The 72,089-nt window shown below is 44.8% G+C and overlaps 1 protein-coding gene across 1 annotated transcript; it reads right to left on the reverse strand.

The window, feature by feature from the left end:
* Positions 1-9,127: 9,127 nt before the first annotated feature.
* On the reverse strand, positions 9,128-44,450 carry CCND2 (cyclin D2). Its single transcript, XM_030478939.1, has 5 exons — positions 43,660-44,450; positions 41,941-42,156; positions 39,127-39,286; positions 27,916-28,046; positions 9,128-10,509 (listed from the first exon to the last, which is right to left on the reverse strand). Exons 1-5 carry the CDS (start codon positions 43,852-43,854, stop codon positions 10,354-10,356), a joined length of 858 nt encoding a protein of 285 aa, XP_030334799.1. The 5' UTR covers positions 43,855-44,450; the 3' UTR covers positions 9,128-10,353.
* Between the last annotated feature and the right edge of the window lie 27,639 nt (positions 44,451-72,089).

The following is a 72,089-nucleotide window of genomic DNA, read 5'->3' on the forward strand; positions in this document are numbered from 1 at the left end:
CATATTCACATTTTCCCCTGAGCATTTACATTGTCATTTTTCATTTCTTCTTCCTCAGTCATTTTTAAGATCTGTGGTAGCACATCAAGTCTGTGTGTATTCATGATTTAAAAACTGACCTGCTCAAAGTGTTTATAAAGCACAACTACGACCATGAGCACAGAAGCTCATCAGATGAGGAACAGTATTTTGAGGAAGTCATCTTAGGAAGAAAAAACTTCTGTAAAGCTGTTTTATTAAACATTTTTGAATTAGGATTTTTTTTTTTTCCTAATAAGCATCTCAAATTTGAGTAACGTTGACTATCTAGTAAACTCTCCATCATATGGATCACATGTCACAAACATTAGATGGTATCATCAAACCAGGGCAGTTATCCAGTCTCCATAAAACATCAGCTGGCAATTAGGAACACAAACCTGAAATCCACAGCTGGGCTGTATTCCCTGCTGCCCACTTGTCATTTGGGATCTGATCTTGCTTCCTGCTCTTATGAGTACACCAACCCAGCAGAAACCTGGGCCAAATTTCTTAATCTCTTTCCTCCCCTACTCCTCTCCCTGTGTAATATCCCTCTAAAGGATGTGCTCACATGAAGAAATCTGTAAATTGATCGAATCCTAGCACAGAGATTGTGCTGTGGACAGTTCCCAACTTGGGCAGGCTGCAGAACACGCTTGTGCAATACCTTTGCAGCAACTGCAGCAGTTGCTTTTATGGAAAAGCAACTTTAGGAAAGTGTTTAATTATTGTTAAGATGGTTTTCAGTGTGATAATACGGGCTGCAAGCAGGGAGCAGAGCCATCCTCTGGTGCCTGTGCCACTGAACAGAAAACATCTGGTGCTCCTGTAACCACACTTCAGACCGGTTTGCCCAGACCCCCCTGTGTAAAAGTGCAGGCTACCGCTGCAGGCTTTCTGGTTGATGCAGGCGTGCAGGTGAGCTGTCAGAGCAGGTGAACATCTTTCCTTCCCAGCAGTGTGGGAAACCCCGGCAGCTCCTGGAGGAGCGCCAGGAAGAGTTGCAGCGGTAGGAGAGGCGTTACCGTCATCTAGTGGTGCTCCTGCAGTCTGCACCCTCGGGTTTTACCTTCCCGTTCTGGCCAGATTTCCCACTCAACAAGCTTTTAATCTTGCTTAGATTACACATTTGATCTTTTGCCGCTAACCATCAAGAAGAATCACATCCAAATTTTATGCATTTCTGTTGCAAAGTTCTTTAACATCAGGCCGAGCGTTAATACCTATCCTTGGGAAACAAGAAACACTCCAGAAAGATCAATGGGCTTTGTCATGGGTAAGAAGCAAATCCAAAGAAATCAAAATAAAAAATTATTGGGGAAGCAAAGAGGTTGAGCTTGTGGAAGCTAGAAAATCTGAGAGGAATTGTTTGGGTAACAGTCATAGAATCACAGAATCACAGACTGGTTAGGGTTGGAAAGGACCTTAAGATCATCTAGTTCCAACCCCCTGCCATGGGCAAGGACACCTCACACTAGACCATGTCGCCCAAGGCTCTGTCCAACCTGGCCTTGAACACTGAGCATTCACCACTTCTTTGGGCAACCTGTTCCAGTGCCTCACCACCCTCACAGGGAAGAACTTCTTCCTTATATCTAACCTGAACTTCCCTTGTTCAAGTTTGAACCCGTTACCCCTTGTCCTATTGCTACAGCCCCTGATGAAGAGTCCCTCCCCAGCATCCTTGTAGGCCCCCTTCAGCTATTGGAAGGCTGCTATGAGGTCTCCACGGAGCTTCTCTTCTCCAGGCTGAACAGCCCCAACTTCCTCAGCCTGTCTTCGTATGGGAGGTGCTCCAGCCCTCTTATCATTCTCGTGGCCCTCCTCTGGACTTGCTCCAACAGCTCCATGTCCTTCTTAACATGGAGGACCACAACTGCACACAGTACTCCAAGTGGGGTCTCATGAGAGCAGAGTAGCGGGGCAGGATCACCTCCTTCAACCTGCTGGTCTCATTCCTTTTGATGCAGCCCAGTATATGGTTGGCTTTCTTTTCTAATCCTGAATTAATTCCTCATCCTCTAGCCCGTTATGTCCCACTCACAGTTCTGTTCAAGTTCTGAAAACCCTAGCCATCAGAAAGGTCAGTCTACGGCTCTTCACGATGCTTGCTAGACTCCTGCCAGGCAAACCAGAATTTTTGCTCTAAGCAGCATTAACAAGTAATCTGAGGAGCTGCAGCTCCAAACGTGGCCAGTCTGCTGACCTTTCTCTCTTGCGTTCACCGCTCTGTCCTAATTCTTCATGTAGCTTCTGCATGTTACATTTTGGAAGAGCTCAAATAACATCCCAGTTTATTTTTAGAGAAAACTCAATAGCAAGACAGAGCTATCATCACATCATTTCCACAGAAGGACAGACATTTAAGGAGACAGACATTTCCCCCCTTCCCCCTTTTTTTTTTGCCTCTTTGCATCAGCTCCTTTCTTTCTCTCTAGTAGGTTGCAGCAAAACTCAGAGCAGGCCCTCATGCCAGGCATATCGCATACAGACCTCACACCTAAGCATAAACACTTTACTCACGTTCATTTGTAAACCTAACAGGTCTTCATTTAATATATCCACTAGCAAGGGATGCCCTTCCCCACACTGCTGCTGTAGTCCAGCTGAGTGCTGGCCTGATGTTCTTCCTAACAAGTGCCTGTACTAAGACACCCCCCACCCCCCCGTTTTCACTGTTGTCTCCTGGCAGCATTAGCAGCAACATCAGCTGCCACACACTCTTTTTGGTGTAAAAATGTTGTGGTACCTGTGCCCCTGCAGCTCCACACAGCTGAAATGCAAGTCACCTTTGAGAACCTTTTTAAATATCATAGAATCATAGAATCACAGAATAGTTAGGGTTGGAAAGGACCTTAAGATCATCTAGTTCCAACCCCCCTGCCATGGGCAGGGACACCTCACACTAAACCATGTTGCCCAAGGTTCTGTCCAACCTGGCATGGAACACTGCCAGCGATGGAGCATTTACCACTTCTTTGGGCAACCAGTTCCAGTGCCTCACCACTCTCCCAATAAAGAACTTCTTCCTTATATCTAACCTAAATCTCCCCTGTTTAAGTTTGAACCCATTACCACTTGTCCTATCGCTCCAGTCCCTGACGAAGAGTCCCTCTCCAGCATCCTTGTAGGCCCCCTTCAGATACTGGAAGGCTGCTATGAGGTCTCCAGACATTGTACCATAATATACCATTATATTTAATATACCATTATATTAAGAAAAATGAGAGTGTGTGGGGATTTTTATATCTTTGAAGGAGGTATGAAGTAACTGTGATACAACTAGCTTTCTCCAAAGTCTGAAGGGATCCCCAAAGTCTTGTTGAAATAAACTTTCCCTTAATTGGGAGAAATGATTCAGTGTGCTGTGGGGGGCAAAGAAGTAGAGCATAGCCTGGTTCCCTTTGTGCCAGCTGGCTGGCTTCGATTTGCAAACAGCACAGAGAAGGCTCTAATACTGTTCTCTAAAGACTGAATTCAGCTACTCTATGCTTATGCCTGCAAGGGGCTACAGAAGGGTGTGAAAGTGTATGAGCAATAGTTGCCTGCATGAGCAAAGCCACATGCTTTCCTAGTCTGTTTCTTCCCTGTGAAATGTAAGATTAAAATACACCTTTGCTACCTTATTATCTCAATTACCATTAAGCAGGCTATGTGTTTATAGTGCATGCTTTTTTTCTCCCACTGTTTACCCATGGGACATTTGAGCTAGTTACAGTATGTTTGAAAATGCTCATCATTTATGCATTCTTCTGAGCATCCTTCCAGGCAGAGTATGGATGACTGATGAGCCGTGACTGGAGACAGTGAGCTTCAGTGACGTAGGGAGTTCAGTAAGTTGAAGCACCAATATACTGCTCAAGGGTTAACACCATACTGAGAAAGATGGACTCCACACCTCTCTTACCTCTTGGCAGCAAAATTCTGACTTTTCCTGCTGAAAAAAGGGAAATTACTTGGCCAGACTTAGCAGAAATTCTACCTGCCTTTACATCAGCTTTACATTTATTGATGTGACTGGTTATTCACAGCACGATGCAAGAATGAACTGGAGCTGTTCGGAAAGTTATTAAACCTATGAAAAGTCAACAGTGGAGCTCCCACTGTCTCCAGCAGGGATAGAATTTCATCCAGCTTGTGCTGGTTGCATGAGATTTGTAGGGAACTTGTCTTTTTTAGAGCAGCACAGAATGAAGAGTGGCTACATAGTTGATGGACAAATTAAAAAATACAGCAATTGCAATAGAAATGGTTGAAAAGACTCCTTAAAACAAGCATTAAGGATACCTTCTTTGAAACACACAGGAGAATTCCCTGCTTAGAAAGATAAACTAGGCCCTACAGAAAGATTTTGAGAAATATCAAATAAAACATAACCTAACTCATATACTGAGATTGGAAACCACCAAGCAACGTGGTGGTTGTTTTTTCTGGAATCTCAGTGCAAAAGCTCTTTCCTTTGCCTTGGAAATTTTCTTACACACAAAAGTCAGTCCAGGATGCGGTTGTTTTAAAGCATGATTCTGCTATGTTGTCCCTCCTTAAAATCCTCAAGCTGTCCTTATGTAAAGTGTAGGATCATGATGGGCAGAAATTGTTTGCAGATGGTCAAGACGACGACAATACAAAATGATTTCACAGGCCACATAATAATGGAACTTAACCCTATTGTATGTGGCTTCTCTGCATTCAGCCAGATTTCTTTAAATGAGGGTAACAGGCTGTTGTCCAATTTATTTGTTTTAGCTTCTGTGCCTTATATCCACATATATTTACTTAAACAACAACAGAAAATCTCTTTTCTGCTAAATCTACATTTAGTAAAACCTCTTAAAAGAGCACATCCATGCAGTTCCTGGGGGACTGTCGGTGATGCTATAGTGAGAAAGGAGTCAATCCCCTAAAACCTGAAATTAGGCCGAGAAGTACCTCTTTGAGCTTTAAATCACAAACTGGAACGCACACAAGTTCCAGTTCTTCAAAGGCTCAAAGTTATGCCTATGAAATGCTGCAGATTGCAGGTCATGTTGCTAAATGGTGGCAAGAGGAACATGTGGACTTCTTATGCTTTAAAATCCATACCTTTGGTGTAATAGCCTGTAAACTATGAGGCTCACAGGTCACTTCGCAGGGAAGTCTTAAGAGACTTTGCCTAAATCCACAGTCCTGAGGTTATGTGATTGTGGCTTGATCTTCCGACTCACAGCCTCATGATTTAGTTTGTATTTCCTATCCCATCCATGATGTTTCTGTTTGTTCATATCTATTGATTTTGCTTATATGTTTCTTCACGTTTGTAACAAACATGAAGTTTTCCCTTTTGAGTATTTCTCCTCCCTGTTGATTACATCTTTTTTATTTTAGTTTTTTTGTTTGGATGGTTTTTTTTCTTGTTTTGTTTTGTTTTTGTTTTTTTTTTTGTTTGGGTTTTCTTGTTTGCTTGTTTTTTGGTTGGTTTTGGTTTTGGTTTTTTTTTCTTTCATTTCTCTTCTCTGGTTTTGGCTGTATCATTCACTTTATGATGGTGTTACTTTTTCCCCAGTGTGTCTGCCCAAACACCTCTCCATCCCTTACTGCCTCTTTGCTCTCCCCAGAGGTGCCCAAAGACCTGAAATTCAGTAGAAGATGGCAGTGGAGAAGGACAGACACTGTGGTCAGCCACGCACATCACACAGGAGGTTGGTCACTTCACAACAACAAACATCCACAAGCAGAAGACATGGAAGCAGGAGAGGGAGAGGGCGAGCATCCTGCCTCCTGGCCGCAGGCTGAGAAAGGAGACCCTGTGCTTGGAGGCTCAGTTCTTCCTGCTGGCTTCATCACAAAGCCCTCTCCTTTTATTCACAGTTTGCCCAAAGCTTATAGAAAGAAAAACAGCATAATTTTTTTGCAGTAGCATTTAAATGCAACAAGTAACTGACTGGAGATTTCAATAGTATTTCAATTAGTGGCAAAAACGTGCGCTCTGTGTACTTACGAGGACTTTTCCACCAGCTCAGTTTTATTTCCACAAACTGTTTAAATCCAGCAACTTACCATTTTTAGCACTTTGTTCTCCTTAAACCTCATGGGGTTATTTCATAGAAGAAACATGCCAGAACTTGCCTATCCAGTAGGCAATGTGCTATGTTTTAGAGGAAAACTGTTTCTGTGACTGCAACATTCAATAGTTTTATGTGCCTGCTAACACCATCTATCCAGATCAGGTGCTTTAGAATGCCATCTTCTTTTGCACCATTTTCACACTGAATGAATAAAACCAAGACAGACAAACTTAGGTCAAGGTGAGTTTATTGTCCATACTGCATACCTAATCCCGCCAAAACACTTTTCTTAGAACCATCTTTAAACTAGTCAAAACAACAGGTTATTAATAAAAATGACAACACTGAACAAAGAAGACCTTTTAAAAGGTAATCAAGACTACACTGTATCAGAGTCTTATCCATCGAAAACAACCTCGCGTACTTTCTAAATACTTTTGTTTACACTGATCATGTCTACTACCGCACTTTCTAGCATCCCCTGACCATATAAACATCCACACCTCTTAAAGAGCACATTGTGAGAGAATAAGGTTGGCTTGATATGGCATCACACTCAATAAAGAAAAAAAAATAGAGAAAAAAAAAAAAACCAAAAAACAAAGTTTGAGAACAGAAACTGTGCAACCGAGAGTGATTTCTGAGGTACATGAGAACATGGTAAGGAACATAGTGGAAAAAATCCAGTGGCCAGGTGGTTTGGTGAGTAATTGAGGGCCCTCCGATTATTCCAGCACAAATTATCGACGTTGAACTGGGGTTAATAGTATTTTTCTCTTTCACAAGCACGTTGGGGATGTAAATAAATAGATTATGAGGTGCTCCTACACTACAGTAATGTGAGGGAGGGGAAAATCATCAAAGTACCATCAATAGGAAGCTGGGAGAGAAATGCTCTTAGGAATTGTGCCAATTCTTTTGGCACTTGTAAAGGTATAATCAGCATGGTTTGTTTTTGAATTAATCAGTAGGAAGGTTTATGATTTCTACAGTTCAGGGGGGAAAAAATCTCACACCTCATTTACAATAATAGTATATGTAAATTTTTTTACCACCTGCTAAGCAGGAGCACTACGCAGTGTTTTTACTTTGATCGCTACTGTGTAAATGGTCAAGTTGTAGGTTTTCCAGACTTCAAATACAGTCTGCTTCTGAGTGTAACCAGGCGGTTAGTATCTTCTGAGTGCACTCTCAGCCCCGGTGGTGACCTACACAGACCCACCAGGTCCTTGCAAGGGACTGGGGCTCTGTTCCAGCACAACTTGCACCTCCAACCACTGTGCAAGGAGCCAACCTCAGTAGTGGACCTCACCCCCCTTGCTGGCAGCACTACTGAGCCCCAGAGGGATGATGTTGCACGAGGAGATTCCTACATGGCGCTGGGGCACTGCAGGAGGTGGGACCAAGAGCACGGGCAGGCACCCTAAGTATTACTTGCACCTACACTCAACTTACAGCATGGAGTGGAACAAACCATGCAAACATGATGGACACGGTGCCTACGGTTGCTGCAGGCAGCCGCGCTACAGCCCCAGTGCATGGAGAAATCATCCCACTGTCTGGGGACCTTCTGGCACACCTCCCTCTGAAGCCCCTTTTGCTAATGCAGGAGCACTGTCAGGGAATGATCTGATGTGTCACACGCTGTGTGCACCTCCCGAGTCCTCCTTCCACAACATTAACTATTGTTTTGTTCTCCAGAAGAGACACTGTTGCAGAACTTCAGCAGCTCCCAAGGTGGAACACGAAGGTGGTAGGTGATGGCAGTGATAACAAGGCTGTCCCCACCCCCAGTGTTGGGAAGCACGGACCTGCTCTGGCAAAGCCATCAGTGGAGAGTCAAAGTCAATGCATTTTTTCCACTATGAAAAAGATACCAAAGAAGACCAAAAGGGAGCCAGTGCCCCGGCTGCCTGCAAACCCCTCCCTGGAGCGGCCGGAGCGCGGGCCCCGGGACAAAACCAAGCTGTTGTGTTGTGAGGTATTGTGAAAATGGGAACCATTTCTGTTTTGTCCAGTAAACCTGAGGTAAGTATACCGTCTTTGCAGGATGTGATCAGGAAGGAAGGGAAGAGATAAAAAAAAAAAAAAAGAGAAGGAAAAAATAAAATAAAAAAAAAAATCATGAACACGCTATTAGGAAAAAAAAACAAACTGTACAGGGCATTTCCAGTAAATCAAAGAACTCATCATATCTCCACTTAACCATCTACTTCAGGATTTGAAATTTAAGCAGTAAAATAATATATTATAAAAATGTTTATAAAATAGCAGCACACTCAGTGAAACAATACAGCTAAGTACTGTTAATGTGAATAAGAATGAAACAAATCATAGCTTCTTAGCAGCGCAAAAAAAAAAAAAACCCAAACCAAAATGAAACCAAAAAACCCCCCAAAAACAAAAAAAAAACCAAAAAAACAACCCAACAAGACCTTAGAATCTTACTCCATTTTCTACCCTCATCTAGCCAAATACGGCTGAGTCCATTCATATAATATTCTTCGAAGTAGCATGTTCTTTCTGGATTTTTGTCTTAAAAATGCAAACATTAACATTTCAACCAACAGCTTCATACTGGATATTTGCAAACTGTTAATACAATTGTGCAAAAAAAAAAAAAAAGAAAAAAAAAAAGAAAACCAAGTTGCTCCAACTCCTTTCCCATCTAAATGACTCTTCATTACAGATGGAGCAGAAAAATAAATTCAAGTACGCTGAATACACCTTTGTAATCAAACTCCAAGTCGCACACCTTGATGTTTACCACTCGTGTCTTTTGCACCAGCAATTTTCTTTCATTGTCCATAGATAAGCATGCAGGTGGTATTAAGATCCTTCTGTGACACTGAACAATACAAATCGTCAGGCTTTTATCCGGAATGTCATGACAGGAATGTCATCGGAAGCAGGTGTTGGCATTTCCAGCAACACCGCAACTAACAAAGTACACCAGATACTGGAAAATATTGACTATAAAAAGCTATATGCTTTGCTTTTGTGACTTCTCTTTTTTTCTTTAGTTTTTCTTTTCTTTTTTCTCTTTTTTTCTTTTTTTTTTTTTTCCTTGGCAAAATCGTCATAAACCATCTCATTTAATCCCTTAGGAACAATTTTCAAAGTGCTTTTCGAATGAAATGGTTTACAAAAACGCTCACTGTGGATCAATAAAGTTAATGAAATGCTGAAAACGTGTGTGGGGCAGTGGGGGAAGGTGGGTAGCTGGAAGAGGGACCAAACCGAATCTCATCTTCTTTAACACAATGAGGTTATGTTAAAAATGAAGATGGACAGAGCATCATTTAAATGTCTTTACGGCCAAGCTAAGGAGCTGCCACAAGTTAACACTGACGTGAAGCATTAGCACTGTAAAGGAATATAATGCTTTTCACAGATGATCCACTGCATCTTGCAATCCAAAGGTCAGAGGTGGTCTGATTTAATTGGTGCATTCCCCCATCTAATGTGAACACTTGGTAACTTTGGCTTGGCCCACAGTTGGGTAATCGGAACTGCCCTTATGCCAAAGATGCTGCTGTGTTTAGAATGAGCCATTTCTGAAGGAAAAGTAGAAAAAGTCGAGAGGGGAAAGGGGGAAGTTAAAAAAAAACCCAAGAAAAATAAACAAAACCCAACAACAACAACAACAAAAAACCACCTGCTCTTCCGGCTGGCAAAATAAAGCATCTTCTTTCTTAGGTAGCAGCTACCACAGACAGCAAGAGTAAACAAAACTAACATACAGAGATCCAACAAACACTTCTGACTAATAACAGAGGTGACAGATCAGCAAATCTCTTCTGCATCCAAAATGGTTCAATTGCTTCAGGGATCTTTTCCCACTTTGCCCTAAACCCCTTATTCTATTGCTTTGCAATCTAGTCAAGCCATAAAACCGCACACACGATTCCTTTCTTAAATCTAAAAAAGGGGTGTATGCACTAGGTCATAATACACAGACAAGTATACTCTACTTTGTTCCCACAAATGCAGGCTTACATTTATCTAGCTACTTCGTATGCTTTTATAAGCATTTAATATCACTGATACATAATCAAATAGCAATTACCAAATATATTGTGGGATTCCCTTCTGTAGAACATCACAGGCACCAAATGCTTTTTTTTAATTTTCATTATTCAGTTTTTGTATTTTTTTTTTTTTTTTTACCTAAAAGAGCTTTAAATACGTTCTATGTGGGAGCAGATTAAAAAAAAAAATCACTCTAAAAATAATAACAAAAATAGAAGGGCTGGGGGAGCAAGCGTGACTTTCTGTGCTGATGTCCTCACAGGTTGATGTCTCTCACATCTGTGGGAGTGCTGGCCTGGTCCAGTTCGTCCACCGTCTTAGAAGGATTGCTTTGCTGTTGCTGCTGCCGGACTTGACTAAGGCTGTTTACTAGCACCGCCTCGATCTGTTCTTGACAAGCTTTAAGGCAGTCCTAGAGAGCAGAAAGCAAACGGATCTGTTAGTGGAGAGCGCAGCCCTGCGGAAGAAGACTCAGAGGTGTTGGTTGATGAGAAATTGAACATGACCTGGCTTCAGTGTGCGCTTGCAGCCCAGAAACAAACTTTGTCCTGGGCTGCATTAGGAGTGTGACCAGCAGGTCAAGGGAGGTGATTCTCCTCCTCTGCTCTCGTGAGGCCCCACTTGGAGCACTGTGTGCAGTTCTGGTGTCCTCCATGTTAAGGACATGGAGCTGTTGGAGCAAGTCCAGAGAAGGACCATGAGGATGATCAGGGGTCTGGAGCACCTCCTGTATGAAGACAGGCTGAGAAAGTTGGGGCTGTTAAGCCTAGAGAAGAGAAGGCTGCGTGGAGGCCTCATAGCAGCCTTCCAGTATCTGAAGGGGGCCTACAAGGATACTGGGGAAGGACTCTTCATCAGGGACGGTAGTGACAGGACAAGGGCTAATGTGTTCAAACTTAGACAGGGGAAGTTTACATTAGATATAAGGAAGAAGTTCTTTACTGTGAGGGTGGTGAGGCACTGGAACAGGTTGCCCAAAGCAGTGGTAAATGCTCCATCTCTGGCAGTGTTCAAGGCCAGGTTGGACAGAGCCTTGGGCGACATGGTTTAGTGTGAGGTGCCCCTGCCCATGGCAGGGGGGTTGGAACTTGATGATCTTAAGGTCCTTTCCAACCTAAACCGTTCCATGATTCAATACTAGAAAAATACGTAAGTCAAAAACATGCAACCAAGTCTCCAAGACCACTACATTACAAATTATACTTCATAACACTTGGAGAAAGAGCAGCATACAGCATAGCAACACCGATTTTGGAACTCTGTAGGAATCCCGTTATAAAACATGAAGTAGAAACAAACAAATGCAAAGTATTCAATACATTTAAACCAGACACAGAGATGAAGAAGATGACTATTAAAATATTACGGGATGTTCCCCATTCTTGATAATACATTGGAAGACCAAATAATATGGTTATTTAAAAAAAAAACAAGTGTGAGAAAACATTGACAAAGACTTGGTTATAACAGAAACTGAAAAATAAAACTCAAGCAGTAACTGTATAAACACGACGCCAATCACCTGCAGTGTGTTGGGACTGTGAGAGTATCACTGTGTAAGGCACTGAGTAAGGTGTGCAGGTGGTGCTACAATAAACGTGGGTTTTCTCCTAAAGGCAGCCTTTCTACAACACTGGAAAAGGTACCAGTATTGTAAATCCACTGATGCCTCTGTCTCCCTAAGAGCTGGGTCTCTCCCAAAAGCTTCAGGCAGTGGGAAAACACAGGTTTTGGTAGCAGTTTTACAGCAGAGTATTTTAACCAGAGCCCTGGCAGCATCTGACAGGGGCGGTGAGAACCATTCCCACTTTCAGGCACGGAAGCTGAAGACAAGAGCTGGGCACTGACCTCCACGGGCTTCCATGGGCACTTGTGTCAGTCCAGGAACCCAGTATGGGGTATGACTACAAAGCTGCAGAGCTGAGCTGTGACCAACACTCCCCACTTTCTCTACACAATACCAGGTTATTGAGGCAAGTTTGAAATATTCATGTATGGAGGTTTGATTTATCATCCTAGCCACGCTCAGAGAACACATCAAATGCAGAGTATCTGGTAAATGCTGATGACATTTACGTTTGTGATGGGCACAATCAGCCATGGTGGGTCACAAACACTCATTTTTCTTGGCTACTACCCAGCTGCTGCTAGCTGCAAAATCATGTCCTCTCCTTGTCAAACTGCCCTACTTAATATAATGAAGCATCCCAACCTTTCTCTGAAGGTGCATCTGCCAACAGGAGGCTGTGAAGGATGGCTTTTCAAACTGTCCCAGGAAAAAGGACATGGATGAGATTAGAGCCAGCTGTATTAGAGACAAAAATATTCACAGTGATGTGGATGATACGAGCTAAAGCCAGAGTGAGTTGTCATCAAAATGTCTGGAGTGTCTGGGCTACTTGCGTACAATCTGACTCAGAAGTTTGTTCCCTCAGCTTGGTGAGTAACACCACAGTGAAACAGAGTACAACATGAAAAACCTCTGCTGCAATACTGTGGGCAGACTGAGCCTTCCCCATGTTCACCTTTTGTCCCAAAAGCCAGGGACTGTGGGACTATCCTTGAAAAAGGATCTGTGGTCAAGTTAACTGGCTTGCAGCTATACTGTACCTACCCCAACACAGCTCCACTGTAAGCAATGCTTTTCACTGCGAGCAGCTTTCCCAAGTCTCAGTCACTGGAGCTAAACTTTCCCACGCTTTGCCCTCTGCCTCAGGCTGGCGTTTTATGGAAGGGGAGAAACCACAACAAAAAAAGTGCTGCTGTGTCCAAGGAAAGGGTTAAGGAAAGCAGGTGATTTAACCAACATTAGCCATAGTTTCCAATGGCTGTATTTTTTGGAGAAGATTAGAATTTGGCATAGCACATGGTGGGGGGTCAGATACCTTTGGATATCCTCAAGAAATGCAGCCCAAGGTCAGTGAAGATACATGTCTCAGTAAACTACATACTGCATTCATTCAGAACCCTTGTGGTTGAGGGCCTGTGCTTTGGAGGAAGGCAACCACCATCCCTGTCTGCATCTAAGCCCAGCTGAGCACAGGAGGGTCCTTGCAGGGGAGGAGCTCCCTGCCAGCCCAGGCACTCACATTTCCCTCCTCTGGAAACCAGGTTAGAGGAAAAATGGTGCCATACTATGGGTGCAGAGTCAGAATATAAATGAAGTGTAATGTCAAAGGAAGCTGGGTCATGGAGGGTTTGCTTAAGATGGCCTGGGGAGCACTGAACACTGAATTCATGTGACTGGCTGTAGGCTCCTCATCTCATGGACCACTGCACTCTGCTGCTGAGCTCCCGCAGGCACCAGTATAACCCACAATACAGAAATGGAGTGCTGCAACCTGCTCTTGGTTGCACCAGTCCTTGCCTGTGCACTGGAATGACTCCTGCACCAGATGTAGTGCAGAGATCACCCCAAGCTCTTTGTAGCCACCTCCAGGTCATGCCCTGATTTCTGTCACTCCTGTAATTCATCCTGATGCTCTGTGAGCAAGGATGATGCTCTCAGAGGATCAGAGGTATCTCATGGCCACCACCACTGCATTGCCACAGCTGGTGCATAACCACAACCACGTGCAACCAGTGAATAACCCTGCAGCTCAGAACCTGAAATGTCAAGTCGGCTCAGTGGGATGCATACACTGTTGGCGTACTAAAGAAATTACGACCACCATTACCAAACACATGGTTCACACATTGGCTTCATCACAGCAGGAGTTTGATGGAGAAGGGTACACCTAAACCCAGGCCTCCCAGAACTGCCTGTCCCTGCCTGCACTCCCTGCTAGACTCCCACCCCTGGAGAGAAGGGAAGCTTTAGCATTTAACGTATTGGGAATGGAGTCAGAAGCCTCAGCAGTCAGACACTGAGGCAAATGCCTTTTGAAGACGCAACAAAATGTGAGCACAGTGGGTCTTCTGGTGATGAAATCAAGATAAGCAAAATTCCGCACCTCACAAGGTTCTTCCTTTCCTTTTAGCAAAAGGTAAGGAGAAGGGCTTCTTTGTCTGACACCACCTTCCTGCTGCTGCTGGCAAAGCTTTTTTTTTAAGGTAAGAACAGGTACTTTTGTTTAACTGGGTAAACATTGGGTTTGGGGATTTTTTTACTTTTTTTTTTTTTTTAATAGCTGAGGCTTGCTCTTACACTATTGGGAGCTTAGTGATTTCCTAATACTGGAATTGCTTGTTTAACGATGGGAACGGGACAAATTCCTCGGCCTTTCTCCCAGAGTACCTATCTGGCAAAAGCTCAGATCAAGAAAATCTCCCATTATTAGCTTGGGCGTGTTTTAGGTGCATTGTAAGCATTCACCTGTTTGTGAGAGGGCAATGGCAACAAGCCACTTCAAGGGTCAAGGCATTTTCAAATGGAAGAGCTGGGCACCAGTTTGGAAACTCTTGTAACAGACTACACTCATAAAGCACTTTTTTTTTTGGGGGGGGGGGGGAGGGAATGATAAGACTTCTTTTAAAGCACAGTGGTGCACAATTTCAAACTAGTATGTCCTTCTGAAAAGAGGCCAGATTTTTTACAGGCAGCTTCAGACTGTAGAGCTTAATGAGGCAATTTCCTTGCAGCCAGCTTTGGGGAAGGAAGGGTGGTGACACGTGGAACATAAGGCTTGAGCATTTGGAGCCAACTCTGTCTGTTTCTAAACACCCCTATATATGATCATCTACACTGTTATTATACAAACTTCTGATGGTCAATATGATGCTTCACTGAATGTATGATGAGGCTAAAATCTCTAGGTAATCCAACAGAGAAATGGGTCATTTCTGACATCTTCATTTTGTACATAAAACAAATGAAGGCGCCCAGACTGGAATTGTCACACTTTTCATGGATTTTATTTCATATGGGGATCCACAGGCTACTGATGTATTTTTTCTGTTATGTGTCAGCTCTGGTCCACACTTACATTTTGAACTTTAAATAATATACCACCGAATTCTTTAAAATAAAGATCACTGTGGTAAAATAACCAGCATATTGCATTCAGCATGAAAGAGCTTCCCAAAAAACTGCTGCTATTTGAATACTAAAACTCAGGGGTTTATTAGTCCAAGTAATACATTCTATTTAATTAGTCTTGTCTATGAACCATCTATCCAGGAGCTGAAATTGCCTGGCCAGCACAAACCAAAAATGGTGACACTTTTATTTTTCAGGTTGTCAAATTCTACTAACAAAATCTATTAAGGTAAAAAACCTAATGCCAGATTCACGAGTGAACCTCAGATGTGCAGCAAAAGGAGCTGGAACACACCAGCAGATGCAGCCTAAACTCTCCAGTACTGACGACAGAGATACAAAAAACTCATCCACCTGAGGCTGTGGCTGTGCAATAGTTAATTCTGGCTCTGCCATTATCCCATCAGCCAGCCAGCCTGGTTTGCTGGAGATCATGCACAGGCCCACACCACCATTTCTGCCGTGGTATTCAGGTCACACGGTGGGTTTTTACTCACCATGGTAGCTGCAGGACAACAGATGATCCCTGGCACAGCACAGTGCCAGAGTGCTGTGGACAGATTTCAGCAACGTGCTTTATGCCAGATGAGATGCCAACTAAACCTGTCAATGGCTTTTTTAATAAACTGGAATTGGCAGAAGGAGCTTATCTCTGGTCAACATGACACACGAGCAAAGTGCCTGTACTCTTCTATGAAAAATCATAAATCCACATTTGCTGTGCACTCGAACCACTGTCTCAGCCCGCAACTAGCTCTAAGACCCGTGAAGTACACCATCTGGATGGTCACCTCATGGGTGAAAGGAAAAAAAATGAGCTCATTTTGAGTATCTTATCAGCCCAACTGTCATTGTGTGATACAGCAAGTGGCTTATTTTGTAGATAGGGCTACCACTTCTGTTTCATAGAATCATTTGGGTTGGAAAAGACCTTTAAGATCATCGAGGCCAACAGTTAACCTTGCACTGCAAGGCCACCACTGAACCATGCCCCTAAGTGCCACATCTACACATCTTTTAAATACCTCCAGGGATGGGGAGTTCAGTTTGCTTCACAGGAACTTTCTCTCCATCCAAAGTTAAGTGACACAACACAAAAAGTACAAAAAACCAATCAGGACAAGCAGCCTGCCCTTCCATGACACAGTGTTTTTATCCTCTCCAAGCTTCATGGAGATTCTCTGCATGTGTACATAGTTTACTGGTGGACTTTCATTTTGCAAGCTGCAGATGGCACTGACAAGAGAAAATTAAAGCTCAAACAAAAATATAAAACTATGAATTGCACTATTTTCAGCAAATCTTCCTTGAAAGAACCCTATAACGCACTGAAGTAACAGCCCCAGATTTTGCAATATAGGGACTGAGCCATTCCTCCAGAATACTGTAGGGTTGTCTTTGTTGTTTTTATAAAGAAGGTTCTTAAGTGTGTGTCACATGGATCAACTTCCCCATTCTTCTATATGGTCTAGTAGTTTTAATGGTTAAAATAGTTCAGGTACTTTCCATTCCATAGTTTTATTTTTACTTCAGCATGTACAGAACTAAAAAGGCAGTAACTTTTAATTAACTTTTGGGTTTCTTTTTTGGTTTTTTTTTTTGGTGAAACTTTATCATCCCTTGGTGATTTTACTAGCACACTCAAAATGAATTTGAAGGAAAAGAAACGCTTTTCTGTGTCTAATGAGGAGTACCCTCATGGCTGTGATGGAAATGCTGGCAGTGAAAATGACTGGAAAGAGGAATCAGTAGGATCTACTTATTCAAGCCAATAATAACTGAGGATTTCAATACCCATTCATGACAATTTTGATACAATGCACAAGCACTAGGAAAGGTCCTGCAGAACATGATACATAATTCATTTTCTTGAACTTTTCAACACCTCTATAATATATATACCCTATAATGCCCCCCAGCTTCCAGTTTCAAACTAATGTTCACAATACTAGTAACTTGGCTTGAGTTTCTGCCATAGACTTATTTAGCCATTTTCAAGTTTTCCCTGACATCCCATCTAAACTGAAGCTGATAGATGGTATCTTTTGGATGACAATGGTCTCTGCATCAGATCCTGCAGTGAGTAGCGGTACACCACCTTCTCCACAAAGAAAAAGATCACTCCTCTGCAGTCCTGACAGTAGAGGACTGTCACAAGAAGGTAAATTATTTCAGCCATGCATCTTTTATCTCCTCCTCCATTTTGAATCAATCCGGTTTCTGTGACCACAAGGGGACTGCAGCACTGTATTTATTGCAACTATTCCCACCATGATGACTGCTCTAAACCAGATTTAAACCACCAGATTCATTTCACAGCCAAGCAGAGCCTCTAAATGATAGCACACCCCAGGATCCATATGGGTCATGTAACACCCAGGTTTGCCAGACCTTGTGCTCCTTGTGGCAGCAACCACCACAGCTTCAGCACTCACTGGCTCCAGCAGGCAGGGAGGCATGGCGTGCAGAAGCAACAAACTTAGCTTTAGCCTCTTCCACAGCACTTTTTGTGTTGTGATTTTTATATTCCCCTTTTGCATCTCAGTTTTGGTATGCTTGGGAGAAGAAACAATAAAGGTTACCCCAGCAAGCTTCCTAATCTTCGTTTATCAAAACTAAATTTAGGGAAACATTTGCATACTTGGAAACTGATCTGAGCCTTGCAGCCACCCAGCTTTTGCCCATCCAAGATGGCACTCATTTGGGAATACCAGTGTCCAGAGAAAATGCATTATGGCTGTATTTAAGGAAGAAACCAAAGACTGCAAAACTACTGTTTAACAAGGTTTCATTTTAGTTTTGTTTAATTTAAGTATCACTTAGCCCTTGACAAGATCTTAGCTTTATGGTGAGGTGTTGTGCATCAGCAACCACAAAATAATAAGGCCAAAATAATATAGGCCAGCATCAGCTAAAGCCTAGACAGCTAAACAGGTTTGATCAGACCAGTGAGAAACGCCTGAAGGTAGGCAACCTTCTCAGAGCCCTACCTGGGATGTACAGCTGCCAAGAGCTCAGCCTGGTAACTCAAAGGAAGTTGGCAGGGATCAGCATGAATGCTATTGCCACCCCAGTCCAAGCTGTGCTGAGCTCAAGCCAATGGCAATGCAGAATCATAGAACCATAGAATGGTTTAGGTTGCAAAGGACCTTAAGACCATCTAGTTCCAACCCCCTGCCATGGGCAGGGACACCTCACACTAGACCACGTCGCCCAAGGCTCTGTCCAACCTGGCCTTGAACACTGCCAAGGACGGAGCATTCACAACTTCCTTGGGCAGCCTGCTCCAGTGCCTCACCACCCTCACAGTAAAGAACTTCTTCCTTATATCTAACCTGAACTTCCCCTGTTTAGGTCTGAACCCATCAGCCCTTGTCCTATTGCTTGAGTCCTTGATGAAGAGTCCTTGTTCAGCATCCTTGTCATGAAACCCTTTGCAATTCCAAGGCTGAGGACAATCCTGCTCAGTGACCGAGTGGGTCATTTCTCAAGGGCTGTCAAAAGCCTAACTGCAACTCTACTCTCCTTTACAACCAGCAGCAGAAGAGTAACAGTAGGGCTGTTGTTATATATAACATATCCATACAAACAATACAAAATACTGAGCTATAAGTCTACCAGATACCTCTTGATGCTCCTGCATTTCCTGAGCTGATCAGATTTAGGAGCTTGGATCCAAACCTTGGGTTCTTTGCTGAGTGCTTAGGGTCCCAAAGCTGGCAAAGCTGCAAGAGCTTTTTGGCATTTTTGTATTAAAGGGTGGTTGATTTTCCACATATACATTTAATTACTTCACAAATAACTGTTAAAGCCACTGATCTCTTCCTCTTTCTTAAAAGTTAAAATTGCAAAATGGAAACCAGAAAAGGACTTTTTTTAGGTGCGGGACCTGGTATGATAAATGGAAAGGATGCTGGAGATATCTAAAGTGACAATACTGTTCACCAGTCATGTATGCATTGCTTGGATAATCTAAGAAAGCACCAATCAGACATGCATTAAAGAGTCAGGATTTACGTAAATTCGAGCATGGAATGTGTCATCTGTACTCCTAAATACAAAAGGCAGCAGGATTCCTTCGCTAGTTCACATTTAAGCCCCAATTCAAACCTCTCCAAAGCACATGCTTCACTGTTGACATAAACAGGGATTCCTTCCCAAAGCGGGGCCTTCGTGTGCCGAGTGCTGGCCTTTAGCTCGCCGGCATTCTCCAAAACAAGAGCCTGAAAAGCTGCTGTGGGAATATCATGCCCATTTACTACATTTACCGGATCTCAGTGATCTCACATCTAATGGACGCAGTTTAAAAACAGAAATATTTTCCCTCCTAAATGTCTATTTTTGCTACTGTAACAAAGAGCATCTATTACACATAAGTGTCTATGTCTCTGTTTTTCCATCTGCAAGTACAGAAAATAGTAACTTGCTGTTCCAGAGGGCATTTCATGAAGACTAGTGAGGACATCCCACTTTAAAAAGAACAATATAAAAAAAAATCTTATCTATGCCAGAATTTCTCCACTTGCTATTGCTACATTATTGTACTAATGCAATATGTACGATGACTAACACTAAGCATCTGAAAGATGGCACATTTTTCTCTGCATTTTTTTTTTTTTTTGTCTTTTAAGCACTTTCAACAGTGTACTTTTTAGATTCAGTTCCACTGTTTGCTTCCACAGTCAGTTTGTGTTTCCTGTTGGTCGTGTGGGTATTTCTCATAGCAACAGGAGAGAACAATGTTTTCAGAACTGGAAAAAGTGAGAGTAAAGCCAAAACACTGGCAGGGTGATCCAGGGGCAGATGCCATGCTTGAAATTATACTCCCTGCTTAATGTGACTCGGGATTTCATAGAATCAACTCAGTAGGAAAAGACCTTTAAAATCATCAAGTCCAACCATTACCCCAGGACTGCCAAGACCATCACTAAATCACATCACAAGTTGATTATCTCTAACAGGTATACTTAACAACTGTGAAAAGCTGTGAATTTACCCTGCTGTAAGAGATCCTGAGAATGTTCATTGAAAAGGGGGATTTGATAAAAGCTGTGACAACCCGGCTGCGTTGTAAAAAGCCCAATGAACGGAGCAAGGATTCCCTGTTGGACGTTGGGGGCAAGTCTCTGACCAGAGCAGTGCCGGGCCATGAGCGGCTCTGGCAGCAGCGCCTGGGCTGTGGAGCCGGTTCCTCTGGGGCCTGGCTTCCTCAGCGCGCCAGCCCAGGCTGTATTTATGAATGGATGTGACGGAACTCCACCATGAGCCCGCGGTGTAACTGCATCACCCCATTGTTGCTACACACGCACAGCACTCACTGGGGAACAAAAAGCTGAATGAAGTGGAGCAGCTGCCAACTCAGGCAAAGACAACTTAGGAAACTATCTCATTCTTCCTTTCTTTTGGAGGCTATTTTGTCTGTTGTTTCCTTGCATACAAAATACGGTCTGCAACAAATAAGGCAGGATAAGATACAGCGAGTCCTGTTACTTGGTTCCAAAACCACAGACCATAAATACTACAAAGGAGGGGATAAATGGTGTATGTGCTGTAGGGACAATGTTCAAATGGTATCCATTCAAGATAGATTTCCATGATTTTATCCTGCAGCTCAACAGAAACATAATTCTTGAGCACGGTGGTTCTGAACATCGTTTCCATGCAGAAATTTGCAGGGATCTTTATGAAGGGACTTTTCAGACCTTGGGGGGAAAAAAATAATCCCAGTGCTGACATACGTAGCATATTTAAGTGCAGATATTTTATACGCCATTTATTATGGATCCAGTCTTCAGGACAGCCTGACTCCACATTTGCAAGGGCTCAGAGCCAGCTGTTTTGATAAGACTTTAAGAAAAGTTTGGTTCCTTTTTTCTTTCTACCTCAGGCCCTTAAATATTCTTTGGATTTTCAAAACCACTCAATACACACCGATTTCCATCTGGAAACACATGTTCAAAAAGGACTTGTGCCTGAATACAAGCCTTCGTGTTAGGTCTGCCTGAAAACCTTGCTCCTGCTGCTCATACTGGGGAGGATAACTCCTTTTGTCATCAGGATGGAACTTTGAGAGCTGGGCTCTAGGAAGAAGATGCTCCTGACATGCACATACAACTCTCACTACCACACAGAGTGAAACTGGCCAGCCTTTCTGGCAGCTATGGTGACACAGAGTTTACTACACAAACAGCAACTATCCAGCTTAATCTGGGATCTAACCTTGCTGGCTTTTGTCAATGATGGAAGCCTGACCACATTTTTAAAATGAGATAATCGTTTCTATGTTTCAGTGCATTCAGCCTCACAGAAAGAGGTTGGAAGGGACTTCTGAACGTCACCTAACACAACCTTCTGCTTAAAATACGATTAAGTATATAAAACTTCGTTGCGTGCCTGATTTTTACTGACTTTAGCCTACAGAATTCTGGTCCAAGGTGCTTTGTAACAGGTAAAGACCTCATCTATTTACTCCACCAATAGTTTCTTGAGCTCCTCAGAAAACTGAAAGTACTTCTCCTCCATGAGGAGATCTGGGGTACCAGAGAATGGAAGGGAACAGGACAGACTCAAGGGAGATGCAAGCAGTAACCAGGCCAGGGCATGCTTACCCGGCACATGATTTACGAGAACACTCACAGGCATGGCTAGAGAGGGGATTTCCAGGCGCATGGCTAGCCATATACTGAACACTGGCTGCTCTTCCAGGAAGGGAGGAGGCAGATTTGCCCTAGAGAGGTCTGTGGCAAAGCAGAATATTGATTGCAAGGTCTTAAATTGTGCCCTACCCATTCAGTTATCCTTCCTTACATCCCGTAATTGTACACGGCAGGGATGCTTGTATCCTCCTGAAGCATCTGGCTCCATCAGGGACAGGATACTGAGCGCACTGGAGTGCTTGTCTGGGATGCTATGGAAATTCCTGACTTCCTGAGTTATTTATTTTCCCATTCAATGACCCACCAAGAGATTCACAGGGAGCTCAGCAGGTTCCTGTGAGTAGGTCTGTTAACTCTTTGCCCACCAGCCTCTACTCTCCTCTTCAAGCAACACAAAGGAAATGTTCCCACCCTCTGGCAGCAAAACAGATCAGAACACGCAATTCCCCATCCTGCAGAGCTGTGTGTAGCCATGTGAAACTAACTCTTAATGACTCTTTGGGACAATAATAATCAGAAAAAGCAATTCAGATATACCATGCAGGGCTACTTTCACTACCCATAAGGCTGCTGAGCTTCTCTGCTTCTCCAAGAGGAGCTCCCTGGTGTTTATTTTGGTAGATGGAAGGAATAATGAAACTGAGATGTGCATGGCCTTGTTCTCACTGTCTCTTAAGACTGTGATTCAACCTTCAGCAAATGGCCCAGGGCACTGTTTATCAGAAATACTGTTATCGCTAGAATGACACTGGGAGGATGCCATGTACTATCTCGTGTAAAGTCTGGAGCGCTGCTTTGGATTCACACAAGGATAGCTGATACCACTGTGTTTTTGAAAGAAATACTCGTGTGTTGGTTGTTTGCTTACCCAACAGCTGGGTTCTAAATTAAATGCTGTTTATTAGTAACATATTTTTGGTCTAATTCTTAATGAAACATCCATTAAAAACATTATAGCACTAAATGCCAAACTCCAGTCTCAGTTACACCAGTGTAAATCTTAAATAACTCCATTGATTTCAGACTCCTGGTTTCTGTGGCTATTTCCCAGCACACTCAAATTATCATTATCGAAAGTACAAGTTCAGAAAAGCTCACTGCAGTTATGTTGCATCAGGATTTCATTATCATTCTCTAGTTTCAAATGCTTGCAACTTTGACGCTGAAATTTTTCATGCTTCACCTCCAAGAGTGACGTTCTTCAGAAAGCCAATGAGAAAGTCCCATCAGCTGTTTCCATGCTAAGCAATCACACACACCAAAAGAAAAAGACGACTCTCCAGTTGGGAAGGTCTCTCCCTCAGCTCTCTGTCGCTTCCTGTGGGCTACCAGTGGCATGGCAGGGCATGTGTGGGCAGGGAGAAGTTCTTCCTCTGCAGAACTGTGATTTCTGTGAGTTCCCTTGCTTTTCCACCATGTGATGCCCCTGAAGCCCAGGAGCTCTCACTGCTTCCTCTTCCCTAACCTCCCCTTTGAAAACGAAACCATTCACAGAGTGATGTTGAATTAATTGTGTCGCTGCAGGAATAGCTCTCAGGCATCAGAAATTAGGAAGTGAGAGAACTAAAGCCGTTCATTCAACTTTCAGTCCCAGAGTAAAATATATTACAATAGTCCTTACTCTTCATTAACACAGCCTCGGGCTAACTCTTACACAACCTAACCAGTACTTTTGTTCCAAGAATACCTTTTACAGATGAGGCTGATATAGTACTACCTATTGCTAAGACTGCCCCATACGTCTCTGAGGCCCTGTTTTCAGTTGCTTACCTCTCTCTTAAGCTTTAATACGTGGAAGTTTCCAGTCCTGGGCCCTTTTGCATTTCTTCCAATGAAAAAGTCACAAAGTTTCTACCAAAATATTTCTCCCGTTTCCAAATAGCTGGCTAATGAAAAATACACTATTTTGCCCGAGTTTAAAATCCTGGCCACCTTTGGTTAGGCTGAGACCTCAAAGCTTGCAGGAGACAGACTCTGAGCTAAGGCCATCTCTGCCACAATAGAAACAGCTTGAAAAAATGACAGCACCTCTAACTGCCGCAAAGACCTGAAGTTTTTAGCAATTACATTGTCCAGAATCTTCTTTTGTCCTGAGTGTGCTCTGACTTGGGAGACTCTCCTCTGCAGTCTGTAGGCTGAGACCAGGAGCAAAGAGAAGGCGGCTTGTTTCTACCCAGTGCTGACAGACTCTTGGACAGGAGATGTGACCAGTAAAATGTGGAGTTCTTTGTTATTTGGAAAGAGTGATATTTTAGTTTAGTTTTTTCTAAAGGCTCAGTCAGATCTGGGAAGATTTACATCAGGGTGGCAAAAAGCACATTTCTGACAAAAACCCATCTGCTAAATTTCAAAGCAAAGGCATGAAGAAATTTTTCAATGCAAAAAACAGCATCTTTTTTTTTTTCTCCTTCTAATCACTTAAGAACTACTAAGCTGTTTTGGCAGGTATTTTCTTTCAGACTGAAACAATCAGGATAGAAAAAATCAGTGTAAGAGAGAAAGTCCGTCCAATCTGCAAGATGCTGTAAAATGGCCTTACATTAAAAGGCATGGGGATGCCTGCGAAAGCTTCAGTATCTCCTATAATAAAGAACACAAGCTTTAAGTGTATTTCAATAAGTATCAAATGAAGAGAATCCAGAAAAATTCCCAAGACAGCACAATTAGCCACGTATTCCCTCCTCAAATGTCGCCATGTGTAATATGCTCGCAACATGCTTGGAAAGTAGAAGTATGGCTCTACCATACCAAGGAGGAAGAAAATTCCTCCAGAAAGACACCCTACTGTGACTTTTCTTGTGTCCCTACAAGCCTTCACAAACATCCCCAGTACACAGACTCAACATGAGAATAGTCAGTTGGGATTCTGATTCAAGCAGGGCTTTTCAGGTGAGGCAGCAAGGCACCAGCCAGCTTCGGGAAAGAAACACATGGAGAAGCGCAGTAAGAAAACCCATGGGTGTAATTCCTATTATGACGAGTGGCTGTGCAAGCGAGCAGCTGTATCTGGCCTTGAGGGACCTTATGAACATGACCCCATGCAGTAGGAACTGCAATAACGCAAGCGAAAGGTACTTAAGGAATAGATTACTGCAGCAAGGGCTGCATCAGAAAGGGATGCTTAAAATCTCTTTGCTGGCAAAAATGACAGGGGAGGGACGAAAATGCTCTTCCCTCTGACCAGGGACTCAAGGCACAGCTAAGTATCACACAAGGTCTCACTGACATAGGCCTTGTGGCCCATGGGTTGAACTCACTTGCCCTCACCTAAGAGCTAAGTATCACCAGCACCATGCTGTCACTGCTACTCAAACTTTTTGTCTGTGCTGAGAACGAGCAAGAAGGGAAAGATTCTTGTGACTGCACAGGGAAACTCTTAGTGGAGATGAAGAACCACACTGAAAAACTCCCTGGCATCTCCAGAAAGACAGAACCCCGCTACTTAATGGTTGATCAAAACCCACCAAACACCCCAAATACAAACACACCAGCAAGGGTGTACCTTGGACTCTCCCTTCCGAGAACGGAATGCTGTGGGAACAGTATCAGAAGTTTATCTGGAGCTCACCCATATGGGAACACGGTCTGGTGATGGAAAGACTACACCATTAATCAGACAGCACAGGAACAGAGATAAGCTCTGCTGAAGGTAGGTGTTCTATGCCTGGGTTTTGGTGGTACCTGAGCACCACTTGCTTCTACCCTCATAAAGGACTTCCAAATGAGTACCCGGGGATTTCTGTGCGTAGCAATGTACTTAACAGCATCAGAAGCAGGTGCCGACCTTGTGAAAGCTCCCCCTAAACTTTGCAATTATTCTCTTCTCCTGCACTCTACAAGCCTCCCTGTCCATGCTCTGCCACCATAAGGGCTATTTGTGTTCCTGTTCCTCACCCCACGCTGTCACTCCCTTGCTCTCAGCTGACTACCAAGTTGGTCTGTCAGGCTGTAATTTCTATAGTTTAGTACAAGAAGCAAACAATCATGGTTACAGAAATTCTTCTTGTTCCCACCTGCCCTGTTCTACAGTGATCAGCTCTCCCAACCATTTATGAGGCTGTTCTTGGAAATCTATCAGTGAACTGATCCAGCTTAGAAACCAAGCAAGCCCTCTGACCCCTGGACTCCAAAACAAGTGGTCCTTCCCCTCTTCTTTAACCTAGATCAGCTCCATGATGGGTTTGAACACAAGGATATGAACAGCTGTGTGCGCATACATGAGCAAAAACAAGCATGAAAATAAGCAGTAGCCAAGCAGGAACAACTTAATCTGGCATCATCACATAACAAGTAAACTCACAGCGGTAGGGCACCAACCTTTCAGAGATTCCATGGAGCTAAGACGCGGAGTTCTACAAGAAGCTCTTAGTGCTAGCACCATTTTCCTTGTTCTGTGGATATTCACAACCTCAGCTGAAGACAGCACCTTTGCTAACAAGATGTTAGTCTCTCTAAACCCTTGTCTTCCTCTGCTTGGTTTCTGATCTTCTTCTTACACCTGCCCACTTGTCTTAAGAGTTCTCCTGGACATTTTCTTGATGCAGCATCCAAAACTTAGCATGTTACATCCAGTCAGACACACATCCAAGGAGAACACTTCATCCAGCCAATAACCGCCAATATCAGTACCAATAACAGAAAATTCTTATTATCCACCCATATGAAGTAAACTTAATGCATTTGCTTAGTCTAAATGTAACAACTGCACAAGTAAGCTTTGTGTAGTGCTCAGATGAGGCCATGCAGAGTTGTTACATAAGATTCTTCCTGCATGCTCCTGCTGATTACCATAATGTATCACCACTCTGTTTCTCAACACTTATGAAACAGACACAGAAGAGCAATTATCTGTGCAAAATCTTCATTTACATTGAAATAAATATATGTTAAATTTCTGCAGCTACTTAATTTACATTATAAGCATTCAGAATTGGAATGTTCCTTTTTCTGTGCAAAACCCAGTTCCAATCAAAAGAAATGGGAAGCCCCAGAACCGCACTTGAAAATTAGGATCAATTGGACTGAAATTAAAAAAGAAATCCTTCCCTTTTGGTTAAACTGGATGATTCCTTTTTAACCAAAACTTAAAATATTTGCTGGAAAAAACCCAAACCTTGACAATGTTATGATGGATTTAATAATTGTACAGTGTACTTATTCTGCACTGTAAAAGCAAGAAAAAGTTTTATAGTTGGGATGTATTAAAGACAACGCATTGGAAACTGATACTTCTATGGTTAAAAAAGCATTATCTTATTAGTGGCCTGCATTTCAGAAAGCCTCACTCATTTTCTTTCCTTTTGAATTTTATGATGGCAAAGCATGCCAGCTTCCCAAGAGATGAAACTCGTGTTCCTACACAGACCAAGCAGTTTAGATTTGCAGGAGCATAGGCTCCCTGCAGTGCCTCATCAATCCAGGGGTGCAGCAGGAGAGGCACCACCCCCAATGTGCTCCTTTCAGTCCTCCCAGCATTCTGCCGAGACTGCCATGCAGAGCTCTCAGATTGGGTTTTTCTCATGTCCCCACAAAAAGCTGAGCCCAGACCAGAAAACTCACTTTTGAGTGAGTTTGAGCACCACTGAAGTGCCATCAGATTCACATCTCCTACTGATGATGGGACCTTCTGACAAGCCACAAATGCCCTTCATGGGGCAAGCTTAGTGAAGTTACACACAAAATTCCGGACAGCCTCGGCTGCACCTGCCTCAAACTGTGCCAGTGCTGGAGGTTTAGCTTGTTATTCACCTCCTTCTATCAAGGATTTTTCTATGATAACTCAGTGAGGGCCAGAAGAGGGTTGCAAACACAGGACTAGCAAGCATACTGGTTTGCCTTATGCCCCAGGGCACACTGTCGTGGGGCTCGCCCCATTGCCTGGGGCAGAACCCAAGGCAGCTCCCTCAGTCAGCATGCCTGACCATCCGTCAGGGTGGGCAGAGCAGGCTCTCCCCACCAAGCTGCTAAACAAAGCATGAATGAAAACTGATCCCAGGAGGCCAAGGAGCTTTGGATGTTCAAAGCATTGCAAACAAAGTGCCAAGTCCACTCCTGCAAACTGCATGCTTCAGGAGCACCCCCCTCCTTCACTCTACTGGGCTTTCAGGATCAGGCTGGATTTGACTGCCTGGTTCTCCACCCCACCCTTAAAAGTAAAAGGAGAAGAGGAATGTGGGACACTCACCACATCTGTGTTTGTGATCTTGGCCAGGAGGTCCGTGAGGCTGTCCCCGTCATCAAGTTGAAGGCCACAGATGGCTGCCCCCACACTTCCAGTTGCTATCATTGACGGTGGGTACATGGCAAAGTTAAAATCTGCAAGAACAGATCTGGGAATTAGTCCAAGCCCAGACCAGAAAAGCTGCAAAACATCAGAGGCAAGCAACATAAAAAAACCACACCCAAGAATAAAACCCGGGGAAGTAGAAGAAAGGGAAAAGTGCCACTCTTTTAGGTCCGGCAGAGCTCATTAGTCACACTGCTCATCACAAGCAGTCAAAGGAGGGGTAACAGATCTGCAAATTAAAATGGAAATGCAGTTCAGTCTTTTATTCTCACTGATGCATAAAGTAAACCTGGACAATTTTTAATAGTCTTTCCTTCATTTTAAAGAAAGGAAAAAGAAGAAGGAGGCTTTCTGTTATTTATGTCAGAAATTTGGGTCTCGGTCATGTTAGAGCTCTCTGTATAACTGGAAAACTAACTGGAATAAGCTATTACAAAAGACCAAACTGAGATTTTTAGTCACGTCCATTTTTAAAGACTTAATTAACTTGAGCATTTAAAGACCTGTCCAGGAAAGAGGTTTTAATTAATGGTTCATCTTTGCCACCTTTGCAATTAGGAAGTGAGAACACTTACAGCCCGCAGCTATGCAATACAAGGAAAAACAAAGATCGCATTTATCATTAGTACTCTTTCTTAATAAACAAGTTGAAAATACATTTCAAAACTTCCTCTCACACATCTGTGATCTGTGGAGATCAGGAGAGAAATGAAAATAAAACTCAATGTTCTTGTGACCTTTAAGACAATTTTAAGACAATTTTAAGACAATTTTAAGACAATTTAATTTGTGACAAAATAAGACAATTTTATAGTTTATGATACTGCCATAGGCACTGGTTTATCGGCATGTCTTACTAAACAGCTTTTCCAGGAGATCTTCTAGATTACTGGGATCTTCTTAAAATGAAGCTTTATTATTTAATTTCTTTGGTTCAACAATAACTCATTAACAAACCTTCTCTACCAGTTTTCAGCTGGAGGGACTGGAGAAGAAGGAAGAGGAAACCCAAGTAATACTTCACATGAAATAAACCACAATCAATATTCAGTCTATTTATAGAAATAGATTGTTACAGAAAACTGCCCTTCTGTTAAGGGCAGGTCCCAAATCCTCTCTGTCCAGCTAGTACAAACTGTAACCCTGTTGATGTCTGCTCAAGTTTTAGACACATAGACAGTTGCTCTCGGCCTCCCAGACTCTGAGCTGGCAGATACTGCAATAGCTGTGGAGACAGCATGTTCTTCTCCAGACTGGAATGTGTCCCTGGGACCCACAAGGAATGAAGCACTCAAATAAGAATGGGACTCAGGTCATAACAATCGCCCAGAGGGACTGGAAGGTGGGGTGTCAGAAGCAGGGAGAGGAAACGAGGAGCTGAAACCCTGACATAGGTTTATCTGTCTCACAAAGCCACCAGGAGGTGATCACCTACAAGCCCACCACTGCATGCTGCTTCCTACCACGAGAGCTCCAGAGACATCATAGACGAACGCTTCTGAAGGAGCAAATTTCCATGGACTGAAGCAATGAATATGGACTGCCGTTATTATAAACATAGTAAATATGCACTACTGTAACAGTAAGAACCCACCGTATACAGGAAAGCTGATGATCTTGGAAATTAAGTTCTATTACCCCCACTAATGCGTGAGTCAACAGAAGACCCCTGACTCCTACTTATCGGTACACGACACAGCCCTGAGAATGATGATTGCAGCACACGCTGAGGTAACAGGAATTGCACTTTCATGATCAAAATCACTTTTACATTTACCTCATGTGGATTTACAGACATATATGGAAGGGCTAGCCCCATCCAGCCTGTAAAAGGATGACCAAGGAAAATAGGTAAGGTTACTGGACACACAGCACATGCACTTCCCACAGAGCCCACCCTATCCCCCGTGCCTCAGCCTGCAGTTGCACTTATCATCGGGCCGGACATTGAGCACAGGCCATAAATACAGAGGGATTTTAAGCCCTTGAAACAGCCCTATTTTTATGCCATTTTGCCTCTCTTCTTATTGATTTCTGCTCATGGGGCCCCAGGACTCAACACTGGGTGACTTGAAATAGCTCGTTCCTATGGGTTGATCTGGTAGCTAGTGGCTCCATGGAAGAAGTGACTGTTGGGCCACTGGTTTACTAAGTCCAATATGAAGAGCAGAAATGGCTGAAGGACTCCAATAAGGAGAGAATTTCATAAAGGTTGAAAATATATGTGGTTGCATGACTGCTCAGAATCTCCTGCTGGTCCACAGAGCAAACAACAAATGTCTGCAATATTTAATGATGTTCAAACATTTATGGAAGAGACCTTGCATCCCCAAAATCTGCTCTCATCTACACGGAGTGATTCATCAGCAATCCCACTGATTTCTTTGGAAAAGGGAGACTACATCTCCACGGGTCTGTTTCTCCTCTTGTACACACTGCATTTGCTTGGGCTTGTGAATCCCCTGTGCTTGCATTTGATGTGAATGAGGCTGCACTTGGCCCTAAGTTGGGAAGCAACTTGTGCATTTGATCTTTGGACTTACCAAACCGTCTCCTAGTTATGCATGGGAACTATGGCTGGCATATGGACTATGGACTTTCCATAATTTATCCCTCCTTGTCTCAAGTTTCAGGAAAGATGTAGTAAAAAGATGTGAAACCTCTCAAATTCTGCTGATGTTCGGACAATCCCTATGGAAGCTATGATGCCGTGCCCGAGAATCAAAACCCACCCTCTGCCACCCACTATCTGAGCCAGCAGCAGGGAGAAACGGACCCACTCAGAGGCCTGGATGGACCCACAGCCTTATGCATGGTCACTGAGCCCCCAGAGAACAGCAGCTAGCTGGTAGTGAGCAACAGGGAGCTCCCATGTCTTGCACTCAACACTGGCCAGGCACAGCGGGCTGAGTGAAGGACACAGCTCCAGCCTGCCCTCTGAACTTCCTTGCCTCCTAGGGTCTTGCACCAAGACCTTCGCATTATCCCAATGCTGGTTTTCTCGTGGTTGATTTTATATCTACTCCCAGAAACCGTCTTCCTAGGAAGCTGAATAAAGAGCCACAGTGCCCCTGCCAGCTAGCACTGCTGTAGGTCTGCTTCCACGTGGGGTCACATGCGAACATTTCTATGCCCAATAACCTTGTTAGTTCCCTTAATGTCATTCATAATGCAAATGAGACAGCGAGCGAATGGCCAGAGGCCCAGAGTGACTAAAGCTCAGCATCCAGAAAGTCTTACATTGCCTCTAGCTCTAAACTAACTTCCCTCCATAACAAGCACCATAAACTTGGCTATCAAAGCTACACATGCCCAGTCTTTGTTGTACAACAGGCAGCGATTTGTATCACTGGCTTCTATTTTTAGCATATTAATTAACTACTGCAACTGGTGAGGCAAGTGTCTCCAACTGGAGAGTGTGGCACCATTGTCTGAAGTCATCACCTCATCTCGCGCTATTGAAAATCATGGCAGTGACCCTCCTGCTGATATGAATTTAACCTGACATGCCCACAAAGGGATGGGGGGTGGTGCACCAATTTTGTGCACATGGTTCTCCACATCACCCTGGACCCTATTAGTGTGGAAAGAGCTCATTGAAAGAAAAGAAGCCACATTGTGCTGGGCCACCTAGAGGGTTGAATAGAAAAGGCTGAGGAAAAGAGCAGGCAGTGGAATAAAAGCCGTAATTAACATATTTCCATATTCAAGCAAAGCAATAACTACGTGAAATGTTTGTCAAGGTGCAATGAAAGCATAAATATTAAGTACTGTATCTGAGGGGATGCAGAACCCCCCTCTGAGTCCTGTACATTCCATCAAGAAATTCAAAACAAGCTTTTTACGTGTTATTTTCAAGTATAAACCTCTATCCCTGCTTCCCCTGTGACAACAAGCCAAATCCTGCCATTCTCACCCAGGTAAAACTGCCCCCCAGAATTAAGTCAAAAGCTTGCCCTGATATTTATAACAATAATAAATTCTAAAATACAAGGAGGGGAGAGAGGACCTAACTATGTGGAGCTGAAACATATGCTTTTACTTTAAATTCTTGCTGCAGATGATGACCCCTGTATTACATAGGAAATCTTATAAAAAGCACTTCTTACTGGACACCTGAAGCAAGGCTATGGGCTAAATCCTTCTTGTGGACCTACAAGCAACCTTGGTTAGTGGGCACCCAGCGCCTGTACTGAAGGCATGGCTCTGACTCTAACTTTGTTGTGATTTATGCGATTCCATGGGAAAGTACAAACCAGTCTCATTAAAAGTTAAAGAAGTAGTGCAACAATGTGTAGTCTCTGAGAATGTGAGCACACAAACACTTCAAGGGAAGATACTGCGTTATTAGAAAGCAGGACTTGCTTTGCCTTCTATTACCAAGCAATAAGCACTAGAAACCATCCCATCCCCATTTCAGTATTGCCTTTTTCTTAAAGGACCTTAAAAACAAAGGACCAGCCTTGCATAACCCCACTGACTTCAGTGCTGGAAATAAAAAAAAAAGCTGATACAAGAAAAAGTGCCCTTTGAAACACGGCCACCTCTGGACCAGCCAGCTGGAGTCATCAAGCAAATTCAGGGTGCCCTAAACCTGCACCCTGCTTTCAGACTGGAGCTTACACAGACAGGGCATGAACACAACAAGCACATGCCAAGGATGTTTTTCTGCTGGTGTGCCACACATAACCCATGGTCAGATTCTAGAACCCCGCACACTGCAGCTGAGTTGTTTTGCTGGCTCTCTCCTGATCCAGTGGACTTCACTACCTCCGAGCCAGGAAAATGCAAGGTTGACAGTCAGTCTAAAGCAGGAGGGAACCGGAGGCAGGAACTCAGAGAGGTCCTGCAAGGGGAAGCCCTAACTCACAGCCAATAAATGAAAACTGCCGGAAGGAAAAGAGCACTGACAAATATCCAGGCTGAACGTGCTCAGTGTGCCAAAGCCAGGTGGGAACTCTATCTTCTTACAATGACCCTTGTTACTGCTCTGGCCACTGGCTGTTGTTTTTTTCTCAGAGCCAGCTTTAAGCTATATAATTTGACAGAGGCTTATTTTCAGAGTTGCAACTGCAGAATTCGAAATTGCTGGCTTGAGGAAAGCAATTCTCATGGGGTGAGGGGTGGGAAGCAGAAAGGGAAAGAAAAGTTACTTCCATCAGGAAAACAGAATCATGACAGTCATCAATACTGACTTTTAAAACTACACAGATAATGGTAAAATTTCACCCAGCCTCAAACTTCACACAGCCATGAAGATACAATACTATGAAGATATGCATGGATCTATATTCTGCGAACTAAGTCTAAAAGAAAGGTCTGAAGGAAACAATGTAAGTAGTGAATTAATTCTCGCCTCTTTGATCCAAATGCAATTACAGCATCGGTGTGTTACTTTTTTTCCCCCTCCCCAAATGCAGATGGTTTTAACTGCATTGGCCATTTTTTTGTCTTGCTCTCATATTTCTACAAGACACTGCAAGTTTTCCCCATGTTAACTATTTCTTCTTCTAAAGGCAAAACTGTATGATTCTTCAGCCCTTCAAAAAGGCCATAGCAGTGCCAAGTACAACCAAACAAAAACTGTCAAAGGAAACAGGACGCAAACCTGCTCCGATCCTTTGAGTAGGTGAGAGGGCAGACACTCAGTTGCGCTCCCGGGCTACAGTAAAGTATTTGGCCCTTATACAAATGGGTCTAAAGTATCCTAAACACTTATGCTCCATCACAACCATCCAAGTGAGGTATAGACAAGGAAACAAGCTGGACAATCTATGTAAAGTGCATGAGCACTCCCTACAATATGCTCATTAGCTGATCATAAACACTATTTCTGAACAACTGTTTGCAGCAATTACTATTTTCACTTGTTCTACACCTTCACTAAGGAAGCCTAATCACGGACCATGGTAGCACTTGAACCACCAAAAGGTCTGATCTGCAGCCAGCAGGAAGGAGGACAACTTATCTGGCAGTGCTGGAATTATGCCATCTTGTATCAGCAAAGGCTCTCTTCCTCCATTGCCTTGCACCTCATCTTCCCAGATTTGACTGATCCTACAACTTAAGGAGTGAGTCTGCTCATCTGAAAAATTCCCCACGCCCTGCTTACTTGTTGTTGGAGCTTCCATGGTTCTTGTGGCTTCATTTTGCAGGAAAACTTAATATATTGCCTCTCCCAAGAACCAGCAAGAGCCTTATTTTGTGCTGTAATAAATTCACATGTATTATTCTTTCTTCTGTCATGCAAGAAGTATTCATGCAACCACTGCCACTTTGCAACATATATTTTATTTCTAAGAGATTAATTCACACAACAAAGCCTCTGTGGACTTCGTTCTTTCCCTCTACAAAGAACAGGTCCCAGATAAAACTCATACCACACTTCTGTCCTCTGAGCCCAAGTAAGCCAGTGTAAGAGCCCAGTAACTCTTACGCTGGCTGAGAGGGGAAGGATGCATAGTAGACTTGCCCAGCAGGAGCCCTGAGGACCAAACATACCTCTTGGTGTTACAAGGCATTCTGTGTGGTTACCCTCCAGATCACTACTAGGGTTGTGGGCCTGATCTTGCAGTCTTTGCTCAAACAACGCTCCTATTGACTTCCACAGAACTTCTGTCTGAGTAAGGACCCAAAATTTGGCCCAGGAGTTTAAAAAAAAGCCTTCTCAGCTTTCAAATGTAGATGATTAATGTCCCAGAAACAGTGGGCAGAGGTTTGGCACTCTGTACAAAACTGACTTAAAGATGAAATTTTCCTCCTCTTTGTCAGCCTCTTTGCAGACATGGGCTTTGAAAGCCACTGGTCCATGAGATGCTGCATTGTATCCATCATGGGAACATCTCACCTGCCACAGGACTCGGCTGAAGCACAGACGAGACCATGCAAAGGGCCGAGTCTAGGGATCTACAAGTTGCCTTCTGTCCCTGCAAGTCTGCAAAGCTTTTTGCTTCCAAGTTTTGCATGACACATAAATAAAACACTGAAAACCTCCTGAGATTGGTCCCTCCATTACAGCTTGTGTTCAGAGACGCACAGCTCCTCTTTCTGAAAGCCTGACCTGCACAGCCTGCTGTCCCTCAAAGTCCATTCCCTTACAGGCTCTGACATAAAAAGGGGTATCCTGAGCCGAAACGGTGGCTCCAGCCTCCAGCAAGAGAGTGTAACATAGCGAAGCAGCTGCGCATCTGTGACTCTGAACAGTCTGGAAGAAGAAGAAATGGATGGCACGCTGAAGTTGAGGCAATAATGCCTGAAAATTCTCTTTTCAATGGCAGTATGGCATGCTCTGCACACAGCTCTGTAACTAGTGCCCTCTCCCACTACTCCAGAAGCAATTCCCTGGCTTGGAGCATGGCACATACAAGCAAATGGGCAACCCCTGAGAACACGTTTCCAAACTGTGGAGTGCTGCTGTGTGAACAGACAGAGGAGGAATGAAGGGTGCAAAGCAATGAACAGATGGAGGTGTTCAGGCAAGAGTGCCACTCAGGATCAGAGTGGCAAAACAATGTGATCCCAAAAAGCAAAAGAAGAATTATCTCCATTGGGCTCACAAGTAAGCAGTAAGCATCAATTCTGCCAAGCTATATTGTAAGGACGAGGACTCCAGATACACCCTCTTAGTGTCTTTAAAATTCAGATGACTCCCAAAGGAGATTTTACCTTGCACAGGGAGCCACCAGTGGGATGAGAAAATAAACGACATCATGACACACGAGGCTATTCCAGTGCATGTCAATCTATACACTCTTACTGGGCAGTGAGCGAGGCAACTGGCAGAAAGCTGGCCTAAGCATGGGCAATTCCCAGCCAACAGATCGAGTCTCGCTCAATGACAGTACCCTGTTTGCACAGCCATGGTGCTGTCAGCACAGTCACGGACAGGCTGCAGGCAGACACCACTTTCAGCCCCTTCCAGTGGAGAAGTAGGCTCCTGAAAGCATTGTGAGTGCAGGGCAGGCAAAGAAAAAACTTTTTATTCAGGGAATAAGCTTCTGTCTTGCTCAGCAGCCATATGTTCAGATGGGACCAAGGGCAAAGAGGGATACGTTCCAGTTTCAGTCATGCTCATGTGAATCATTAATCACCACAAGGACTGGGGAGAGGCTGTGGATTTATATCCACACAGCTTCTTTCAGAAACTGGCCTCAAAATAAAGACAGAGAAAGAGAGAGAATGCCAAAATGATAAAACATGACTGAGAGGACTATAAAAAAGCAGCAAGTATCATCTCCTTTTGTGTAATGTTGAAACAGAAAGAATATAGAGATGAATATCAAAATGATCCTACACATCCAGCCCAACAGGCAGAACTGTTAATGGCTGCTTCCCTCTCTGTTTGCTGACAGAAAGTGTTGCAGGACTGGGATCACAGGTGGCTCTGTAAAGGTAGGGAACACTTGGGAATTTCTGGTGTTATGCTTTCGCTGGGAAATTAAAATGGAGCAGTTGGCGAAGGACAACTCGGGCTAGAAGAAAAAAGTTCAAAATACGCCAGATTTTGCACGGTACACGAAAGAAGAAGAAAAAGTACTTGAGAGCAGAGAAAGCCACACTGAGACAAATTAGGAAATAAAGAGAGATTAATTTCTGTGTTCCAGACCAGAGCTGTTAGCCAGCCAGCAAGGTCAGGTCTGGTAACAGTAAAGAGTCAAAACCAGGCTAAAAACACGCACAGAGGGAGCAAGGGAAGGGGCAGCCACATGTCAAAGGAGGTCATATTGCTGAAAGAAGGCAAATGGGGAAATGAAACACCAGGCTTAACCCAAGCTGGCGGAGAGCAGAAGCTTTGAGGGAGAAAGGGAAAGAAGAAACACAGCAGCCGATGACAGCTCTGCAATAAATAGGACAAGAAAAGGAAATGACAACTGGATCTGGAAGGAAGTCTGATGAGAAGGGGCTTTTCTTCACCAAGGAGGGCAAGAATGACTTTGAGAAGAGTGGCAGTGAAAGGGAAATACAGTAGTAACAGCATTTCTATAATGCAAATGGGGGTACTAGCTTGCTAGTAAACTGGGAATGAGGTAGAAAACTGGGAATGAGGGCTTGGGTAAGACCTCTACTTTCAAGACTGCAAGGGGTTGTGGGTCCTCCTCAAAAATCAAATGCCAATCCAGTGGTTTGTGGAAAATGGGATAAGAAAATAAAATCTACAGTCAGCATTATGGTGCGCTGTCTTTTGGGAAACTCCATACACAGTCAATTATGGCTTTCATTTGCCAGAAAAGAAACTCTAACTTGTTGCCTCCTTAGACTCTACATAGAGGACTTCAGTTCTTTCATAACATGAGATGCATAACATGAGCAGCAGATCACCCTGGGGAAGCACATGAGAGAATTGCATGACTGGGCTAAGGTTTGGAAAGAGAATGCCGTTTTCGATCTCAGTAAATGGACTAGTAAAGCATGGAGCTAACCATCAAAGAATTCATGGAGGGAGTAGAAAGAAGCCATGGACTTTGGAAAAGTCCTTCCTGGCCCACAGTCCTGCAATGGTTTGATTATAGGGAAAACTTCAAGGGCAGAGGATTACAGAGAAGAATTTGGAAAGTTAAATCACAATGAAATCTAGGTCACTCAAGAAAATGTCCTCTTGGATTAAAAAAAACCAAACCCAAGCCTCCCCAAAAAACCCAAAACCACTAATGCAGAAGGCAAAAGGGTGAAAGAAACAAAAGAACAAAAGAGAGGGAAGATTGGTCTGGTTTGGAAGACAACATCCAGGTATGTTGGAGGTTGATGGCTGATGGCATTGTGAGGATCCAGAGAAACATTCATGGGAAAGACTATCTTTTTCAGAAGAAAAAGGGCATGTGAATGAATCCTGAGTAAGGGTAGAAGGCAAAGAAAGAAGGCAAAGCTCATGTATGAGATTAATCCTGAAGTAAAAAGCTAATTAGTCCAGAAATGTCTGATGAACTACCAAAAGTGATCCTGCAGACTTTGAGCAATATTTCTATTGAGTCCTGTGGTCTTTTGCCTGAAAAGGATCATGCAGCCACAGGAAAGGAAAGGAAAGCTTGAGCATCTTGGTAACCAAGTCAATTACCCTAACACTGCCCAGACACAATTCTCTAAAATAGATCACCTGAGGTAGCCAAAACTGGCCTGCATAGTAAAAGCAAGAAGCAGGCATAGCAGTAGACGTTCACACCCAAAAGCTGCACCCTGTCTTCTTTTCCCCTCTGCAAACACGCAAGCAGGCAGAACAGTTCCTATCATAAAGGACTAGGTATGTCAATCTGTAATGAATTCAAACACTGAGTCATATACTACTTGATAATAACCCTGGCAAACCCTGCATGCTGTTCATCTGTTCCAGGACTAGCTTCTAAGAGGTGGTCTAACCGCTAATCTTCTGGATGAAAATTAGAGTGCACTTATTTTCTGACAGTCACTGGGAAAAGAAACAAACAAAAAACCCCAAACAAACAAAAAAGTGTTTTGCAGACAGGTATAAATTAAAAGCCTCTCTTCCACAGAAGCAGTTATTCCCACCTAAATCTTCAGAAACTGTATGCAGCCAAACATACAACAAAAGAGGAGTGTAACAGTTCCCTGCTTTCTTGGAGTAAAGTTAAGAAAGCATCTAAATGTTTAATAATTGTCATTCCCTATGCTTCAGCAATGTGGTAGTATCACAGACACGTTAAAATACAATTTTTATTTTTTATCTGGACAGCATCCAGTTAATGAAAAATTTACAAACACACATTTTGGGTTAATGTGTTGTAATAGCTTCTAGTGTTTCGGCTGTCCCACGTCTGTCCTTGCAATCTGTGGCTCTTTAAAAAACTAGTGAACAGGCCAAAGCAGAAGATCATATGATCTACTCCAGCCTTACTGACTTCACTGCAAAGGCGCTGCACATGTTATTAGGAGTTAGTAGGACTGCAACTGCACTACAGTTCCCAACTGCAAGAATTGTTTCTCTGTAGTTTCAGAGTCTGATTCACGATGTCCTTTGCCAACTGCCCCATCAGCTTCAAAGCTCTTCCCACATTGTTTAAGGACGGAAGGGATGAAAAGCCTTTGGAACACCAGTAACTGATGTGCCCTCCTACCCACACAGCAAGCAGCAGGTGCACCCAGAGCACCTTGGCCTACCTGTGGCACAAAGGGCAATGAACGTTTGTGCATGCTTCCGGATCAAAAGCAACTTGTCTTTAGGTAGAGGCAGCTTCCTTAGGATGTGTTCAATGAAGTCATGCGGGGTGACCGCTGCGAGGTTCCACTTCAACTTCCCCAGCACCACCAGCTCCCATTCCTGTAGGGTGGGGACAGGGAAGGGAGAAGAAAAGCCATAAGCAATGCTGAAAAAAAAAACCCAAAACCCCCTTCACCTATTTCTTTGACTGTAATTATATCACTGATTATATCGCTGCTGAATTGGTTTTGCTCAAACATTTTTCTCCATATGCCCCAACTGCTTTGAAGTTGTTGACTTTCTTCTTTTTCTTCCCTTTTTTTTTTTTTTTAAACAGTGGAAATGTCAAGCTCTACTGAAAATAATGAGACCTGGCAGCTCCTGCCAAGGTTTTACTTTTTTTGTATCCAGTGCTGAATGCCCACCCAGAAAGTTTAGCCTGCAATTAGATATTGCCAAGGTCACTGTGGTCCTTTCCTAGTAACTTCTTTTAAATGGCTATAGTCCTTACTTTATAGCCATTTAAAGCCCTAAGGATAACCATGCACAAAAATAACCTAGATATACATGCTTTTTTTTCAAAACTGGGGAAGTTAGCTTGATGGCATTCTCTCCCAAAACTGTATTCAAAAGCGCCTGCAGATAAATCTGATGGTACTTAAATGACTCCAAGACAGGCTTTGCAGAAAGGAAACGCACACAACGCAGCCAAGAAGTAGCCCGTGTGAATTATTTGCCAATATATCATGTAGGATCCATTCCCACATTCTTTGCACACCAAAAACTCCCAGTGAAATCAAAGAAAAGCTTGGGCAGGTATGTAACTACTGGTCATTCCCTACAATGGGAGTACATGTAGAAATAACCAACAGATCCAGCCGTGGGGTTCAAGCAGGGCTAGACCCACATGCTTCAACATTTAAAGTAGGTTTTGAATACCTTACAGTGCCCTGCAGAGTGAACAAAGCTCAGGCCTTGGACTCGCTTCTGTCTCATGCATCAACTATTAGCTATTAACTGAATTCCATGCACTGATTCTTGAGTCCTGATGATGCGTGAGGCTGATGGAGCCCAGCGTGCCGGGGAGCCCCAGCTAAGCTTGTAGAGCTGGCAAGTTGAAAAAAAAAAAGCCCTTTAATTTTGCAGCTGAGGAGACGTCAACCGGCGTTGCTGAGAAACCATAAACATGGACCCCACAATGCCATTTCTGCCGTCGTTTCTCTGAATAGATGCCCGCTTTAACAGCAAGTTACTTTCCTACAGACATTCCTACTGGATTATGACAGAGCCCTCCACAGACTGAAAAATCTCATGTCCACATATGTAAAAGGCCCCTGAAGATAACAGGTTTTTTTTTTGTTCCTCAAGAAAACCTGTAAAATGTTTGAACATAATGGCAATTACGCTAACTAAGGACTTATCTTCCCCACATCACTAATATCACAGGTTTTGATACAGAAGAGCACTTAACCTAGAGAATGGAATACAGGGAAGCACTTAAAACACATGCTTAAACCCACGTGGCACAAAAGGTAGGCACATCTTTCCACGGCTTCTTGCACAGGGGCTGCAGCACTTCCCATGACAGTGTCCACCACTGACAGCCTGTACCACTGACGGGACTCCTCGTGCCTGCCACAGCCATGGCAGGGTTTGCAGCACGCAGCTCTTTACTCCGCAGCAGCATGAGCTCCCAACCCCTCCCCGGGGGAATTCCCACCGCCTTCGCCCAGTGATTCACAGGAGAAATTCTCCCGGGATTCGGCTGGGTGATGTGCACTGACCAGGATCCGCGTGCACACAGCCAGCTGACTGAGAACACATCTCACCCAAAGCTGTAAATACCTGCCCGGCGCCCTGCACCACAAACCACTTTGCAAATATTACTGATTCCCTTAAATCATTTTCATTCTTTTTTTTTGTTTCTGCCTTCACCATGCCTAAATTGATCTTGAACCACCAGACGTAGCCTTTTACCCAGGGGGCTGTTTAACCATGATGCATTTTTACGTCACCACCTGCACCGGTGATAACTTACAGGGTAGCGCTGTGGGGACACAAGGCTGCGGCTCCCCACTTCACAACCCAGTCCCTCACCAGCAGGCACCGCGGCGCCTCCGGACACCACCCCACCGCCATACCCTCCCCATCGCCCTGTGCTCCATCACCAGGGAGAGGCACCCCCCTTGTCCCGGGGCATCGCCGGGAGCCCCCCGCCCCTCGCCCGCCCCGCCCGCGGGGGCGCGGGGCCGCCTGGCAGCCGCTCAAGGGGTGAAGTCACGCCCGGCGCCGCGTGTCTGCCGCCAGGTGGCGCCGCCGCGCCGCGCCCCGCCGCGCCGCCCGCCCCCCGCGCACGTGCGCCCCGGCGCCCTCCCTGCCCGGCGAGGTCCCCGGTGCGGGGACACCCGCACCCACCGGACACTGTGGGACAGACACACACACACGGGGGCATGACACGGGCCCCAGGGCAAAACCCTGCACCAACGGGGCGGGATGCGCCCGCTGGGGTGGCTGCGGAGGAGGCAGACCCCACGGGGAAGTCCTGCGTGTGTGCGTGTGTGTCCCAGCACCCTGCGGCTTCGGGTCGCTCCCTGAGTGTTTAGCACTTTTTGACGTGGAAAGCGCGATTTTGTAGAGGGCGGGGGGGGGGGGGGGGGGGGGGTGACACAAGTGATGGCCTCGCCGTGTGAGAAAGGGAGAGGGAAAAAGGCGGCCGCTGCAAGAGCTGCCCAAGAGAAGGCGGACGAGAGAATGGGGCGGGGGGGGCTGCTTACCAGCAGCTCTTGGGGTTTGATGGAATTGTCCGTATATATGCACAGCTTCTCGGCTGTGAGGGGGATTGTCTCTTTCAGCTTGGAGGCCAGGAACATGCACACTGCCCCCAGCAGTTGCAGATGGCACTTTCGAGTGGGCACCACAGCTAAGAATCTGTCCAAGTAATTCATGGCCAGAGGGAAAACTTCTTCTTCGCACTTCTGCTCTTCACAGACCTGCAAACGAGGGGGGTGGGGGGGAGGATGGGGCAGCGGGATGGGGGGGGGGGGGAGAGGAGAGAGAAGAGACAAGAACTTAAATAAATGAGTGATCCCACGAAACAGACCACTGCCTCCCCGCTATGGCTCCTGCTATTTTTGTTTCCCGGGGAGCTAAATTTTGGGGGAGGGGGAGATCTCTGGAGAGGCTGGGAAGGCTGTCAATCGGCTTTCACATTCCTTTAGTTCATTCAGTAAGAAATGAATTCAAGACACTGTGTGGGAGAGCCGAAGAGCCCCATCCAGCAGCAAGCGAGCAGCCTCCGACTTTTTTTTTTGCGACCCAATTTTTTCCCTTCCATTTTTTTTTTTTTTTGATTTCGTCATATTTTCAAAAAATCGATAAAAATATTACAACTTCCCCGGGGGTCCCGGTTTTGGTGCTGGTGGCATCCCGGGACGGTCCCCTATCGTTTCCGACAATTGCAAAAATTCCCTCGGGGGGTGTCCCCCAGCCCTGCGCCCCAGATCCGGCATGGGGGGGGGGGAAGGACGGGAGACACAGCGAGGGCGAGGTGGGGTGGGGAGAGCCCGAGCAGCCTGGATCCGTTTAGCAGGAGCGAGCGAAAAATTACTTCAAAAATTTACCAAAAATCGGAGCAAGGGAGAAAAAGCACAAATCGCACATGAAAACCAAGCGGGGGGTCTGGGCTTTCCAACGCAGGGAGTTTGGTCCGGGAAAGGTCCCTCCCAAAAAAGATCCGAAGGGGCAAATGATGGGTGGTGGGGCCAGGGCAAGGCAGGAGAGACTGCGGGGATCTGGGCCCGCTGCCGCCCCGCCTGAAGTATCGGGGCGAAGTGGGGGTTCGCCGCCGGCTCGAGCTTCCCGACAGCCCCCCACCAGGCCGAGGGGGAGCCGGGCGCGGCGGCGGGGTGCATTTCCGAACCCCGTCTTGGAAGGGGGGGGTAGACGGGCTCGGCGCCTCCGAGCACAGTTGCATGCAACGCAACATGGCGAAAAAAAGGCACGTCCTCACCACTGCATACGTGGGCATGAAACCCTCGCTGGGCAAAACGCGGGGGGTACCAGGCACCCCCCGTCCCTCACCCTGGCTCAGTCGCAGCTCCCTTTTCCCAGAAAAGCCTCATTCCCAAGCGCTCCCGGCAGTCCGCCGCGGGAGGCGGCTTTTCTTTTGCTTTTTAATTGCAAATGACTTTTCCAACCCCCCACTCCCCGCTTCCTCCCCTCCTGCACCCCGCTCTGCAGCAGCCCCCCGGAAGGGGCGATTTCCCCCGCAGGCTGTCGATGCTCCCCGCGCCCCTTCCCCCACCGCACCGCACCGCACCGGGTGAGCGCAGGAGGGGGAGGAGAAGAGACACATACTCAGAAGACAAGAAAAAACCCCACCGCGACCGGAGGGGCGAGAGGCTGCAGGGGGAGAGGGGCCGAGGCGAGGGGAAGGTGCTGCTGGCCGCGGCCGGCTGCACCGAGGGCCCGGGAGAAGGCTCCGGGATACAAACCTCCAGCATCCAAGTGGCTACCATCCTCCTCATGAAGGGCTGGATGTCCTTCTGGACGCACTTGAAGTAGGAGCACTGGGGCAGATACCTCTCCTCTATGGTTAGTAAGTTGTGCAAAACGCGGTCATCGTAGAGCAAGTTTGGGTCAGGCAGAGCTCTCCTCATGGGATCCACCTCGCAGCACAGCAGCTCCATGTTTCCAAAGAGATCTCCCTCTTTCTCTGATGGGAAAGGTTTCCTTTTTTTTTTTTTTGCCTTTTCCTTTTTTTTTTTTTTTTTCTGGAGGTGGGGGAAAGGGGGTGGGGAAAGGAGAGGGGTAAAGGAGGAGGGGTAGGTGGGTGGGAGGAAGGCGGCAGCAGGGCTTTCCAGCTCGCTCCTGCCTCCCTTGAAACTCGTCTCTCCCTCTCTTGATTTCTAGCCTAAAGTTGAAGCGAAGTGACGCAACTCGCCAGGGCAGGCAGTTCTCTCTCTTGTTATTATGGAGAACAGCAGCTGGTCAGACGTAACATCAAACGCTCTTTTTTTTTTTTTTCCCCCCTCTCTATAAGCTAACAAGGAACCAGGAGGCCCTCGTATAGGGACACACACACACAAATGACAGCTTCTCTTTTGCTTCCTTCCAGCTACTAAATGAAATCCGCTCCACACTTTCGTTCTGCGGGAGCCCGTCTGAATCTATTTTCCCCTCCTTTTCTTATAGCAAGAAACGAAGAGCTCCCCCTCGGTACCCACCGCGATGACGGGGGTGACGGATGAAATGCCTTGGTTTAGCGGGGTCCCGTCCCACCCCCCCAAGCCGTTGACCCACTCTTCCCTCCGGCAATCCTTAATCTGCAGCCGGAGGGGGACAGGGCTCCGTGCTAACTGCAGCCTGCTGAAAACCCAAAAAAGACCCCACCACTCCTTGAGCAGTGGGGGTTCCCCGGCGTTTTCGGGGTGCAATCTAACAATAATCACCACTGCTTCCTCCGGCACACACAGGCGTTTCTAGCAGACGAACCGCTTTAGCACTGCACGACCACACTGATATAACTTTCTAGGAAACGGAGCGGAGGAGGGAGGAGGGAGAGAGGTTGGCGGGGGGATGTGAGGGGGGTGTTACGGGAGTTATGTCCCGCACCGGGTGACTTCCACCCTCCTCGCACTTCGCCAGCGTCGCAGTCGCTCCCCGCCTGCAAAATGTGTCAACTTTGCGAAGTCTTTACCGCTGCTTGCTGCGGTCGAGCGGAGGCTCCCGCGAGGGGGAAGGAGCTGACCGGGGCCGGCCAGGGACGAGCTGCCCGGGCGGGCGCGCAGCACAGCGGCCTAGCGGGGCATAAGAAGATCCCGCTTCCCGCAGCCGCCGTCTTGCCCCACAGCCCCCACCTCCCAACCCCCCGGGGCTCCGCGGAGGTGGGCTTGGCGGAGGGGAAAGAAATACCGCCTTAAAAGAGTGAGTGGGGAGTTTGGGGCGCCGCTTCCCCTCCCTCCATTTGCATAGCCAATAGCTCTGGGGCTCTCGCCGCTGCGCGCTGATTGTTACCGGGCAGATTATATTTTAAGGACGCATGCTGCCCGGCATCGAAAACAGCCCCGGAGGGCAGGGGGCGAGGTGGAGCCCCTTCACCTGACCGCAGCGCCGGTCCCGGGAGCCGCAAGGTCCCTGTCGGTATCGGGAAAGGCGGGCGAGCGGCCGTCGTTGCCCGCGAATGGGCAAAGGCGTCCCGTCGCACACCAGCCCTCGCCCCTCTGCATCAAAACGGATGGGAGGGATGGGACCGCCTGTGCCGCGGGTTGCATCTCTTCGGACTCCAGCCCTTGCAAAAACCGGCTGGGACGGCTCCGCACGTAACCCGCCCGTCGGAGCACGGCTACTTCGCCGACAGAAAGCCAGCAGGAGTCTCCTTTCCCTCTTCCCCTCCATGCCCCTGTAGCGCGGAGCCGGCTCGGGACAGCCGAGCCCTCCACGCGTTGCTATCCGCATTTCCCTGCAGAATCGGCTCCGCGCCCCCACCTCCCCTCCCGTCCCGTCACCCGAAGCGGGCAGCTCCCGGCCACCGGGAATCGCGGCGGCGGCGGCGGCGGCGCCGTCCGGGAGCTGCCGGGCACCGCGTGTGGCCCCTCGTACTCCCACCCCCGAGGCGGGAGCTTACCGGGGACGAGCCCGCCGTAGGCGGAATTGGGCAGACTTCGCCCGGCAAGGCTCGCGTTTTAGGAGGGAGAAGGAAGGGAGCGGGGAGGGGGCACCCCCCGCCGTACGTCGAGGGCGGCGAGCGGGGACCCGCTGCGTCGCGGCGTGCTCCGCAATGAAAGGCTCTTTAACTTCCACCATTCATTTCCCCTTCCTGGCTACGCCTGTGAACAGGGAGCGTGTTGTGTCAGCGCACGTTTTTCTTCTCCAAACTTAAATTCATAAGCGCTCGCGTCTGGCTTTGTAGCCCGACAATGCAGCGATTGTGATTTATGTGGGTTTCGGGCAGGAGGACAACGGGTGTCCTAATTGTCCGGCACCAACTTTCCGAAGTGGGGTGATGTCTGGGGCACTACGCGGCTGCCGGCGGCGGGGAGCCGCGGGGACCGGGGAGGGATGCGGGGGCCCCCCGCACCCCGCGACGGGGCGGCCGCCGCGGTGGCAGCCACCCCACCACCTTCCTGGGAGGGGTGGGAGGCTCCCGCTAGGAAAAAAAACCCTAAATCAATACATGGAAGCATGCCAGTTTTGCACGTGGAGGTGCAGCAAAAATCCACCACCAAACACCACATTTCTCCGGTGCGGCGGCTTCCATACGCCCGGTACCCGTTTCCAACGGGGAAACGCCTGCCCTGTGAAACGCGGCAGCGGAAGCCAAGGTTCCCGATGTGCCCCTTCGCCTTGTCCCCGTGCCCACGGGCACTGCCGAATGCATTTGGAGGCAGCAGATGTTTTAACAGCCTCCGTGTGGAGATTACCGAGTGCCATATGTTAAATGCCACCCTCCCTCCGGAAAAAAAGAAGAAAGAAAGAAAGAAAAAACTACTTTTCGCACTCTCTCCCAATCTTTTGCTGAGCTGCCTCGCACGTTCAAAAGCCCAAATGATTCAATCAAATACTGCTGGTAGATGGTTTTTTCCCCGGCGGCCCCGGGAGCGCGATGCGCGCAGCCCCAGGCGGGCGCTCCCGCGGAGCAGCGCTGCGCCTTTCGCGGAGCCGCGGCTGCGGTGGGATCCGTGCTCCTGGGGCAGGACAGCCCCCCCCTTGCCTCCCCTTCCCTGTCCTCAGCCCGACGGGAAGAGGCTGTCCCGCTCCCAGCCCCACCGCAGCCGCCGGGGGGCAATGCCGCGGTCCCTGCTGCTGCCCTGGGAACCCCTCTTCTGTGGGTCGTCAAGTCTGGAGTCACGGCTCCTCATCATCAGTGTGACACATAGTTACCATCAAATCGATCCTATGCAATGGCATTTTGTTGGTGTCAGTCGGAGAGTGCTGCAAAACGCGGCGACTCTTGGCTTTTTGAAAAATAGATCTTTAATTCGTCATCACTCCTATTTATTTAATTCCTTTTCTCTTCAAATCCCAGAGAACCATTTTGGAAGATGCTTCAGGGGACAGTGTGGGATCAAGCTTTGCGTCTGAACCACAGACCAATAGACACATGTTGTGTGTGCGCCGCGGCAGCCGCAGGTTTTTTGTTTGTTTAAATAAGTATTCCCTTGCAGCGCTTGAAACCTGAAGGCTGGAGTGTGAAACATGAGAATCTGAAAGTGAAACCGACTGGATGCCAAAAAAGAAACAGATGAATGTGTTTCCAGTGTCCAAGCTGAGGAAAGCCCCGAAAGCAAACAAACACCGTGAATAATAGAATGTGCAATAGATTTGAAATAAAACTATTCCAGCTTCAGTCACTGGAAGCAGTCTATCGTGGTGGTTATTTTATTTCTTTTTTTTTTTTTCTTTAAATATCTGATTTTTTGCTGTTCAAAGGTAAATTCCTTAATTCTGTGCTTTGCATTCAACAGGAACAACATGATAAAAATTATCTTTTCTTTCTTCTGGTTTCTGATTAAAGACCAGAAGATGATTTGGATGCTGCAGGAAATGCTGCGCACTGCCGGTGTATTTTCAAGGAGTTATTTTTAATTGTACAAGCACTTTTCGACTTTATATACCTGTGAAGTGGCAGCTTTGTCAGTAACAGCCACATTAAACAACATAAATACTGAGCAGGTGAAATACATCCTGTAATAAAACTGTATTTGCCTTTAGAGGGTGATTTCATGCAGGCAGAACAATTACAGCATTAACTAATGAATTCTCTGTGATTGCTTAACATATTTTTTAATTATTTGCTCCTTTCTGTTTTATGCAAAGTTTCTTCTTTATCTTTTCTTATTTCTTGGTTTAAACTTCTATAGAGCAGTAATTAGAAACTGCATTTGTGCAATGCCCAGTGCAAGGAGTGCACAACTCCACTCATAGATTCCTTCATTAGGTGACACAGGAAGGGACTCAAAAAAGATCTACAAGAATGATCATATGCCTGGGAATCATGTTTTAGGCTGGAAGACTTTGTAAATTCATCACAGTTAGCCCAAAGACACCCCCGGGTTTGTCACAAATGTAGCTAGAGAAATCTAGAGAAATTCAGGGAGATTTAGGGTGGTGGAGCTGGTAGCAGTATATTTAGGCTAACCACAAAGTGAACTTTTCAATTGCAACTTTACTAATCCCTTGATATTTTATTTAGGACTGTGTCTGTAAGGTTAGGTGGGTTAAAACCCCAAAAAAGTATATTCTACCACAAATCACAGTTGCAGAGTTGAAGGAGGAGTTACTGCGTGGGGTCATGTGACCAGTGTGTGACCCAAAACTAAAATCAGATACATAATCCCCATGGTGTGTTCTGGCCTTGAAATTATTTGATCTGTCAGTCTATATAGAACCTACAGCCTGTAGTAACATGGGCACATGCAGAATCCATGTGAGATCTTGCAGTTTTTCCTGCAGCAAAGGAATTGAAATCGATGAGAAATTTCTGCTGGAGCTGAAAGTCTGGGATTGGGATTTTTCTTACTATAGGAGAGACAGGGAAATTTTTGTGTTGCTTAACTCTGGTGGTGCCACAGCCTTATCTTACAGGGGTGCTCTGTCCCTTGCAGTGAGTGCTGCTGACTCCATCCTCTCCCTGGTGAGCTGGGTATAAGTCTGCAAGTGGTTTGCAGAGAGCACATAACAGGTGCCTCCCCCACGCCAGGAAGTCAACTGAAAGGGACAACTCTTGACATTTGTTGCAGGATCGGGCCCCCGGTATGCAGAACTGTACAGAAATGCCGTCGTTTATTCTTTTTTACTAAGTGTATGGGGGAAAAAAAGTGGCTTTTGGAGCAGATATCTGAAAGAGCAAGAACAGTTCTGACATGTTACAGGTATGAACCATTGATACCTCTTTCACCATTAACACCATGACAAGATCTGAAGGTGACCGAATCCTTTTTTTGTTTTGTTTTGTTTTGTTTCCTTTGCTATGAATCAGCTCGCTTTTCTGCTTGAAATTGCTTTCGCTGTTAACCTCTTGCATTCTGCTGTGTGATTTCCCTGGTGAAAGGTTTGTATCAGTCCTTAGTTCAATGCTGGCTTTGACATTAGATGTGTAGTCTTTTTGCTTTCCAGACTATTACAAAAGATTAAGAAAAGACTCTCTGTCCCCAAACCGTCATCTGTTCTCCAGTTTTTGAAGCATCTTGCCGTCACACACCTTCCTTCAAAAGTAATGTTCTGACTTCTTTCTGTGGTAGCAGATGTGGAGCTTCAATTCCATTTTATTTTCTTTCTGTCTACACTGGGGCAAAAATTTTACATTCAATATATGTGTGCAGTATGCCCAGGTCTAAACAGACAGGGAAGGGGGAGGAAGCCCTTCAGAGCAAATTACTCCTTTTATGGGGAGATGGGAAGGGATACTGCATGCCTTGGTTGTCTTAACATTGCTGTGAGCTGCTAAATAATCACAAATGTTTATTCCAAAAAGCAGCTGTATTTTTAAAGGTATGTGTAATGATTCTGATAATGTGCAGTAAGAGAATTATCCTGACACAGATTCCCACACTGAATAGTTTGCCGAAACATACGAGGCATATATAGTCTGGTGAGATATTTTATATGGAGCTACATCAGTATGTGATTTTGTTTGGAAGCCGTGAGGAATGACTAAGTGACAGCTTGTTATGGGATAAGTTGGAGGGCAGATGTATAACAGCACAGCTGAGTTCTGAAAATAGGTGGATTTTTAAAGGGAAGAAATGCGAAGTTTCCCCTCAGCACTGGGCTTGTTTCCTCTGCAAAAACATCAAAAACCACCCATGAGGAATTCTTGTTTCATGAGTATTCTGGCTTAAATAACCATTGATACAGTATTTTGGATGTCCCCATTGCATTCCATGAACTGTGTAACACTGTCTAGATCTGTTGCCTAGTGCCTGACAAGCAGACAAGCACATAGAAAACAAAGCGAGTAAACCAAAATAAAACAGTGTCGATACATGCCCTCTACTGAAGTAAACAATTTTACTCATTCATTTCCTCTTCCAAAACTGCTGAATTAAAAGCTATTCCCATGGATAAATAGTTCAAATTTTTACTACTCTGCCCTGTGTCAATTACACCTACACCTGGGAAAATGAATTACTGCTAAAACATTAATAGCCTAAAACATGACATTGCATAGAATATTAATGACCACCTGAATGCAGTAGTATAATTTGCTTCTTTTTTCTCTCCTTTTCTTGTGGAAATGCAACATTTTATTCCTGTAACAGCGTGTCTCAGCACCAGTGTGCTCCAACTGAACAAGTGTGCGTTTTAGAGTTAGCCATGAAATTAAAGCATTTTGAAAGGCTGTGCCACTTTTCACAGTGGCAATTACAGCCAGTCTTCAGTCACTTGTCAGGTGCCACATGTTTTTTGAAAACATGGTTTTCTTGAGAAGTAAGACACTGGGGTGGTGTGAAACCTCTCTCAGCTGTGACCTCCTTAGCATCCCTTGCAACCCCTGTCCTCGTGCTCAGCACTGCTGCCCTTATTGAGGCTTTACTGGGCATTTGTGTGGGTAACCGGGAACAAGGACCTCAGGGACTGGCTCTCTGCCTTCGTGCGATGGGGTGATGAACATCTTTGTTTCAAGCTCTAGCCCCAGCCATTTCAGATCTAAGATCCCAGCACTTTCATGCAGGTAGTTTTTGGCTGACTGGGCATGGTGAAAGTCGTGTCTGCTTCATCTGAGATACATCCAAAGTCTGACGAGTTCTCTGTTTGGTCTGGGCAAAACTTCCTGACATGGGTAAGAAGGTCTTTGGGCAGGGACTGAGACAGGAAGGCAGCTGAAATGATAGCTGGCCCTCCTGTTGAAGTGGAAAGAAATTTCTCACAGATCTCTTGTGGAAATCCACTGCTGCTGCCCCTGGAGAGCTCCCAAGGCTCCTCCATCACCCCATGGGGCAAAACACTGAGGCAGCAGCTGGGCGATCGTGAGCGATTTCTCAAGGGCTACCTCTCCCCAGGGCTACCAGAAGAAAATGTTCTTCTCCTTGCAGCTCTGCTACCTCGCTTCTACAGCATTTTGGTTTACTCTCGACTAGGAAACCCTTTGTTTGATTGCTCTTTTCCCTGATTCTGAAGTTGGTGTTCACAGGTATACACAACTTCCTATGCATGACTTGATGCTCCCTAAAGGGTACTGCTGCCCTTCAGCTGTCTTAGTAGATGTAAATACACATAAGTCAGAGAGAAACACTGTTCATAGAAAGAGTTGGCTGGAAGTCATCTAGTCCAATCCACTGCTCACAGCAGGGCTACCTTCCAAGCTAGACTGAATTGCTCAGGGCCTTGTCTAGCCAAAATATCCAAGCATGGAGATCCCACAGCCTCTCTGGCTAATCTTTCTCAGTGCTGCACTACTCTCAGGAAAGAAGAATCTTCCCTTGTGCCTGGTCAAAGTTTGCCTGGCCACAACATTTGTCCATCGCCTTGAAGTTTCCTGAGTATTAGAAAATCAACAAGAAGTAGCTACAGGTTCTTGCTGTCCGTTGGCATAACTCCATATATGTAGCTCAGGAGGTAGTGTGCAGGATCTGTAGATGTGGGCTTTATTGGTAAAATGGAACTAAACTACCTTATTAACGAAGAAAATCACTAGCACATGTTCCACACTGCTTTCCTTCACTGAAACCTCCAGACCTCCACCATTGTCTCCTTTCTCGACTCCATTCTTGGTTGTGAACTATGCTCTTTCTTCATCCCTGATGTTGCAAATCTGTACCCTTAGCAAAATTCCATTGTGCTGCCGTCTCATTCCTCTGTATGCTGAAACTCTCAACTGGGCTTTCACCTCATCTTGACATGGCAATAGCCTCCTTAAACAGGGAGTTAGTTCCTGGGGTGATGCTGCTAGCTCCTCATCCTGTTCTTCAACTCCTCCCTAGGTACTCTCCACTGGCAGAACCAGGGCACTGGGCTAGTGGACCTTTTGCCTGAGTGGCTGTTCTGATGCCTAGACATGAACTGTTTCTATCTTGGGTTTCAAATTTTTGATTATAAGGCTCATTGGTAGCAATCACCATCCTCAGAACAGATGCTTCACAATGACCTGCAGATTTGGAAAGCATCATTTCTGTTTTACAAATGGGAAACTGAGGCTCTGTGGTATAAAGCAACATCCTACAGGAGCTTTGCAGCATAGCTTGGAGCAGTACTGCCTTTCCGATGTCAGAGCAGTACCCAAACAGAATCATATCCTTCATCAGAGAGGACAGGATATGTAGTGTTTTAAAGGTTCTATATGCAGTATAGAATCCCAGTTTCATTTTATAGATGCTTTCCACCTTTATGTTCTAGCACTGTCTTCTGTTGTGCCCTTATCTTACAAACATCGCACTAGGAAAAAAGGGAGTGGAACTGGTTTCTCTGTCCATGAATAGATGGACTATTAGAGACTGTAGGCACCTGAATGGGCTCGTTATCTTCAGATAACAAAGGAATTGCTCCATCCTGGAGAAGGTCAGGCTACCCAGTTTCTCTGGAGCAGGCTGGGATTGAGGGACAAGAATTCCCTTAGAAGTGGGGCTCAGAAGCTTTTACAAAGAAAGCTTGGGAAGGTAAAAAAGGCAAGAGAGGAACATACTTCTGCAAAGGAGAAGTCCTTTTGGACAGGGCTTTGAGCAACTTGGTCTAGTGGAAGGTGTCCCTGCCCATAGCAGGGCGTTGGAACTAGATGAGCTTTAAGGTCCCTCCCAACCTAAACCATTTTATGATTCTGTGATTCTTTATAATGAGGCAGTACCTGTGAATGGGAGCTGCAGAAAGAAAGACTTCAATTTGATGTGGCAACACCTTGTGCAGGAGTGAAAGAAGGTCCTCCTGAGAGATCTTGGAAAAGGGCTCGCAAAGGATGGTGAAGAACCAGATGCAGGGAAGTGCAGATGAGTTCTTCTGTTGCCTTGCTTAGCTCTATACATTTTCTTGCACATGTCAAGTAGAAAGTAATTTATTTTTACAAATGTTACACAGTCAATCTGCTATGTATTTGTTTATCCCTGAGGTGGTAAATTATAAAGTAGAGGGCTTACAAGGGTGAAGTGCATGCAGAAATATAAGCTGAAACTCCTGGAGAGCTGGGGAAGCCAGCGTTAGTCTTTGGTTCTGTGTGTGGGGTCTCAGGAAAAAGTATTTGAGGGAGGACCTGTGTCCTGGGAAACATGCTTAGAAATCTACTGTGCCTAGGATTTCTTTTAAGGACGCATAAAAAAGCACATGGGTCCAACATGCTGTGACCGAAACACAGCCCTGTTACAAATAATCAGACTATTATGTGTAGGGTTTTGAAAGGATTTAGCAGGTTTGGGGGTGCTTTAGGTTAATTTTTTGCTCACTTTGTACTTTTTCCTGTGAAAGTCAGGGACAGATTGAAATCTGCTAACTCCAGCACTTAGAAGATGGTTCAAAGGACCCAGCTCCTGGCTCTGAGTTTCCAAATCCTGCTGAGAATCAGAACATATGTATAGAAGAACATCAGATACCTAGAGGAAATTAGAATGAGAAGTAATTTTGCTTATCTTCTTCAACTGAATCTCAATTATAATGTTGCTGACAACTTTCTGATGCTCACTGTAACTGTAGCTTGTTTTTATTTTTTCTCACACTACAGAAAGAGCATATTCTTGTCATGCAGCTGTGCTTACTGTGTCTTCCTTCTGCTTTGGGTGGATTTTCCCATGTTCATATCCGTAGCTTTTGAGTCCTTCTGTCACTGAACAGCTGCGGGCTGATACTAGATAGAGCTGAATTTTTTCTGTGTTCACACACAAGCAGGCTTGTGAACAAAAGATTTTTAAGAAAGCTGATAAAATGAACAAGGTCTTTTGGATGAAGCAATGTTGCTAACATTGAGGACAATAAAAATCCTTGTATTTGTACTCACTGAAAGCGAAGGAAGACATAACTCAATCCGTTTTATCTGTGAGCCTCCAAGCTTTTCCCTACACGCTTGAGAGAGGATGTTCTATAATGAACTCATCTTTCATGTGACAGAAAGGGGAAATGCTATCTCACAGCATAATGATTACATTTCTATATGCCATTTAACTTGGATGTTGCTTTCTAAGGGGACCCCTGTTTTTTAGTGGTCAGAGCTTACTTAAGACAGGATCAGGACTTCCTGGGTAGCTCCAGCTCTGACACGTGCAAATGATATAGCTTCCGTCTGTCTACCAGGACAGCAGATACAGTTATCTGATGTATGTCCATTCTCTGGCATGCTCTGAGGTTTGATTCAGTGTATTTTGCCAGCTGTTTGGCAGGCAGAGGACGGTGGGCCCAGCCCCAGGCACACTGGCTGCCATTGTCTCCTGAGCAGGATGGCAATGGGAGTGCACGTGAGGAAGTATCATGGTACACTTGTCCTGTTCTTGCATCTCTCTTTGCATTTCCTTGCAGCTTTGGTTTGGCCTGTGGACCCTGGGACATCATCAGCTTTATTTTGGTTTTCCTGTTTCTTTAATTTTTTTCTTTCCATTCTTGAAGTATTCTTCCACACATACGAAAAAAAGCCCTAAACCAGCAGCAACTGACCTATTTAGCTAGCACCATCCACTGTCCACTCTTGTACGAGTGGGCATAAGGACAGAGACAGATCCTGGTGCCATGGAGGGGGCCACCATGGGGAGTTCTCTTGCCAGCTTACCCCAAGCAAAGTGCAGGAGGCTTTTCTGAGGCGGGAAAGGCAGGGTGTACAACGATGAGTTTGACACAGAGCTGGCCACCCTTTGCCCCCTCTGCCAAGGGGCTTTGCCAGCATGGACATTTGTGTGTGCCGCAGAGAGCAGTGTGGCTCAGAATTGGGGGGGGGGGATATGCAGACAGATGGACAAGGGAGGGTAGAAGGGTTATGCCCAGCTCAGCCTCCCGAGAGAGGCCTGTGTCACAGCTGCTTGGACACTGCCATGGTAGGCTCTGGTGTGAGCGTGGTGGGAGGCAGAGGAAGCACCAAGCCCAGGCCTGGTACTGCAACAGAAAAAAGGAGCAATAAAAGAAATTTGGGAATAGCTGGAGACAAAGATACAGAGGAAGGTGAGTCCTTGGTCTGAACTGGCTTAGCTCTGTCCCATTGTTTTCCTGCTCTGCTTCATCTGCGTCTTGTCTTCTGTGCAGTATTGCAAGGTTACTGGGGAAAAGATTTGTGTTTGTGCAGCCAGGAACCTGGTAACACATGTCCATGTGCCTGCAAGGAGACCTAGGTTCAGCTCACCTTCTCTTTGGCAGCTCAGTCGTTGTACTGGGGTGTGCTTCTCCAGCAACAAGAGAGCTGCAAGGAGAAAATATGTGAAGGCTTCCCATGGCATTCACCTGTTATAGAAAATGCTGCTACAGATAGAAAGGCAGAGTGAAAATTTTACATGATTTTTAACAGTTTAGGACAGTGGAGCCAGCCTTGGGCAAATGTAAGCCCATGAAGCCACGTTGCTCTGTTGGTGTAGGTCTATATGCATTACAGCCTTGTGGAGAAGAGTCAGACTTGAGACACATTTATCTTGCAGTCAACTGAAAAAATGCAATTACTCTCAGTGAATTAGCTCTCACACAGACTGACACAAAGCCAGAATGCCAGCTTCTGCCCTTTGAAAAGCTATTGTCCATTTTCATCCTATCAATCAGCGAGATTGACATGTAACTGAAAGGGATTAGGAAAAGAAGCGTAAAGGGTAAGTGGTATATGGGATGCAGCTAGTCCACTGTTGGCGCTTTCCAACAAATGTGCACTTTCTCTTCTACTGGTCTTTCCATAGGGAAAGTGATCCTTATAAAACATAGTAGAGCCCTTCGCAGACCTTTCCAGGCTGCTGTTCTCTTCCTTGACTCCTACAGAAACTTGGCAGCGGCAATGCATCTGGTGTCCTGTGATTGCCACTCAGCATGCCGAATGGTAGCATCTAATTTCTTCCTTGGGCTCCCTGCCCTTCAGTTCAGACCCACCTGCTGCCTCTCATTGTACTGCTGCATGTGTGGCCAGTATCATAATGGGAGCCTGGCTTGTGGTTACAAGCCCCACTTGGGACAGTGCTCCCCAGTCAGCATAGATGAAGTGTCATCCTAAGAGCAGGGTCTCATGCTGGGGAGATGTTGCTGCCAACCCTGCCTTATTGCAAATACTCTGCATCTGACACTGGGAGCCTAGGAAGAGGTTCCTCTGAATCCTTTTGTTTTCTACTCCCGCTAATGATGGCTTAATATTGTGCTGAAAGCATGGCAATGTGAGTGAGGGAGAGAACTGTGTGGGACCTTAGGCACAAAAGGAACAGGGCCAGAGAAGAAAAAGTCAGAGGAGAAAGAGGAAGCTTTTTTGTGGAGGGAGAGGAGATTCAGAAGTGTCCAGTTGTGTGAAAAGTGGAGACCTGCGGCAAAAAAGCACAGCTTCAACTCTGCATAGGGTGCTGTGCCAGCAGGAGCTAAGCACAGCAATGGGCGCTGATGGAAAATGACAGCTGCAGTTTAAGTCAAGGAAGGCTTCAGGGCCATCTTCTATCAGATTTTGACAGGATGCAGCATGGTACTGGCCCGGAGATCCTGCATCATCTCAGTTGGCATGAGGAAGAAATAAGAAATCTGGCAATAATATGAGCAAACCAAGGAGCTGAGGTTAAGAACATAGTATCAGCGACAACCCAAATGTTATAAAATGCTTTTAGCTAAAGACTTAAAGGAATACAAAATTTGGTCAGGGGATTACTTACACACTTAGTATTTTTACACCAAGGAATTATTATAACCTGTAAAATTGTATTTAATGGGGCAATACTTTGTAAACAAGAGAAATAAAATTTTGCTCTAAAAGTAGCATGAAGTTGGAAGGGAATCACCTTTATCACCAAGGCAAGTCATCTCCAAAAATCCACAGGTCACTGAACAAAGGTTGCTGAGCTTCAAAGGGACTCATCAACCATTTATTCCCTATGGCCCCATCACAGCTCAGATCTTTTAGCAATCCATAAGAAAATTCTGCAGCAAAAGGCCAAAGCAAAGCCATGGGAAGCTGTATCATGAAGAGTGGGATAGATCAAGGACTTTGCTGGGATAGTCAGCTCCCACACTAAAAGAAAGTTTTACTTCCCCGATGATGCTAAAAATTGGTTCCTCATCAAACAGCTTCCAAAGGCTCTGTCAGTCAGCAGACTGTTTTTGTTCAGGGAGATCAGCATGACCACTAGCCAGGGTGCTGGAGGGTTTCAATGCCCTGAGGAGCCCTGCATGTCACCCACATCTTCTTCCAAAACTGTGGTTGGCCAAGGAAAGGCAAAGCCCATAGTTTTCATGGAAGCATTGTATTCATCAGTTGGTGCAAATGAACTGCTTCATCAGCTAGTGCATCAAGCTTGGTTCAACCTTCTTTCCAGCTCCATGTAGGTGATACTAACACCTATGGGACTGCAATCACAGGCAAAAATTCTCTCCCTCTGGGAGTTTTCTCCACTTAGTTATTAATCTCCTTTTTCTAAGTTTCTAAAACTTCATCATCACTGGGGAAAAGTAAAGAAAAGAAGCTTGGAAAAGCAGATGGAATTTAACCTTGCTAAGTGCATGGTTTTGCACAAGAAAAGGTGCGTGTCTGATGTGCCCCTTGAAGTCGCTGGGAACCTAAGCACCTCTGTTGGTAGGCACCATCCTACTCAGTTTTAATTAATTCTGAGGTGTTTAATTGTGTAACATTTTTTGATAAAGCTTTTTGCTCATGTGCCACAATAGTAACTTCCCAGTTAGAGATCATGATCGTAAGTGGGATATGGATGAGTTTCTGAGCCCTACAGCAGCTCCTTTTCACCTGCCAGGGGAGGTGGAATAGACCTCTCTGCAAGGAAGGCAGGAGCTAGAGGGTGGTTGGGAAACACTGTTGGGCTGGTGGGCGCTTTGATGAGGGAGCTCTCTGCTCCCACCTCTTGCTGATTAAGGGGAGGAATAGTCAGTGATAGACCTCCATTTGCATGTTTTCTACCCAGAAGTCCTCTGGTGACAGCTGGAGTCACTGCCAAGTCAAAATCAGCTGGGTGTGGAGGAAAAAGAGCTTCTAAGAAGTTGCCAGAGACTTTCCTGTGTGTTTTCCCTTCTGACTGATGGAGGTTTGAGCAGTGGTGCAGTCCAAGCTGGAGTTCGGGGCAGCGCCATGGTGGTGACTGCAGGACAACACGTGATGAGGTGAAGCCTTCTGATAAGGAGGTACAATAGTAATGTAGCAAGTTGTTGGATGGCATCCAATAGTTGCTACATTGCCAGCATAAATCTTAACGTACCACAAGCAAGGATTCCCTAAAACACATGAGTTTAAAAACAGTGGTACATTTCATTCCTTTTAAGTTTGAACACTGAAGCCTTCCTTCAAGCTCCTTTTTTTTGCTGTGAAGATGGAAATTCTTCCATAATCTATGGCTCCAGAACTTGGGACCATAGACAAAGCCACGAGACCTAACAAAACACTCTTAGATCCTGTGACTGTGTGGAGGAAGATCTATGCTGTTTTCTGGCTTGTTTTGTTGTTTTGCTTTCCCCACAAAGAAATGTTATGTAAATATTGACAAATCCTATTAAGTTTTCAGGGCCAAGCAGAGCTGGAGGTAAAGTTTCTGACGAGGTGGAAAGGGAAAGGCTGTTTGCCTTTTTCTTGGGGTTGCAGAGCAGCAGGAGCACTAGATAGCATGTGAATTGCTGGTGGGAATAAAAAATTTTAGAAAATCCCAATCCTATAACTCAGAAAAATACCTGGTCTAAGTTTATTATTATTATTAAACATAAGATAGTGTAATTTTTCAATTTGAAACACCTCTTTCAATGAGACTTTCTACTGAATTTGTGTGATTTCGCTGTCAATGAAAATCTGAGCACAAGCCAAAATCCTCTGGACTGTTCCGAAGCAATGTATCATTGCTGATGAAATATTTGTCCATGGAGAAGTGTGGAATTTTCAGTCTTCTTTCTGCTTGAAGCTGAGCTGAAATTGGACTCCCAAAGGTCGTTGGTCTGAGCAGAATCCACAGCTGCTGGGTACGCCAGCACCTCTGAGCGCACAGATCCCATAACGTAAGCGTGTATTGAATGGATGAAAGATGCGTCGTGGCGGGACAGCGGCAAAGAGCTCAATCTGCAAGGTGCTGAGCGGCCTGGTCTCAATCTAGCAAACTTTTAGTGGTCTTAGGTTCATTCTCAGTGACTCAGTAACTATTTACATGCCTGAAGTTAAGCACCTGCTTAGGGAATTCGCTGGACTGCAGCTTGAACACTGTGCACCCTGGGATCAGGTCCATTTTTAACTTGCTGCTTTCAGACTGTTCTCCTCCTCAGTATCACTGCCCTAGTCCAGATCCCCACCTGAGTCTTCTCCCACCCTTTCATTTTCCAGGCCCCAGCAGAAACTCCTTAATATCTCTGAACTTTATTTTTTTGTTGTTAATTGCTTGCTTGTATTTATATTTTTCTTCCCAAGTTTTTATCACTTGCAACTTGCATTCATGCACAAATCATTCATTCATCCCTGATCACATGGTAAATGCATTTTAATGACACCCATACTAACACCATCACTTTAACACTTTGGGAAAGAAAAAACAAAGTCCTTCCAATTGGATTCATTGCTGTTTATCATTACCCTTTGTTTCCGGTCTTCTAGCCAGTTTGCAGCCCATATGTTAATACTTTTTTCCCAAGCCAATTATTTGGACTAATTTTTCTGCTGATGGTTTCATGGGACATAGGATCAAATATTTTTACTAAAATCCAAGCACATTGTATCTCTTGTATTCCCTTCACCCACTAATTGTGCAACCCATCCAAAAATTAATTAAATTTATCTGGCAAAACTCAGTCTTCTCAACCTCTTGCTGCCTGTTTCTTGTGATTCACTTACCCTGGAGATGTCTAATAACATACCACCCCTTCCTCCCTCCACTAGTTGTTTCCATACTGTATTTTGGTTAGAAGCTGGACTTACAGGATGAGGGAGTCTCATGGCAATCCCACATTGCACTGGGCTGTAAATCCTGGGAAGAAGGAGTGCCGCTAGGAAGGGAGTGTTACTGAGTGCACCACCAGATGAAACACTTCCCTGCCAAATAAGCAGTGATTGGGAGTGCTTTCACACAGTGTCATCCTTGCTCTGTGTCCCAAAGGGCACTTTCAAATGAGTATGCATCAAAAGGAAAACAAACAAACTTGCTCATCATTTTAGACATTTGGGCCTCTCGCCTGTGGTTTGAAATGACTCAGACATCAATGCTGAATAGGTTAACAGTATGTTATTTAATTTCTTACACCTCAAAATACCTTGAAAAAGCCCTTGATGTCTCAAGTAGACTGGAAGTAGGTATGTTGGAGTGACCAGGCTCTGAATTATTCTTTCTTTAAAAGGGCTTCTTAGGAAAAGAGCCACTGCAATGGAAGGAGGGATATTCTTGTGAGCCAGTAATGGAGATAGATACACATATTTGAATCAAAAGGGTCCACTGTAACTGTAAAAAGTACAGTGCTTCAAGTTATGAGGAACAGAAAAGACTGTATGGAAGGAGAGAATGAACTGTAATAAGTATCTACCACAACAAATACAACCCAAGGCAGTAAAATGAGAGTTTGAAAATAATAGTCATCCTTTTCAAAAACCTAAATTTTCAATGCAAATCATAGCCATGGGTATGATATAAAACATTCTGGTAGAGAAAACAGTGGGAAACAAAAATAGATCATCATACATCTGGCATAGTACAAACTATGAGTTTTCTTCATGTGTGTTGGTACTCCAACAGAGCTACTTGCATTGCATACTTGATAGTAATTCAGTGACCACAAATGATTTATTTTATTCCAAGGCATAAAATGCTGAGATTTTCAAAACCATCCAAATCTTCCTAATATGCTTCCCAAAAGTACTTTGTTTTAGGTGAGTCTGATGTTGAAGTGGTCCCAGATGCTTTGACTGGCAGAGACTCCACACTAAACTGTGGTGTATTGCTCCTGGGAGGGGGAATTGCAGTCCTGTGGCTGGACTATGTGATCAGGCCAGGTCCCCCAGTGATATAGTGCAAGAAACCTTTAAGTCTCTTTAAGCAAGAAACTCCAGGTGCTGAGAGAACATGGATGGGGTGGCCTATAGCAATGAAGAAGTTTGTGAGCTCCCTCACTGCTCCTTCCCAGGATGCAGCACTCTGACACCACTGAAAAGCACTGCTGAATATTGAGCTAGCTTAAAATGAAACTCATAGGTTGAGTTCAACAGATCAAAACATATCAGTCGAGGGATGCTGAAATTATTTTGATAGAGAGTGACAAAATTAAGAGTTTTGCAATTCCTATATATTTTTACTACTGCATTTGATGAATCCCTCCTGAGGCAGGAGGAAAACAAATATTGTGCTATTTTCCTGGTATTGGAAATTCCTAGTTGTCCTCAACTCAGGTTCTAAATAATTTCATTTTCCAGCACACAGATGTTTGCATCCTTGCATACCTGCTCTCTCCTATTGTCAAACCTTAGTTCCTTTTTTATCCGAAGTCGTGTGCTTGCAAAGGCATCTCAGAAGAAAGCTGGAATATTCCTTCTGAGTGTAGGGACATTTGTTTAACGCTTTAAACTGTAGGTGAAATCTTGAAGTCATGACTTGATTTTATTTAGGCTTTTATTAGGTAAGGTCACATTTGATTAAACTGGTGCCCATGTAGATACAACACTATGGCTACCCTGCTGAAGATCCAGCCTCTGGCAAATGAGTCGGAGACAAGCACATCTCTTTTCTCCTGCCTTCCTGTGGGTGAACTATGGTACAGGTCGAGGCTTAACTGGTAAATGGCAGCAAAATGTGATTGTATCTTACCTGGGAATGTGGCCAGTTGCTTTGTATTTTTTATTTATCAGCTCCTCTTAACAAAACATCTGGGCCAATACACTCTCTACTCAGCGAGCTCCGATACAAAATGAGTACCTTGTAGCATAGGTTTGCCCTTCATGTAGGTTTATGCCAATGGATCCTCAGTCAAAGAACACGTACATGACCTTTTCTGTGAAAAGTCATTGTAGCAGAGCTATAAATAGAGCTGCACTTCTCCGTCTCATTTGGGGGATACATGTTTTATAATTTTAAAAACTCATGAGTGCTCGCAGGTTTCTGTAGAAAATACTTTTTTGCTAGGCTTTCCTGTACGTGTTTGCTGGTTTTCAGTAACTTGAGGTGTCTACACAACACAACCAGATCAGATACAGACCTAATGTACCTAAAATGTTTCCCCCATGACCTAATTCCTCCTGGCTCAATCCATTTCAAACACGCTTTTGGAGTGTCTCGAGTTTGCTTGTCTTCCCACTGCTGCTTGGTTGTTTCTCCAATTGCAAATGTGAAGAGGCTGGGCTTAGACGTTGTGCTTGCTCTTTGCCCACGGAGGAGCTCTGTGTGCTGAAGAAGCCCCAAAGCTGTGGTGCCAGTAATGGTTTCTTTTTTCTCTCCAGTTCAGTGCATTAGCAAAGCAGAGTTGCCAAGGATAAACCACTGGATATCCAACATTACTTTTCCCTGTTCTTTGCCAGCCAAAAGGTAAATATATTTTAACCTGCGGGATTTTTATTTATTTTTCCTTTCTTCTCATTGATCAGAAAGAGCTCACAGTAACTTCAGAAGAAGCAATACAACCAATTATCTCAAAGTATATGATGCTGCTTGCCATTACTCTCTACCTCCAGGCACCTGGAGCACTGGCAGACTAATTCCAAGGAGGGAGTATGGTAGGCACTGGTCTGTGTCTGTGGTCCAGCACTCCCCTGGGAAATCCACAGCTGGAAAACATTACAATTCACTATCCCTGCTGTGAAAAGCCTAAGCTAGTGTACCTGAGGGTGCAGTATGCTTTGAGCATATCAAACGGCTACTGCCACTTAACGGGGCTGTCCTGCCCCCACCTTGCATCACCCTCCTCGCCTCTCTTGTGCCAGTGGTGGAGTTTCCCAGGTCAGGTAGAGAGCTGGAAGCTGTTCAGTTGTTGCAGCTGTGGTAGTTTGCTGCCAGCTTAGGTCTCGAGTCTCCCAAATCAGTTCAGTGGGAGGCCAGCTGAGCTCAAGAGCTTGTGGCACACAGATCTGGAGGAGGGCAGGAGGACTGCCTCAGCTCTGTGATAACTGGGCATTGAATCAATTCAGGCATAACATGAAATGTGGTTACTACAAAATAATACTTAGATGACTTCTCTGAATCTTGCAGGAGCAAGTCCCTTACTGACAGAAAGGAAAATCTTTGTGTAAAATTGCGGCTCAATTAAAAGGTGAGAGATCTCCTTGAGTTTGAGAAATGGAATGTAATCATATAAATAAAGGCTGCCCCCTCACCATCTACATAGCAAAATGAGCAAATTATATTGGCTATCCAGTCTTCACTTCAGTGTTTTGATAGGGTTCCCCATACAAAAATGCAGGTGTCTGCGTGGAATAATCATCTGAGTTCAAGAGTGTAGTCTTTATTACAGGAGAATTAATTTATTGTTGATCTTCCATTGATCTTCCTTTTGGAAAAGCCAAAGGTTGCAAGGAGATTGCCTTGGCTCAGCTTGTGCTTTCATCTGAAGAAATACAACCACAAACCTTGTCCTCTCCTCTCCTCTCCCCTTCTCTCTCTGAACATGTGTTTGCCCTCTGAAGAATCCTGAACTTAACTTTCACATTGATATAAATCTAGGACATCTTCACTGAAAGAAGACTAGTCTACCAAGACTATAAAATGCTGACCTGTAAAACAAGGTAAAATTTGACCCTTGTTGCACATTTGGGGATTTGACATAGATTCTGATCTCGTCCACAATCATAAACTGCTTTTGTTAATGAAGTGACATATGAATTGCTGCAGCATAGTCAAAGGAAGAGTTGTTTTCTGTGTTGATAAGGTATGTTACAAAAATACAATATAGTTACTTTTTAATAGAAAAAAAAGGATCAATGATATTTTTTAGTGATGCAGAAACCAATTAATTTTCAGCAGAAAGACTTATGCAAAGAAATTAAACCACTGCTTCACAGTGTTTGCAGGGTATCCAGGATAACGTGGCTCCAATCTCATTTGGGGCACTCCTATTGAAGACAATAATAATCAAAGGAAAGCGGACCACTGTTGTTTTGGGTTTTTTTTTATCATCTTGCCTAGTGCTTCTTGTACTTAACAATGCATTGATCTCAGAAACACATCTTGTATGCTCAAAGTCCTGGATGTGCAGCACAATTCTTCGTGGCTTTAGACAAGTTCTTCACTTTTTCCTGGTATGATTATTATTGATGTTCTTCTTCAGCATACTGCCCTGAAAGTAGAGGCAACTTGTACTTACCATGATGGATTCACAGGTATTTTCTTCCTCCTGGTTTGGTCTGCTGCTTCCATTTAGGTGACCATGTGTTGGAGAAAGGGCAGTCTGGAACAGCATGCTTGTGTTGTGTCTAGTGCTATGAGACTTATGCCTTTGGCTGAGGTCTCTAGGCACCACTGCAATGCAAATAATAACACAGTCATAATAGCACAATGGGGGAGAAAAGCAGAGATTTTCCAGTCTCTGAAGGGCCTGGAGAATAAGTCTTATGAGGAACAGCTGGGGGAATGGGTTGTTTAGTCTGGAGAAGAGAAGGTTTGGGGGGGACCTTGTCGCTGTCTACAACTACCTGAAAGGAAGATGGAACAAGGAGGTCTCTTCTCCCAGGCAACAAGCAATAGGACAAGAGGAAATGGCCTCAAGTTCTGCCAGGGGAGGTTTGAATTGAATATTAGGAAACATTTCTTCACAGAGAGGGTTCTCAGGCATTGGAACAGAGTGCCCAGGGAAGTGGTGGAATCACCATCCCTGGAAATGCTCACAAACCTTGTAGATGAGGCCCTCAGTGACATAGTTTAGTGGTGGACTTGGCAGTGCTGGGGGAACGGTTGAATTTCCAAGCATTTGATGGTCTTAAAGGTCTTTTCCAACCTAGTTGATTGTATGATTCTATGAAAGTTTCTGAGATGCAGAAGCCCTTGGCAGCCCCAGTGTGAATGAGGGCTTCTCCCGCCTCTGAGTTGGGGTGGTTCTGATGGCTTTACTGAGGCAGGGTAATGTAGCATCTTTTTTTTTTTAAAAAAAAAAGCAAAAATGCCTCTGCAAGTTAAATTACAACCTTTAATAACCCTGGTGTGTTTTCAGCCAAGCAGATAACATAAAATTACTCCCAGTCTTCACCATGCTACTGGTGAGAAGGGCAGGGTGGCCTGGTCTGCTGGGCAGCTCATTCCTGGTCCTGTGGGCAGAACAAGACATCCATCCTCCCCTCTGTGCACCCCATTGGCTGCCATCAGATCAGTAGCTGTGCCTGCAGGGGAAGCAGGGAGACAGAGAACTCCTCATGCTGCCGCAGCTCCAGCTTCTCCTGGCTGGGCCGATGCCAGGCCCTGTGCTTGCAGGAGCTTTTCCTGCCATGGCTTGAACATGGCGGCAGTTTGGGCTTTGCTGCAAAGCACAGGAGAAACAACCCTGTCCTCTGTGGAAAGTCTGAAACATTTGGCAGATGGGTGTTTGCCTTGAGCTTATAGTTGAGAGGACAGGAAGGACAGATGGCCTCCTGATCACCCCAGGGTATCTGGGTCAGCGCAGGTAGTGCAAAACCCAGTGAGAAGGGAACACAGAGCAGGCTCCCACCTTTTGGATCTGTTGTTTACAGCCATATAGAATCATAGAATGGTTAGGGTTGGAAAGGACCTTAATACTATCTAGTTCCAACCCCTCTGCCATGGGCAGGGACACCTCACACTAGACCATGTTGCCCAAGGCTCTGTCCAACCTGGCCTTGAACACTGCCAGGGATGGAGCATTCACCACTTCTTTGGGCAACCCATTCCAGTGCCTCTCCACCCTACAGTAAAGAACTTCTTCTAATATCTAACCTGAACTTCCCCTGTTTGAGTTAAACCCATTACCCTTGTCCTCCTGTTGCTCCAGTCCATGATGACAGAGTCCTCTCCATCATCCTTGTAGGCCCCCCTTCAGATACTGGAAGGCTGCACTATGAGGTCTCCCTGGAAGCTTCTCTTCTCAGGCTGAACAGCCTCAATTTTCTTAGCCTGTCTTTGTTTGGAACATATATATGTTCACTGCATTCCTCTTTGCTGCTTAAGACTGAATTTTCTATCACACTGTGGTTCCTGAAGGTAATATACTGCTATCAAAACTGCATTAAAAATAAAAATCAATCCAATCTTGCCCAGTGTTTTATATCCAGTTAAATGCCTCTGGAGCCAGGTTGAGTGCCACTGAAACTGCACCACAGCCAAGAGGGGAGATGTGCCCCACTGCCATTTCCATGTGCTGAGGGATACCATGCACTGGCTGGCACAGTTTGTGTGGTGGAAGATCCAGGGAGTTTCCATGGCTCCTTGTGTGCAGTAGGTGTCATTAAAAACTCAACATTTGCCATCCTGTCTTGGCTGTAGCACTTGGATGGTTGCAGCTCCCAGGCGCTGTGTGGTCAGGCAGTGACTTGGTGTGTCAGTTTGTGACTGACTTAGAGGCACTATTTTTCCTTGAGCAAAAAGAAAAGCCATTTGCGGGGTCATGGTAGCTGCAGGTCTCTGTGTGCGACTGCAGCGGTCACCTAGACCTAAGAGTAAGAAGAAGAATGAATAAGCTTGCCTTGTCATGGTAATCGGTCTTGGCAACACCTCACCACATTTATCTAGTGGCTAAGGTCCTTAACCAGGTTGTGGACAACTATTTTTCTGTTCCTGGTTGAGTGCAGACCTTGGGACTTTGGGGTATGCCTCAGCTGTCTGTAAAGGGGGATATGATGATGTTAAAACCTCTCATGGATACATGCAGTGCTCAGGTATTACAGGTATTGTTCTAGGTCTCTTCTCAGTTATGATACATGAGCAGAAAGATTTGGAAGGAGAGGTAGTATTGGTTAGAGCTGTTGATAATGAAATGTGTTACATCAGCCTGTCAGTGGCAGCCCGAGATGTCAAATCTGAAGGGAAAACATTTTGCGTGAATATCTTATCCCAAGCGCTCTCTACTTCTACCACCTCTTCATAGTGGGGATGGGGGGAAGTGAAAGAATGGTAAATGTGCAAGTATCTTACAGGTCAAGGCAGGCCAGCCAATGTCTGTTTTTTCATATTTTTTCTTTGACTTTTACCATTGTCAGGTTGACTACAAAACCAGCAATCCCAAACCAGAGGAACTGTTCAGTTTTTTATAGACTGACTCAAGAAACATGGTAAAAGACAGTGCTGTAGTAGCTACAGGCCTGAGTTGGAAAATGTGGTAAAATCCAGAACTAAGAGTAACTGTGCAGTGCACATTTTCTTCTCCATATAGCAGACCTGAACAGTCTCTAACTGCTGCAAATTCTGATGATCCTGATCCTTCCCGACAAATACTGTCTACAACTTCCCCACAAGAGGTTGTGGAGAGGGAGGAGCTGATCTTTCTAGATGCAAGGGAAATGGCTTAAATTTGCATCAGGGGAAGTTAAGGTTGTATATTAGGAAAAAGTTCTTCACTGAGAGGGTGGTCAAGCAAGCCCATGGATGCCAAGCCTGATGGTGTTCAAGAAGCATTTGATAATGCTCTTAGATATATAGTTTAATATTTAGGTCGCCCTGTGCAGAGTCAGGAATTGGACTCAATGATTCTTGTGGGTCCTCCCAACTCAGGATATTTCTCCTGTTGGAGACTGCAGAGCTTCCTGGGGATCTCTCTAATGCTTCTCAGGTCTGTCAGATGTGTGATAGTCAATTGATTTAGAGTTGATGAGGTAAGACTTGCAATGCTGTGTGTGATGAGGTGAGACTGCAAGAAGTGAGAAACCCAAGCAGTTTGTGGAAATACTATCTTCTGTCCTTCATAGTCTTCTTGTTTCTAGCTTGATGGATTTATTTCTCACTTATTCCTTCTATTGAGGGCATGACAATCATCTACCCACTAATCAGGGTGAGCTTTCTAGGTACTTGCACTCTCCTTGACTTGGTTCAGTCATTAGATCTTTATCTGTCTACCTCATGTCCTGCACATCTGAGTGGGAAGCTGTGAAAAGACTAGAAGGACTGGCTTTCAAGTTTTTCACCGTTACTTCGTCGTTTTATTTGCCTGAAATAAATTCTAAGGCCTCCTGAAACATTTTAGTTTGAAACACTAAAAGTGTTCTGTAAATTCTGTAATATTTTTTACATGATAACAGAACCATCTCTCACCATTAGTAATTCTAGTTTCACAACTCTACTGAACAGAGAAAAATCCTCATTCTGAGTAACGTACATGTTAAGTGACTAAAAAAGACCAAATATGAGCGGTGAAGATCATAATTCTTATTTTTATGGATGAGTCACATATCAACAAAATTAGTTGACTTCTCCCTTTCCAAAATCATATGGATAGTGAATGATTTGTTCATAAATGACTTGGGATGCCTACCAGACTTCTGAGAGGTGGGCAGAGCTCAGGCTTTCCTGAGCTCTTAGTTCATCTGCCTGAAAATCATGTTTTGAAGAATTCAGAAACTGATTTTAAAAATTCCCGCCCTTTTTTTTTCTGAGGAACAAGAAACCCTTCACAACATTTTCCCCTTTCCAGGATTTCCTACTCTAACAATTAAGAGACAAATAATTTTCTGGATAAATCTATTTTTTAATCCCATACATATCATGACTGAAATGCAGATCCTTTGCAACAGGATGTTTCTTGAGAAAGCAGAACTGTATGAGGCGAGACGAGGATCTCCAATGGGAACATTTGCCAGACCTGTGACAGAAGAGAAGTCTGACAGTGTTTGCAAGTCAGAAAAAAAAAGGATACATATAAAAAAGTGAAACAACAGATTGAGTGAAGTAGATCCCTGGAAATTCACACTGTGCTGTACACTGGGAAACTTCCACAGAAAGAGAGACTGGTAGAAGTGGAAAAGACAAAAATGCAAACATTGCCTTTTGCATCTTAACAATGTGCCAAGTCCTGTAACAGAAATATTCTAAAAGGTATCATTGGACCCAAAGGAACTCCTACATCTCCATGCTGCAGAGCAGCAAGAACTGTGTATGGAGATTATCATGGTCCAAAAGCTGTGCTGTCCTGTTGGCTCAAGCACAGTGCCATGTGGACATGGTGTTCTTGTGCTACTCTGTGTCACTTTTCTTTGCATGAACTCTTGTGTTTTTGTTTTTTTTTTAATTGGGAGAAAATTCTACTAAAAGCTCATTTCAGAGAAGATCTGAAAGAAGCTGTAACACCACACAATGTAAGAGTTACCTCATACAGAAAGACTTGTTTAGGACTTCGTACTTCATTAGCCTTCAGGAAACACTCAGTTGGGACGATAACAGTAAATGAACCAAAAGCATCAGCTTTTATTAAATATCAGAGCATTCAAATATAGAAAACATCCTAAAAGTCGACTGAAAGTTGGAACACCTTTAGATACCAGACACAGTATCTCAGATGCCACCTGGAAAAGCAATCAGGAGTGTGCCTTTCTGTGGGCAAATGCAGCTCCCTCTGTTCAAGTATATGAAAGCGGTACCTTGAAATGACTCCAAAGCTATAATGGTGTTGTGAAAACAGAGTATAAATTCCTTTGTTAATCTAGGTAGCCAATTGGTGTGAAATTGCATGTAAGCTTACGTTTAACACTCTTTGACATTTGTTTTGCAGTTTGGATTTTTTTTTAGGTTTTTTTTCTTCTCTTAAGACTCTTACAGAAAGTCTTTGAAATTAGATGCTGTGTGAAATTTAACCCCTTCTATTTTTAAATTAATATATACTATATATACACATTATTTTTGTTTTTGTGGACTACATATATAAATACGCAGTCAATAATAAAAAAAGCCCTAGTGTCGTGGATGCGAAGTTTTTCTGGTATAACAGCTGATTTAAAACTCAAATTAGATTTCCTTCCCATTTCCAGCCATTTATCCATGGCGTAACTAAGCAACACCACCCTGCATGTTATTGAATGGGCTCAGTGCACACAGATCTTGCTGACTGGGATAGGCATAACTACACTCCTTTTTAACCAGTAAACCATGGACTTCAACAGCAATGATTTTTCTGTTAGTGATCATGGAAGCTACTGGTGCAGAAGCATTGATGTGGAGCTGCTTGGTGTAATTCTTCAGTACAAGGCTCTTCTGTCCCCCATCCATCTGCATAGAAATTCTTATTCTGAAGTAGTTAAAAAGTCATGTAAATTGCTATGCCAAAACCTCACAACAGGTAAGTAGGCTTCTGCAAGCATGAGCTATCCTGATTTAGACTTGTAAAGTCAGGGATATAATAAAGAACAGTTTGGCATTCTCCTCTCCTTCTGCCAACACAAGGAATACATTTCATCTCTCCTGCCACTGTTTCATCTCATTGACCATTGTCTCCATTCTTATCTTTGGTGGCTTCTGACAAAAAGTCTCTTTTTCACCCTTGATGTCTCTTCTTCAAGCACCTGTTTCCAAAATAGATTTCTGAGTACTACAACATACTCCTGCACCAGGTGTAGCAGAGCTGGAGGAAAAAAAGCAACCTAATAAAGGTTTGCACATTGAATGGGGCAGAGTTAAGGATGGGGTAATACAGCATCCATGGCCCAACAAACAGCCATAAATATTTCCAGATGAGGCACTGCAAAGGGCTGAACTGGATGAGTCCCCTAAGTGAGTGTCTGCTTGTGGTCTTTGCCTAACTCTCCTGGAAATAGACATTCTGGCGTTTGGATAGAGTCAGGAGTTTAGATGGGGTCAATCAAGTTGATTTGAGGTTAATTGAGGCCAATTATTTCGGCCTCCCCCAGTGTTGACAGTAGGGCTGGATGCATGGGCATGGATGTGGGACGGGCAGTAGCAGCTCCAGGCAGGGGTATGTGTGGATGTCTTGGAAGAGACAGGGAGGTGGGAAGGGAAGGAATAGATGGTGCCCAGCAAGGCATGGAGCACTACTGGCTTTCTGAGCACAACCCAGCTACCCCACAGCAGAGCATGGGAGGTGTGTTGTGTCAGTAGTTGTGGGAGGGGGAAGGAGAGAGCATCATAAGTGAGTCGATAGCCTTGATGCTGTTGGTTTGTTTCTGCGGACATTATGCTCCATCTCCAGCCTGTCTCAGCAAGAGTATCAATTTTGAAGATGGTTGAGGATGTCAAGTCAAAGATGATAAAGAAAAACAATGGAGCTTCTTTCTTGAGAGTGAGGAATGATGACTGAGGGTGACCAACTGAGGCACAAAACCTTGATATTACACAGGCGTGAGTGCTGTGCCCCTCATCCAGTAAAGAGCACCTAGTTAACTTTATCTGCTTGCAGAGGAGTCAATGGTGACATCCACAGGCTTAAAAGCTCAGCAGCTGCTTATGTAATGTGGAGCAATACCCAGAATTCATCCTTTAGGACCAGCCTTAAAAGAGAGAGGGATGCAGACTCTCTACTATCCAGTGGGATCCACGAAAGAGGTCAAGTTAAGACAAGACCACATTACCAGGATAAGCCTATCTTGTCCTGCATTTTTTGACCTGAGTTTTCTAAGCCCAGTAAATGTATACTCACTAATGCAATATTCCATGCTGGCTAAATGGATTTCAGTTAACTTTCTGCTATGAAAGCATTTCAATTTAACAATAGCTGTCACTCCCAATATAATACAGAAATAGTTTAGTAATATAGGCCTTAAAACACTGGTCTGATAAAATATTTATATTACTTATTTAAGTTAAAAGCTTGGTTATGAATTGTTTTCATTCCAGCAGTGTAAACCATCCTTCTAGAGTATGCACTGTAACGTTGAAAGTCACCCACTCTATTTGCCTGGTCTTATTTACCAGTGCAAAAATATTTTTTAAGTGGATGCTGATAAAAGTATTTTACCACTTTCACTGGACCAAAAATCCTTCTTTTCTGTACAATACAGAAGGGAAAAATAGTGTTA

The sequence above is a fragment of the Strigops habroptila genome, chromosome 3, assembly GCF_004027225.2.
Source record: "Strigops habroptila isolate Jane chromosome 3, bStrHab1.2.pri, whole genome shotgun sequence".
NCBI lineage: Eukaryota > Metazoa > Chordata > Aves > Psittaciformes > Psittacidae > Strigops > Strigops habroptila.

Excerpts from the sequence above, each read along its gene's own strand:
- CCND2 (XM_030478939.1), bottom strand. The coding sequence starts at position 43,854 with ATGGAGCTGCTGTGCTGCGAGGTGGATCCCATGAGGAGAGCTCTGCCT. Across the intron at positions 42,157-43,659 it reads TAGCCACTTGGATGCTGGAG|GTCTGTGAAGAGCAGAAGTG; the intron begins GTTTGTATCCCG and ends CCTCGTTTGCAG. Across the intron at positions 10,510-27,915 it reads AGATCACAAACACAGATGTG|GACTGCCTTAAAGCTTGTCA; the intron begins GTGAGTGTCCCA and ends TCTGCTCTCTAG.